This window comes from Dermacentor silvarum, chromosome 7, assembly GCF_013339745.2.
Source record: "Dermacentor silvarum isolate Dsil-2018 chromosome 7, BIME_Dsil_1.4, whole genome shotgun sequence".
Classification (NCBI taxonomy): Eukaryota; Metazoa; Arthropoda; class Arachnida; order Ixodida; family Ixodidae; genus Dermacentor; species Dermacentor silvarum.
This window is the reverse complement of record NC_051160.1, coordinates 102,513,397-102,585,485: the sequence shown is the minus strand read 5'-3', so window position 1 is coordinate 102,585,485 and position 72,089 is coordinate 102,513,397. Positions and strand designations below refer to the sequence as shown.

General features: G+C 46.2%; 2 non-coding genes across 2 annotated transcripts; one reads left to right on the top strand and one right to left on the bottom strand.

Annotated features, from left to right (window-relative positions):
• Positions 1-39,495: 39,495 nt before the first annotated feature.
• Positions 39,496-39,686, bottom strand: LOC119459838 (U2 spliceosomal RNA). The gene has a single exon (XR_005193834.1). It is a non-coding gene; the product is annotated as a U2 spliceosomal RNA (small nuclear RNA).
• Positions 39,687-48,924: 9,238 nt separating this feature from the next.
• LOC119459851 (U2 spliceosomal RNA) lies at positions 48,925-49,109 on the top strand. Its single transcript, XR_005193838.1, has one exon. It is a non-coding gene; the product is annotated as a U2 spliceosomal RNA (small nuclear RNA).
• The last annotated feature ends 22,980 nt before the right edge of the window (positions 49,110-72,089 follow it).

The following is a 72,089-nucleotide window of genomic DNA, read 5'->3' as shown; positions in this document are numbered from 1 at the left end:
ACGTGGTTCCTCGTGCATGCGCTCTTGGCATTGCGCACAGAAGCGCCGTTTCGCGGCGCTACAGCAGTCTCCCTGCCAGCTCTTCCTCCAGCTTAGAGGTGGCCACCTGCAGGAGCGTGCAGCTGGAAGAACGGCGCTTGGAGTGTCCCTCCAGCGAGGTGCAGATGACCAAGGGCCTCTCGTGTGGTGGTAGGAGTCGCACCGCTGGAGGTATCTGGCCGATCACTGTCTAGTAGGTCTCGACCAGGCTCCCCATTCTGGAAGAGGGTCGGCCCGCCAGGCGGGTGAGCAGGGGTTCTCCGTCAGGGGCGTAGGGCCGGCCTGTCAATGTGCAGGAAACAACGCTGCTGAAGCAGGTGAGACAAAGGCCACGCTCCCGCCTCTGTAAGCGTTGTCGCTATCTGTGAGGACCGGGGCAGCGCCTGCACGCTCCTGATGAAGCCCCGGTGGAGTTGTGCCAGACGTCTCAGCCGGGTTGGTGAGAGGGTGATCAGTGGCAGGACATAGAGCAGCAGCCTGGAGGTGGCGGCTGCTAAAAGCAGTCGCAGCGCCCAGGATGATGGAAAATGCCTCTCACCGCTCTTTGGACCGTTTTTTTCCTTCCTCCATGGCACCTCACGCCCCCCAAACCTGGCAAGTAAATTAGTACAGACAACCTCAGGCCCATATCGCTTACTTCGTGCGTACGCAAACTCATGGAAGCCATGGTTAGAGACCGCCTCTCTCCGTACCTCGAAAGTAAGAGATACTTCGCGGATACCACGTTTGGTTTTAGGCCGCATATGTCTGCACAAGACATCCTCCTTCAACTAAATCGAGACATCATCCAACCCACCTATTCGACACACAATGACAGGGCAATTCTTGCTCTCGAACCTAAAGGTGCGTTCGATAATGTTAAACATTAGAGCATTCTGGCCAACTTAGGCGACACTCATTGCAGTAGGAAAACTTTGCATATATCAGAGACTTCCTCTCAGATACGCTGGCGATTCGCCGCATAGACGATGAGGAACATTGACCCTTTAAAATGGGTACGCGAGGGACTCCGCAAGGGGCGGTCATCTCCCCGTTACTGTTCAACATAGCTATGGTGAAGCTGCCGCGGGTCTTGGCACAGGTGGAGGGGGTGCATCATGCGCTATACGCCGATCATATCACAATTTCGGCAAATCTGGGCAGTATAGGCGAAATGGAAGACCATCTCCAGCAGGCCGCCTCTATCGTGGACGCCTACGTGACTCAATCCGGATTGCAGTGCGCTCCAGCTAAATCCGAACTCGTACATATTCGAGCAAACTTAAAAGACAGGACGACCCTGGACTTGACTCTATCAGGGGGTTCTATTCGGGTGGTCTTTCAGATCCGAATCTTAGGACTTCTCATACATAACAGAACAAAAAAAAAGTTGTCGCAGTTTCACCTGAAAGGCGAAGCATCAATTGCGATAGCAAATTTGTAGAGAGCTATACGGAGTAGTGATAGTAGCTTTATCGGGTGTATACCCTTGGTCATGCAGCAGCACCGGCAACACGCAGAACTGGTGTCGACGCCGTCGGCGTTTTGCCCGCGTTCGCACAAAATGCGTACGGCGTTGGTGACTGTTGCCGGAGCCTCTGATATAAATAGGCACTTGATGCCGCAGCTAAACGTCGCCTCCCTTCCCTCCCCCTCCCCCCCCCTCCCCGCCACGACCTTTCGCGCGTCGGAAGAAGGCGCGTTTGTTCTACATATATGGTGATTGTAAAGGAGGAAAGAGACTTCTGCAGCCCTTAAGGGAGCACGGCGCAGAACGCGCGTTTTTTCTTCGCCATGCGTTCACTCCCCGTGAAAGCGCGCGTCCCTCGCGCCCTTTCACTCGCACATACAGCGTTCGGCGCGCGGCGACGATTTCATCTCCACTGACGTCATACGGAACCTCACGGCAACGACGACGGCGACGCCGACGGCAGAAATCTGCTTTGGAGTGTCCATATAATTGCTATCGCAATAAAACGGAACTACGTTGGACAAGTTAAGCAAAGTAGGGAAACAGGTAGGACGTATGATCCGCCGAGTCTGAAACAAACGCGGGGGGTTACGAGGTAGGGACGCGCTTCGGCTCGCCCACGCCTTTGTAATCAGCAGGATTATTTACTCAACTCCATAATTTAAGAATTACTAAACACGAAGAGAACAGGGCTGATGTAATCCTCAGGAAAGTAACCAAACGCGCCTTAGACCTGCCCATCAGCACTTCCAATCAGAACTCTCTGCCTTGGGGGTCCTTAACTCTATTCAGGAGCTCAGGGAGGCGCACCTCACAAATCAATACACACGCCTTATGCAGACCGTCCCGGGGCGTTGCCTGCTGGACCGCCTGTGCGTTCAACACAACTGCGAACCTGAACACACAGAGCGCATCCCAGAGCTGTGGCGCACCAAACTCTGGGTGCCCCCACTACCATGTAATATGGCGAAGGAAACACATGAAGGACGATCACAGGCGCGTGCCAAAGCGCAAGAAAGACAGCTTGGCTCTCGTTCTGGGGTTTACTATGTGGATGTAGCCGGACCTTCGCCCAGGGGATATTACACGGCCGTGGTTGGACATCAGGGAACTCAGGTGGACGGACTCTCATTTAGAGCCGCGAATTCAAACCAAGCAGAGGAGGTCGCTGTCGTCTTGGCGGCTGCGCACCCTCAATCGAAATGCGTACTCACAGACTTTCGAAGGGCTTGTGAAAACTACTTGGCAGGGTAAATCTCTCCACTAGCCAACAAAATTCTGAGACTCTGCATCAGGGATCGGGATCCCACACCAAAACGAATAATCTGGACTCCAGGCCATCAGGGCCTTCTAGGTAATGAAGCTGCAGACGCAGCAGCCCGCGCACTGATTCCCCGGGAACCTCCCTCCTATTGCCCTAAACAGCCTGAATGTCCTACTCCCCTACTACGGTTCAGTGCAATTCGAGATTACTTCTGCGAGCAGCACCGGGTGTATCCCCCTCTGGCGAAAGGCCTATCCAAAACTGAAGAACGCGTCCTACGGCGCCTCCAAACTAATACGTTGCTCTGCCCAGCTATAGTAAAGCATTTCGATCCCAAAATCAATGGCAATGCCAGCACTGTGGTAATTTGGCAGATACGTATAAAATGGTCTGGGCCTGCCAACAGAATCCCAAACTATCCCCTATTCCCCATCCACCTCGAGAGGACTGGGAGGCGACCGTGCTCAACAGCTCCGGACAAGAGGAACAACGAGCTCTGGTCCAACGGGCTCGAGTGGCGGCTTCGACCAATGACGTCCCGGACTAAGGACGACACCTAGTTTCATGGAGCTCATGGGCTTCACCCTTTTTCTTTGTTAAAAATGTTTTCACCAGCACCACTCCCTCACGCCGACTGTGGCGCCAGCTTTTCCAGTGGTGGAGCTCGTCCCCAATTAGAGTGACCTAGAATAATAGGGGATAAAGCTCCTTGATAATTTTAAAGTACCGCCAATCTTTACACTCTGCCGCCGGCGCGCGACCTCCTCGCCTCCTCCTCGCCCCTCGCGAGTCCCCTCCGCGGCAGATGGTTTTGCGCCCGTTTTCCGGCACGATCATTGGTCTCCCTGTTGTTGGCCTTGGAAACGAGCGGAGCTTGTGTTTTGCTTTTTCGTTCGCGCCATTTCGCGCCTTAGCTCGGTTGGCTTGGCGTATAGAGAACATCGCACGCTAACATTGCACGCTGTTTCGTGCACTGTCTGCTAGCGCTATGCCGTGCTGCTGCGCATATAACTGCAGCTAGAAAATGTGATGATGGTTATGCAGTTTTTACGATACCGCAAGGAAAGCGTGATGGCTTGCGCAAGAAGCAGTGGCTGCACAACAACATTGACCGAAAGAACTTTGTTGCGACAAGGAACAGTATTGTTTGCGAGGTAAGGTGCCTTTCTTATTGCTCATATCAAAGCACCCCTAATGCTGCATTTTTTCAATTCTTCCGGCCTGCTCATTAGCGTTTTTGTTGCGGCAATTTGTACGTTGCATAAAAATGGGGTTCTTCTCAGAATGCTGAATATTCTGCTGGGACTCCATCACCTCGCACGTCGTCAACTGTTATTCAATCGAAAATGCAGCATTATAGATTCTGCTTTCCACTGAACAAATATACCCGAAGATACAGCCTTTCGATCGCACTTCTCGTGATTGTTAGGATCCGTTGCCTGTTTTACTGAAAATCGGAATAGCAATTTGTAGAGGAGCTATTTACAGCTTCGACGTGTGTATGCGTCAGTCACTTGAATACAATGAGTGCAGGGCCTGAAAAAAATTAGTGGGAAGTATACCCGTGGTATTGCAGGTGATGAGCGCCAGCGAGTCGACATTTTAAGGCGAAACCCTTAGTTGGATATGTTTCAAGGTGAGCGTTTGAGGTACAGAAAGTAACGTGGCCTATGAAGTCCAGAAGCGAGTCAAATCATGTCCAGCCGTGTATAATAGATTATTAATGATTAGCAAAGTGAATTCATTACTGATTAATGATTGGATTAAGGTGGTTTAAGGTCGATTAAGGAGGATTACGTTGGATTAGGGTGGTTTAGTGGATCAAGATGTAATAAGATGATTAGGGTGGATTAACGTCGATTAACGTGCATGAAGGAGGATTAAGATGGATTATAGTCGATTAAAGTGTATTAAGGAGGATTAGGGTGAATTAAGGTCGAAAATGTGGATTAAGGAGGATTAGGGTCAATTAAGGTGTATTAAGGATGATTAGGGTCCATTGAGGTGTATTAAGATTTATTAAGGTGTATTAAGAAGGATTAGAGTGGATTAAGGTCGAATAAGGTGCGTGAAGGTGGATTAGTGTGGATTGAAGTGAATTACAGTGGATTTTACAAGACTCGCATTCGCGTCTCTTAGGCGATAGCTAAGGACACCTGGTAATCTTTTTCAGTTCTTGAATTTACTTTGCAACTGGGCTGCCATGCACGCGTGAGTGGGTGACGATTATTATTTGGTTTTCTCACGGATACAGGCAATGTGCAGGAGGCGATCGCGCACCCTTGCTGTTGACCTTTAGGCGGAGGCCGGGAATCTTCGCTTTAATAGCGAATGCGTTACAATAACCTTTCTTCGGTTTTGTTCTGCGGGTAAACCTTTTCCATCCATGTAACAAGAGCCGATGTCATTGTATCAATGAGCTTTGATTACGAAGGTTCAGCAATAAATAATGAATATGGTTATGATGTAGCAATGCAGGGAATATTATGTAGGCAGTAATGCTTAGCACTGCAGCGTATTAGCCACTTGTACTTGTATAAAGGACGTTTTATTGATCCTGCCTGAGTGATTAACTCTTCAAAAAATGTTCTAGATACATTTCACTGAAGACCTGTTTGAGCCGCGCATATTACAAGAACTTGGAAAAAAAGCTGAAGACCAACGCAGTTCCAACAACTTTCTCCCACCGACCCGTCGTGAAGCACAGGAAGCCCCCTTGACAGCGGCATGAACCTCGAACCGACAGTAGTAAGTGATTGCTGCTGCTTGCTCCTTGTCACGCCTCTAATAATTTCAGCAATAGTGATCTCGGTCGCTTAACGACGTAGCCAACGACACTATGATCATTTATGCAGAGCCTGTCGCCACCGCATGCTTGCCCCGCAATCTACAATGCGTCGGCAATAGGGCCCCCCGCTAATCAAAATAACAATTTGAACTATCCTACTACTTAATTTAACGGTATGTCGGTGTGAACTATCAAAATACCTTATCCAGAGGCGTTTTTATTTTTGCCTAAAAATATGGAATGCCTTCTCCCATAGGTATACCGAGTATTTTTAGGCTTCATTGACACCGACACCTAAAGTATAATCTGTAAATACCTTTCCTCAGTTTCTGTTATTGTGGGCGATGAGTGGTTGCCGGCACCGCTTAAAGGGAAACTGAACAGGTTTTAGATTTCTAAAAAGTGACGTTTTTCTAAAGCGCAGACACTTGAAATCCCCGGTACGAAGTTTTGTTTTTCCATCGTACAAGTAGCGGCGGCGTAATTAAGAATTAAAATCGCAGCTATGCTCCGCCCACCGCGGCTCGCGGAGTCAGCCCGCGGCGGCGGCGGAAGGGGAAAGCTAGCGGAAATGACGTCAATATAGGGGTCCCAGGCGCCCGCGCGCAAAGCGTGTGCACGTTTTGTGCGTCAGTCGTGTTGTATCCATGGCCTTTATCGCAAATGATCAACATCTCCAGCCTGCGTTTCCGGCTAACGCTTCAAAGGACTGTTACCGCAAGGAGAACTCCGTCTAAGAAGCATACAGTGTCACTATGCCGTTGTTGCGGGTCGGGGATTAATCCCGCCACTGCTGCCCGTTTGTTGAGACTCGGGTAGCGTTTAGGCCGGTGATCCTTCAGCCAAAGGGATGAGTACGTCCGGGAGTAAGAGCGAGAGAAAAAAAGGGTTTATTCTACATATTTACAGTGGCTACAAATATGGAAGCCCACTCCATGGGAGAGCACTTTGAAAGTCTCAGCTCACTACATGTCTGAGCACATATCAGAACAGGTCAGGACACACCACTGCACTCAGGGTGTCTCCTTATAAAACATCGGTCTTCTCTAGTTGACCCGACTAGGGAATCAGATGACCATGATGCGGCCAATCAGACGGCCGTCTTGTTCGCTGAACTCCGCCTCCAATGTTGCACCTTCGAAGCAAGGACGAGGCAATCCGGAAACAGGGGGTTGACACTCCTTCCACGAAAGTCGGTGACCTGTTTCTTGCCCTCCGACGGTCATCTTGCCAGGGTCGGGAGAATGGCCTTTGCACTAATCCCCGCGTCTAACGAAGGGTGGCGGCTGTGGTCGGTCGCTTCTAAGTGAGCTTCTTTGTCCGAGCGTCACTGCCGGTGTCTGGCCGCGTCGCCAGGTAGGCGGCCGCTGATGAAGGGGGTGGAATCGGGGGAAGCACCCAAAGAATGCGCACTGCCGACTTGGGGCGCGTGTTTGCCCGTCTCGTCGGTGTCTGGCACTGTCGCCGTCTGAGCGACGCTCATGAAAGGGCCTGCCTCGGTGGGAAACAATCAAAGAATGCGCCAGGCCGGTTCGGGACGCAACAGACTCCTCCCCCGCCGGAAGATCCGACCTGAGGGTGACCAGCTGTCAGGTTGCCCGAAGCGTCGGTGGTCAGTCGTGAGCTCGGGGTTCCTTCTTGAAATGATGACCGATGACACACTCGACCATGAGGTCCCAGCATTAACCTCGTTGTGGCCTTCTCCCTGGGAATACACAAGCACACACACGAACCACAGGGCACAGGAAAGCGCCTTGCTCGCACCGAGAGCCATCGGGCCTAGCGAACAAATCAACGCACCTGCCCTTATCTTATAATAGCAGTAAAGCAGCCATCAAATCACGAAACCTTCGCTGAAGCCCACAATTTTGAGATTAGACCAGGATTGTGCAACTTTCTCGCAATATCCGATACGGAAGAGTCATTCCCAGTCACCAAGCGCCACACGGTGTGCAAGCGCCCGAAATCCATTTAAATCCACCAGGCCTCGCTTGTCCCAATAATTTGGACCCAAAATTTTGTGCCGCCAAAGCGAGCTCTCATGAATCTCTGAGTTCACCAAAACGAGATCGTCGTGCTGCAGAGAGCAAAGGTAAAATACTCGAAAATGCTCTAAATAAATGATAACTGAAATATCATACGCAGCACAAACGCAATGAACAGTTTTACATCCGCTAGTATCGCACGTACTACAGTGCCATTGCGAGCCACATTTGCATCATGGATGTACTGTCAGAGTCGCTTTAACTTTGCGGACAAAATTCACAAGTAATAAGGGCGACTCACGCACTAAGAATTTCTCCGGTCCACAAAGGACACACACTAAAGAAACAACAAAAAATATTGCGTAAATTACGCGCTAGCACTACCGAAAAGTAAACTGATAATCAAGCGTGCCACTACAGGCTTCAAGAAATAGCCTGGACTTGACACTGCAAGCGTATCTCACATACAAAAATGAAGACCATCTGCGTAAAAAAAAAAAGAGCGACACGCCGAAAATGTTTCAATAATTTAAACGCGCGCAAACCATCTCTTTCGGAATATTGCTGAGTTTCTAAAATAAACAAACTAAACAAAGCTCAAAACTTGCCTATCGAGACGATCTGTATTCCGGAGATCTTAAAACGTATAACCAAACACTAAAAATAAAGAAACAACAAACAAAATGATGTTCCACAAAACCTGCGTCGTTTTTCATTCCGCGTAGCTTATGGTGGCGCCGTATCTTTAAGCCGTACTCGAGGCGGGCGCGGTCTGAGGGCTCTTCGTGTTAACGGGAGAACACAAAGGACATATAGGCCATTCTCCACGCTGGCGGCCGCTGACACTTTACATGCAGGCAACATGCCTGCTGGACATCGGACTGCGATTTTACTGCAGCGTATGGCCAATTCACGTCGGCTTACCGACTCGCTCTCCTGTGTGACGCCTAGCATGCCTCGAATAGAACCCGAAGAGGGGGAACATAATTGCCCCCTCCGCGCCACCTTTGCTTTTCTCCACTTTCGCGCCGAACGGCCCTTTCTTTTCTTCCTCCTTCGGCGGTTCGGACGCGCTCTGTCTGAAGACATTCCAAGTGACAAACGCGCCGTTCGAACTCTTTGACTGCGCTCCTCAATGGGTTTAGCGCCTTTTTTCGACCGCGTTGCCCTGTCTGCCGCATTCCCGACTTTGCGACGCCGTTTCATCCTAGCACGTTTACTCGTGCTCATTTTCAAGCCTTTCGCTTGAATCTCGTGCTGACCGGCACTTGTTTCATCGGTCGCTATTTCTATCTCAACCGCACAGTCTGAATGATTTGCGGGTAAATCATTCCTCTCAATGCTATCTCGACTGGCGGAGAGCTTCAAACACTCAGGGACAATGCAGCTATTTTCCTTTGTGAAACGTAGCTCGTATTCCTGGGAGCTGTCCACAACTGCACTGCCCTGCCTACATTGTGCTTTAGCGCACTTTCCTGACCGATTGGACTTTGCACTGGTGCTCTTGTCTGACGACTCGGGGCCACTTCGGGCTTCTGCAAGAGCTACCTTCGCGACGTACTCCCCGGATAACTGTGCCAAATCGTCCACAGCTGGCCTAGCTGCTTCTCTAGTAATCCATTGGCACAGTATCTTGTCGCGCTCAATACGGTCCCCGTTAACGGGCTCCTCAAGAATTACGTCACGGTCTACGGATCTGGCCTCACCTGTGAGCGTACCATTAGGCTCACGGGGATCAGCCTCTCTTCCTACCATCGGTAGAACCGTGCGCGCAACTTCACACTTTCTGTGCGATATTTCTGCGGGTGCCTGACATACCTGCTGCTCCACTTTAAAACCCTGTTCTAATCTTTCAATCTCTTGATTGAGAGCATCTATCTCTTTCCTTACCTGCCTACTTTGTTCCTCCGCAATTTTGTTTCGTTCCTGGTGAATTCGTTCATACTCCTGCCTTTCTCGCTCTTCATGCTCCTCCTTTTCTTGTTCTTTCAGAATTAAGTTGCCGAAGTATTCAAAGTATTTCTGATCACGGTTGCATTCTAAAATGGCTCTAATTTCGGCTTCTGACCCGTCATTCTCTACCTCTACGTCGAGCTCTTCACACAACTGCAACAGGTTAGCTCTCGTCAAACTCATGAGGTCCATGGTCACTACTTTAGGCTTTGGCTCAGCTATTCACAATACTTGCTGCGAAACCCGCAAAAATTGCAATGCAAGTAAAAAAAACTACCAGTGGTTCAATTCTGTTTTCCTAAGAGAAATTGAAGCCTGGAAAATATAGCAGAAACCAAACGCCCATACACAGAAGTAGTGACAAGTCCCCAAGTTCTCCTCCACCGCATCGAATCAATTCAAAGAAGACGAAAATCCTGGGCCGCCCTTAAATGAAAAGAATTACGGTAGTTCTCCACTTCCCAATTACTCCCACACAAGAATGAGGTCTGGCTTTAGTAGCTGGTTCAGATCTATGCTGAAAGCTGCTTTCTGCTTGGATGCGCAACAACCACAGTATCAAATGGGCAGTTGTACACGCTTCATCGGTTTTTAGAAAGTCTAGGCTAAAAGATCCGATGACTCAAGCGCAAAGCCAGGCACTAACCCTGTACCGTGCAGTCATGCTGCGCTGCGTTCATCCAGCCGCTCGCGAACCAGTTGGCGATTGGCGTTGGCTGCAGGTTCCATCTTGCCGCTGTCATCCTGTCGCTCGTGAATCAGTTGTTGGTGACTGGCGTCGGCTGCAGCGTCCATCTCACCACGGCCATCCAGTTGGTCGCGAACGAGATGCCGGCGACTGACGTTGACTGAAGGGTCGATCTCACGACGGTCATCCAGTTGCTCGCGGCTCGGGGCTAGGATTCATCCCACCGCTGCTGCCAGTTTGTTGAGACTCGGGTAGCGTTTAGGCCGGTGATCCTTCAGCCAAAGGGATGAGTACGTCCGCTAGTAAGAGCGAGAGAAAAAAGGGTTTATTCTACATATTTACAGTGGCTCCAAATATGGAAGCCCACTCCATGGGAGAGCACTTTGAAAGTCTCAGCTCACTACATGTCTGAGCACATATCAGAACAGGTCAGGACACACCACTGCACTAAGGTTGTCTCCTTATAAAACATCGGTCTTCCCTAGTTGACCCGACTAGGGAATCAGATGACCTTGATGCGGCCAATCAGACGGGCCGTCTTGTTCGCTGAACTCCGCCTCCAATGTTGCACCTTCGAAGCAAGGACGAGGCAATCCGGAAACAGGGGGTTGACACTCCTTCCACGAAAGTCGGTGACCTGTTTCTTGCCCTCCGACGGTCATCTTGCCAGGGTCGGGAGAATTGCACTAATCCCCGCGTCTAACGAAGGGTGGCGGCTGTGGTCGGTCGCTTCTAAGTGAGCTTCTTTGTCCGAACGTCGCTGCCGGTGTCTGGCCGCGTCGCCAGGTAGGCGGCCGCTGATGAAGGGGGTGGAATCGGGGGAAGCACCCAAAGAATGCGCACTGCCGACTTGGGGCGCGTGTTTGCCCGTCTCGTCGGTGTCTGGCACTGTCGCCGTCTGAGCGACGCTCATGGGAAGGGCCTGCCTCGGTGGGAAACAATCAAAGAATGCGCCCGGCCGGTTCGGGACGCAACAGCGTCCTTTTGCGCTGCTTACGGCTGTACGAGCACTGGCGGCCGAGACGACGTCATCTTTCACAATTTCCCACGGCAGAAAAAACAAGCTGCTCAGTGGATCGCAGCGGTGAAACTGAATTAATTTCAAACCTTCAAGAACCACTCTTCTCTGTTCTAAACATTTTTGGGACAGTGATTACCATCAGAGTTTATCGCTGATGCCTGCAATGGGAATTCCAGTGAAATCTGCTGGACTAAGGCCAGGCGTGGTCGATCTTCGCTCATAAACGGAATGAATCGCCGCCACCGAGAGGAGCCTTCTGTGATACTTTTTTTTTCTGTCTTGCAAGAATTTCGTTTACTTCCTGGCAGCACAAACATTCTTCTTCCATTTCCATTGCACTGCAGTGCATGCAGGAACACCTGTCGCAACAGAAATATACGTCAAGTAGAAACGACACCTAAAATAAAGTTTCTCATCACGCCAGGCATCCGGCCGCACTCGGATACCTAAGTGCCCATACGCCTGAGTGCTTACATCGCTTGCTTTAAGGAAAGCGGCGGATTGTTCAAAAGCGTGAAACGACAGGAGTGCGCTTTTATCTCTGATCGTTTCAACACAACCGGGAATCGAGGGCCAAAAAGCATAAAATAGAACTACAGTAAACCGCATAGATATGCATAACAACGTGCAGTGGCACACTTTTTTGTTTTTCGTCAAATTCCCTCACGACATTGCAACAGCCCAAGCACGCCGTCGCGGCGTCGAATGCTGCTTCTAGCACCGTGGGTCACAAAACAGCACAGCTATACTGCAAAATTAAGAAAAATTCACTTCCGTGCGGCGTATATTTTTCTGGCACGTCTCCACATTGTATTGCTATCTTAGTAACTTGGTAACTGCAAAATGCACTGTGCTGACAGTGCGTCTCCGCATTCGCTGCAAGATCGAATAACGCAATGATTGCACGCATTGTTTGTTGCGGTCACATCACAGCGGAATGCATCATTGGACCTAATATCTACACTGAATTAAATTATATTGCAAATACAATAATTTCCATGCGATGTGTACCTTCAGGGCAATTCGGCAGTCGCACTTTATTACTTGCAACAGTAGAATGCACTGTGTACAAAACGAGTCTCTCTTTCCGTATTCTGTTGTAAGGACGCCCGGTATGAAATAATACGATCGCGCTCTGACTGCTAAGGCTATATAACATGGTACAGCTTCAGAAAAACGTACGAATACGTACCAGGCGATACTGTCAACGCGGGTAAATGTCGCAATTAGGTCCTCGGATCCGGCGGGCTGCGGCCATTCCAACTTCCGCGCTGGCGATCGCGCTCGCGCTTGGCGTAGGTATTTCTCGTTGTCGGGCCACTGGTTCAAACGCGTATGGTGTCACGCCAATCACCTCTAAGTGATCAAAATTATCCACAACAGCAACTGAACTGTGCGAAATCGTCTGGAAGGTAGTCGCAGTACCTGGGAAGCTGTCAAGTTGCGGCGGGCTCTCGTGGACCCATGGATTGACGTCACGGTGCGCTCCACCAATCATCGATGCGAGCCGGATTCGACGCGCGCCGCCCAGTCGCAGCTCGGAGTTTTTTTGCTAATAACGCGTTTTTGGCTGCGCCATGTCAAATTTCTTGTCGATTTTCGTGTTCAGGGTGTTCAAAAGTATCAAATGGTGCTTATAACTCGATTTTTTTGGAAACCTGTTCAGTTTCCCTTTAATCGCACTGAAATTGCGCAACCGTCATATTCAATGCAGAAACCGCAGCGCAACAGCTACTTTGACATTGAGACAAACACATGGCGGGACGGTGCACTCGCCAGTAATTCATTATAAGAAGGCACGCTGAATATAATACCTGCGGTGCACATGCGCGCACATGCAAGAAAAAACTGCCAAACACAGAGCGATTTGCCACAAGCGATACTAGATCAGATGCACAAAGTAAAGCAGCGTATCATGTGACAGAAAAATAACTGGAGTATAGGACTCGCCTCAAAGCTCCTTTTACATCAGTGTGTGCCATTCATACGACTTTGAGATGAAACCAACCTCCTCATAAACGTTGCCTTCAGCATTCTCCATGCTGTTATCACCATTTTTCGAAATTTTCTACTCCACTGGGGCGCGCAACTGGCCAAAACCATGCGCCTCCATCAATTCTGCGGCCCGTCCGCGGGAGCCAAGGCGCAATAGCGTCCCGTGCGCAGCGCGCGCAGCCGGCGGGCGAGGAAAATCGAGGACTAAAGCGCGGCGGGGAGGAGAGTGTCGCTACTTTTAAATTATCAAGGCGTAGAGTTTCTCACTATAACACCTAGAGGGTAAACTGGCGCCACCGTCTATGTGTGTTTCTTAAAGGGCGCCGTGCCCTCATGGGAATGATGGGATATGTGTCTGCGAGGCTTGTGTTGGCTGGTGTTGAACGAGGCTTCGTCTAAAACGTGGATATGGCTACACAAATAATGCGTTCTTAAAGTAAAATCTACATAAAAGGCTTTCATTCACCCATATTACATCTCTCAATAAAGTTCACTTGCAGCGTGGCCTCCTACTTATAGAATTTGTCGAGGGATCACATACATGAATATTAACTGCGTTGTCGTTGCCAATGCCATTGTATATGAGATGCTGCAAACGAATTATTAAACGCTACGCACTGTCAAGTACAATTTGTGTTCTTTCATTGAAGATTATATTCGTATACCCCAAAAATTGTGGCAGAAATAACTGATACCAATGCTTCCGCGTTTTTTTTTGTCTGTTTAATAAGCAAAGAAAATATCACACGAACTTTAGAACTATATCAGTTCGAAACCAGCAATGCAGTGCATGCAGCTGATATGAAAAACGTAAAGGCCATGAAATGAATAAGTTGAGCACAAATGTTTTGATGAATCTTTGTCATTCAAAACCTTGTTTACATTTTTGCACATATGCAACGGCCAGGAAAAAACCTCAATGACGCGGTCCTTCGTTGCAATAGATTGCGCAGGAGCAGCTGCTGCCGGTCGTGTATTGTAATTACCCTAAGATTATAGTCGCAACAGTGAATACATATAAAAAGCAGGAGTTCTGCAAAATATACATTAGAAATGCGAAGATAGAATGGAATATACAAATGCGAAGATAAAACTTGATAAATGGCAAAAAAGTGCCGCTGGAAACAAAGTTCACTGCTTGTATATATACTCCAAAACTCGCAACAAGATATTTAAATATACGTATAAGTCTGCAATAAATCTACGTATTTAAGCAAACGCCACTGTATATAATGCGTCAAACAAGACAAATAAACATGTTGCGCAGTCACAGATAGTAAACTTTACGCATAGAAAGACAGACGATCCAGGCAAGAACAAAACTACGATCGCAGAAATTGTGATATGCACTTGGGCCATGCGGCGGTCGCGACAGCACTATATGGGTAGAATAATAGAGAAATAATACAGAAATCAGTACGAAAATGTGTAATTTAACTGCAGAGGGGCAACAAATATTCTGCACCCAAAATTAAAGAAGGGTATTGCTTCGGTTCAAAAAAAAAAAAGTAAAAGCATGTAGCTACAAAGGAAAGAAAAGGTCAAATGAAAGCCACAGATGGTGCGGCAAGTTGAACAACCCAATATCCGAGTGTGTTTGTTGGAAAACGCCGCGTGGGCCGGGCTTTCAATGAGCAAGGTTGGTCAAAATTGGTTATTGATGTCCTCGTAATTTTGACCATGATGCTCACTGTTAGAATAAACGGCGAATTTCTGCGGTTTTAAAACCTAATGAACAGTCACACGTTTTCATAATTACGAGTTTATGAACCTGAAGGAACAGAGCTTTTTACTTGCATTTATTTTTGCTGCTTCGCTATCTGAAGGACAATTACTTCACTCGGCTGGGAAGTTTAGCGAAGCGGTCAATGACTTCGGACACGTTGATGCCGACGTCTCTGTGGGCGTATAGTAGCGCCAGCCTAACCATGCGTTCCTCAGACATTGTAGAGCGCAAGTAGTTTTTAGTAATCTCATGTTAAAAAATATTCTCTCTGCGCTGGCAGTGGTCAACGGAAGGGTGACTAGAATCTGCACCAGTTTGTACACATTTACATTGAACATGCAGTCGTAATGAGAGAGGGCATCTATACTTGGTGCTACTAAAACACTCCTTCGATGTCGTTGACATCCTTGTTTAGGTACATTGCACAAACAGTAAGATGTTCGATTCTAGTAATATCCGTCGTTTTGTCAGCAAGTATGGAGAAGCAACCTGCAGCGTTTACTTTTGCATCTAGGCTTTCTTTGATAATTTCACCACAAATTTCTATAATTTGTTTTTGTACATCTGGGCTTAAATACAAGGCATTACTGGGGCAACTGTCTGAATGGTTCGTCAGATATGTATCTCCACAATCAGCTCGCATGCGAAGAAGCGCTCTGAAAATACTAGTATTTTCAGCGGTGGCTTTGTTTAAATCCGTAGGACCACTGTCCCCATGGCCACGGAGAGCCAGACCTTGTCGCCCGGAAAAAAGAACTGCCTCAATAATCGGCCGTTAACTTTCTTCCGTATTTCTTTTATTTTACTTTGCCTGCCCTGGTGCAGCTAATCGATAACATAGGGCGCGCTTCCTGAAAATGTTCGAAGAAAATTATCAGCTGCCAGCTGACAGTCGCGGTGATATTTAGTATTTTCGTGTGTGTGGAAGATTGCGAGCGCGTGCTTCCATTTCTGGAACGGCTTGGACACGAGGGCTCCAGTGCGCGCATATTGGCCCAAGTTTATATAAGCATTAAACCAGAATTGAAAATATAGAGCACGTCTTTGGAAATGTCAGCGCACCTTTTGCGTCAAAAGTTTATGAGAACCTTATACCCATGAAGTTTAGGAATTGAAATCCATGCGTTGCGTAGATTCCACGGCCGCTGCGAGTTGCCGCAACGCGCCCGCTCGCTATCGAAAAGCCCTTGAAAGTTTGTGCTCGGATGGGGCTCCTTGCGTTATGTGACTCCAGGTGCTTGGGCGTTGCCACGAAATCCAGCCTGAGTTGGCAATGTTCATGCCAAAATGTCTTTTCCAGCGTGAAAACGACATTGTAGACAAAATCCAGAATGATTCCCGGCGCCGGTGGTTGTTTTGGTCGGCGGTGCATGCCAGCACGACAAAATTTAGGGGGGGGGGGGGGGGGGAGTCCCATCAGCCCCCTGGCTACGCCCCTGGTTTCCACGCAAAGCACTTAAAGTCTATTTAAGTCGAACAGTGTGGTGCTGCATGGAGCTTACCCATCTTTGAGCGTTGTCTTTGTCCTTGGCCAGCAAGAGTATTCAAAAACTAAAGCGTCAAACTCATCAGCGCGGACTAGCTCTGGTGCTAGAGTTCGGGAACGGTAACGCGGTAAGTGTGCTTGCGTAGAAACACCCTAAATGAGCCCGCGTAGGGAAAGAACGTAAAAGCAATATTCGCATGGGTACGCGGGCAATAGCACTATGCTTGCAAGAATAAGAGGAACGAAAAAAGTAAATTACTAGCGAAGTCAAGTGAAATACTTACGCGCGTGCATGACCGCTGCGCTCACCACTACGCGCTTTTCACTCACGGTCCGTAGTGGTTTAGAGCCATATGCATATGTATTTATCCATAATTTTTTTAGCCTCGACAATACTTCATTATGAACAGAGCGCAGAAAAGGTGTAAGGGAAACAAGAGAAGGAGCAGAGACGGCCCTAACGCCGCAATATTGTTGGCCTATTTCGCTTCAGAGATAGCGTACCGGAACAATTCTTGCTGTACGCTATCGCTTCAATGCAAACTTCGCCCACCATGTACATTAAGTTTCACGGTGAGCGAAGCTTGTTTTAAATTCAGGCATTCGAAAGAAAAGCCACTTCAGCCAAGAGATAAACAAATATAAAAAAGGTGAACAAATATATATTGTTACTGGGAAAAGAAATAAATATATTTACACTGCATTTACAAGACTGGCAGCGGCTGACAAGATCATAGCAAGCACGCGAAGTCCCGAGCTTCGTCTTCTTCAAGACATCTCAAAACGTCTTCTTCATCGCTGTCACATGACCCCCGGCGGCTGAAGCACCGACCCGGTGCTGGTTAGGAGGGGGTCGAATGATACGACTTAAAACGCGCGACGTGGACTACGTCGGAACGAGGCTGAGCCACGGTGGGGTCAAGAGGGGCGATTTCGTAGGTGACGTCGGTTACTTGACGCAAGACGCGGTAAGGGCCAGAGTAGCGTGAAAGCAACTTCTCCGAGAGGCCAACGCGTCGCGACGGAGACCAAAGGAGAACCAGGGCGCCCGGCGTGTAGTGGGCGTCACGATGGCGGGTGTCATATAAGCGCCGCTGATTTTCCTGCGAGTCCACAAGTCGACGTCGGGCAATATGGCGTGCCTCTTGTGCCTGGAGTATGGCGTCCCGGGCGTACTCTGATGTGAAATGCAGGCTATCAGGCAGAAGGGTGTCGAAAGGTAGCGTAGGGTCGCGGCCAAACAAGATGAAGAATGGTGAGAAGCCTGCGGTATCGTGGCGAGAAGAATTGTAGGCAAAGGTAACGAATGGTAATGCAACGTTCCAGTCGTGATTGTCAGCGGAGACATACATAGATAGCATGTCAATGAGGGTCCGGTTGAGACGCTCGGTTAGACCATTCGTTTGTGGATGGTAAGCAGTAGCAAGTTTGTGTTTAGTCGCGCACGAGTGTAGAATGTCAATTACAACTTTAGAAAGAAAGTAGCGGCCTCGGTCGGTGAGGAGCTGTCGAGGTGCACCGTGGTGGAGGATGACGTTTTCTAGTAGGAAATCGGCGACATCGGTTGCACAGCTTGTCGGAAGGGCCCGTCTGATTGCGTATCGGGTGGCGTAGTCTGTTGCTACAGCAATCCACTTATTTCCCGAAACAGACGTAGGAAAGGGGCCTAAAAGATCAACACCTACACGAAAGAATGGTTCCGATGGCACGTCAAGTGGTTGAAGGCGGCCAGCAGGGAGTGTGGTCGGTTTTTACGTCGTTGACAAAGGTCACACGCAGCGATATAACGGCAGACGTCACGGTAAAAACCAGGCCAAAAAAAAAAAAAAGCGCCGACGAACGCGTTAGTAAGTCCGTGACACGCCAAGGTGACCGGCAGCCGGAACATCATGAAGCTGGGCGAGAACAGTCCGGTGCAGATGCGAAGGGACAACTAAGAGTCAGACAGGGCCGTCAGGGCGCATGTTACAGCGGTACAATATGCCATCGTGGAGTTCAAACACTCGCAGGGTAGGGTCGGGCGTCGTTGATGTCAGCCGTTGAATAAGGTCTTTTAAGAAGTCGTCCCGGCGTTGTTCCGCTCCGATATCGTCAAAAGCACTCAAAGAGAGAACTGTGACAGGAATGCCGGCCATAGAAACGTCAGGTGGGTCGACAGGATGGCGCGACAAGCAGTCCGCATCTTGGTGTAACCGGCCTGTCTTGTATACAACTGAGTAGTTGTATTCTTGAAGGCGCAGAGCCGATCGGCCAAGGCGCCCAGAAGGATCTTTCAGGGAAGAAAGCCAACACAGAGCGTGGTGGTCAGTGATGACTGTGGATTACCGGCCGTACAAATAGGGGCGGAATTTTCCCACTGCCCAAACGAGGGCCAGACACTCGCGCTCAGTGATAGAATATTTGCGCTCAGCAAGGGAAAGAAGGCGGCTGGCGTAAGCAATAACATGTTCTTGTCCCTGTTGTTTCTGGGCCAGGATAGCTCCGATACCATGGCCGCTGGCATCGGTACGGAGTTCTGTTGGAGCTGATGCGTCAAAGTGAGCGAGAATGGGAGGGGAAGTAAGGAGCCGGATCAGCTCAGTAAACGCACGAGCTTGCTCACGGCCCCAAATGAAGGCAGCGTCTTTCTTGAGGAGCAGAGTAAGAGGGCGTGCAACATCCGCAAAATTGCGGACAAACCGACGAAAGTAGGAGCAGAGGCCCAAGAAGCTGCGAACGTCCTTGGCGCACGTTGGCACGGGAAAGTTTTTCACTGCCCGGATTTTATCTTGATCAGGACGGACACCAGAAGAATCGACGAGATGTCCGAGCACAGAAATTTCACGACGACCGAAGTGGCATTTGGACGAATTGAGTTGTAGCCCCGCCCGACGAAAAACAGATAGGACCGTCGATAGGCGTTCGAGGTGCGTCGCAAAAGTCGGAGAAAAAACGATCACATCGTCCAAGTAACAGAGGCATATGGACCACTTGAAACCGTGTAGGAGGGCGTCCATCGTTCATTCAAATGTGTCCGGGGCATTACATAACCCGAAAGGCATCACTTTGAACTGACAGAGGCCGTCTGGAGTAATAAAAGCCGTTTTCTCACGGTCCATGTCATCGACGGGAATTTGCCAGTACCCGGAGCGAAGGTCTATGGAAGAAAAATATTGTGCTCCATGGAGGCAATCCAGGGCATCGTGAATGCGTGGTAGCGGATAGACGTCCTTCTTGGTTACCTTGTTTAGGTGCCGATAATCTACGCAAAATCGCCAACTGCTGTCCTTTTTCTTAACTAGTACAACAGGGGATGCCCATGGGCTGGGTTCAATGATGTTACGAGAAAGCATCTTATCAAGTTCGTGTTGGATGATGTCTCGCTCGGTAGGAGAGACGCGGTAGGGTCGCCGATGGATTGGGCTCGCATCCCCGGTGTTAATGCGACGTTTGACAACAGATGTTTGTCCGAGAGGACGGTCTCCAAGGTCGAATAAGTCCCAGTACGAGACAAGGAGGCAACGTAGTTCATTGGCACACTGGGGCGAAAGGTCGGGCGCGATCATTTTCATTAGGGCATTCAAGTCTGAAGGGGCAGGCGGCACAGCAAGAGTTGCACACGAGGAGTCGTCAGCAGTTAAACCCGAAATCTGGTAGTCTCGGGCCGGCGTGATTTGCGCAAGTGATATGCCGCGCGGGAGAACTTGTGCACAAAGTCCAAAGTTCACTAGCGGAAGACCGGACGTGTTGTCCGTAATGGTAATGACGGTGTGAGGAAATGCGACGTTATGCGAGAGCAAGACATCCGGATTAGGGGATACGATGTAGTCACCGTCTGGAATGGGCGGAACGGATGAAACACCTATGTAGGTAACGGCAAGGTGAGGGAGGCGAATATGCTCTGTAGCCGGATCGGAGCACGATCGGGGGGATCAATAGCAACAGGTAGAGCGAGTTGCAAAACACCAGCAGAACAGTCTGTCAAGGCGGAATGGGCTGAGAGAAAGTCCCAGGATTAGGTCGTGAGGGCAGTGTTCTAGAACAGATAATAAAACAGAAGTATGATGATCGGCGACACTCACACGAGCTGGACACATGCCAATAACGGCCGGCGTTCCCCCGTCGGCGAATCGGAGCACAGGCGACGGGGCAGGAGTGAGGACTTTCTTGAGAAGATGACGAAGCTGAGCACCCATCACAGATAAGTGCGCGTCAATCAGAGCCGTAACAGGTACACCGTCCACGTTCACTTTGATGAGGTTCCGATGTGTGGGCAGGGTCAGAAGAGGATTTTGGCGTCGGGTCGGTATAGCAGCATCACCTCTAGGTGCTGCACCCGTTATTTTTCCGAAAGCGTGCGCCGGAAGGGGCTGGGGGACGGTGAGCGACGCGATGGGGGCGAGCGGGAGAAGCGGCGATGTGGCGAAGGAGAGCGGCTAGGGCGGACGGGCCGATAAGTGTCGCCAGGAGTTACTGGTTGCATGCGCGGTGGGAAGAGAGAAGCAGCATGAGGCGGACGGTCGGATGGGAGATAGGGCCAAGGGGTCGAATTCCACGAAGAGCGGCATATGACCGATAGGGCCACAAGTGAAGCATATTGGCCTGTCGTCCGGAGTGCGCCATTCAGCCGGGTTGCGACACCGCGGAGGGGCATTCACGTTGCGAGGGCGCATGGCAGAGGTGGACGAAGCGTAGTCAGGCCGATTAATGGAGCAGACGTTGGTCAAGCCAACGTTGGCCAACTTGCCAACGTTGGCCAATTTCTAGCGTACGACGGTCTGGATCAGGGAAACGGTGCACTGGCAATTATCGGAGCCAAGGGTTGGGGTTTGGATAGGAGATGCGGCTTCGATTTCACGTCGGATGATGTGGAAGATGTCATCAGAGCAATAGGGCGTGGGCAGACTGAGAGGTCTTCGCAGGTGGACGTAGCAGCCGTATTGGGGAGGCGGGGAAATGGGTGGGCAATGCGGCGGCTCTTGGCTTCTTCAAACCGCCGGCATTCGGTAATGATGGCTTGTACAGTAGAAGTATTCTTAAACACGAGGAGGTGAAAGGCGTCATCTGCTATGCCCTTAATGACATGTGCGACCTTATCAGCTTCGGACATTCTCGGATCCACTTTGCGGCACAGAGTGAGCACGTCCTGGATGAATGTGAGGTAGGACTCAGTGCACGACTGGACACGCGAAGCGAGGTCTTTTTGAGCGGCGCGCTGACGTCCAACAGGCTTGCCAAACAAATCCGTCAGCTTCTGTTTACAAATGTCCCAGGTGGTAAGTTCCTCCTCGTGGGTCTGAAACCAGACGCGTGCCGTTCCCGCGAGATAGAATATCAAACTAGCCAGCATGGCAGTCTGGTTACAGTGGTTGCTCGTGCTCACCCGCTCATAAAGTTGCAGCCAATCTTCAACATCCGTGTTGTCAGTGCCGGAAAAGTTGCCGGGGTCGCGCGGTTGTGCCAGAATGACGGTTGGCGTGGGGGCCGACGAGCCCGAAGCATCCTCGCCTTGAGCCGGCATGGCAGCCAAGGAGCGGCCGCTGCGTAAATCCGTCTTGCGCTTGAGCCCGCAAACTCCACCAAAAATTTTACGGGGAAAAGAAGTAAGAAATGTATTTACACTGTATTTACAAGACTGGCAGCGGCTGACAAGATCATGATGGTGAGGATGATGATTCCTCAATCAATGGTACAACCCACTGTGGGGGATAGGCCTCGAACCGGATGGTATTATGATAGAAATTTAAAATAAATCGATTTATAAATATTTAAGTAATAAAAATGACAATAAATGAATATTTGGAGGTTAGAAAGAAAGCGATAATAAAAGAATCAAGTAGTCTATACTAAGTTAGTCAGCCTTGCCTGGATAGGAATAGTAATATGAATTTAATAATAAATTAGATACAGTAAAGGATAGACGTAAATTTTGAATAATAATAATAATAATAATAATAATAATAATAATAATATAATAATAATAATAATAATAATAATGATCAATCAATCATGTTTATTTAAACGTGCCCAGGAACAAACCTAAGGTCTGAGTGCTGGCGCACGCATACATTACAAACCAAAAACAAGACACTCAGGGAAAAATAATTAAAAATAAATGAATAAAAATAAAAATTGTGAAAAGAAGAGAGTACCGACAACAAAGCGCAAAGTAAATACAAAAGAAAAAGGAGGAGAAGGGCACTTGAACAATACATGAAATTATAACACAAGGCAAAGCTCGGAAAAGAACGATGACAAGGAGTTATGAAAGATATCAAGTTCACAAAAGTAAGCGTTATAAAGATTCTGTATTCTGTGGACAGTTGAGTGTTCGTGATGAGAGGCAGGAACATGGAAAGGTCTATGTTCTCTGGTGATCTTGCGTGGGATACGGAACATGACACAGCTGAGAAGTTCGGGACACGTGAGGTTACCGTGAAGGAGTTTAAAGAGAAACAGAAGGTAAGCGCGATTACGTCGGTCGCGAAGTGAGGGCAATGACAACAATCCAACAGTGCTAGTACAGGGTGCAATGTCCAGGTTTGCAAAGCGGTGATTATATATGCTTAGGAACTTTTTCTGGACACGATCTATAATGTCACTGTTCGATCTAGAAGAGCCATTCCAGACGACCGACGCATATTCGAGTTGAGGAAGACAGATGGTTGTGTATAATTTGCGGAACGGTGTAGGAGACTTGAATTCCCTCGATAGTCTGCATACAGAACCAAGAGAGCGCATACCCCGCATTGCAACACGTTTAGCGTGAGCCGAAAAGTGTAAGGTTGCATCAAAAAGTACACCAAGATCATTGATCTCGCAGACCTTACACAACGGCACAGAATCTACATAACACGAAAAAGAAATACTTGCTGTTTTGCGTGTGAAAGTCATGACTTTGGTCTTAGCAGCGTTCAAGGTAAGGTTATCCTTGCACCATTTAGAAAAGGAAAACAGGTCAGACTGCAGGGCGCGACAGTCATCGACAGTGTGAATTTTCTTAAAAATCTTGATGTCATCGGCATATAGAAGGAAAGAAGAGTTCCGAATAACAGAAAGAACGTCATTAATAAAAATTTAAAAAAGGAGTGGTCCTAATACTGACCCTTCAGGGATGCCGCTAGTTGCCAAGTAGGAAGAAGACGTTTGGCCATTGACGTTAATATAACAGGATCTCTCAAGTAGATAACTGCGCAAGAGATTCACAACTGACGAGTCAACATCAAAGTGCCTAAGCTTGATCAGAAGCAGCGAGTGGCTGACTACATCAAAAGCCTTGCTGAGATCACAGTAAATGGTGTCAACTTGCCCCCTTTGAAGCACCGGCGTGGAGATCTGTGTCATGAAACTTGCGAGATTTGTGATAGTGGAGCGGCCGGTGAGAAATCCATGCTGATTCGGAATGAGCGAGTTCTTCACAGTAAAAGACAATATGTTGTGAAGAGCAAGCTCAAAAATCTTGGACGTAGCACAGAGAAGAGAAATTGGGCGATAATTCTAGACATCTGATTTACATCCAGACTTAAATACAGGAAAAACACGAGCAGTTTTCCACATGTGAGGGAAAGTGGAAGCAGTCAGAGTTATTAAATATAGATGTCAATACTGGAGCAAATATACTGCCGTAAGCTTTTATAATAGCAGAGGGATGCCATCAGGGCCGCAGGATAGGGAAGGCTTCAAGCGCTTAAGGCATTCGTGGACAAGCTCTTCATCAAACAACACCGCGCACTAGATGTAGGAACCGTCGTGTGCTGCTGACTGACACCAGCGTTGAAACCTGCATCTCTATATAAGGAAGAGAAATGGGCTGCAAAACAATCCGCGACTGCTTGGACTTCTGACCCTCTAGAGTCAAGTAAGCGAAAACCCTCTCCATGTTTATTGGAGCGCTTACGGATATACTTCGAAAATTCCGCCGGCCGGTCGGAGGCACTATTTTCCAAGAATGCCATATATGAATCTTGATCCCGCTTATAGAGATGTTTACAGAGAGCCCGAAAAAAGCGGAATTCTTCTCTGTACTCATTAGGCAACGGAATTCTGGATTTTCGGTGTGCGCGTTCTTTATGCTTTAGGGCAATTATGAGTTCAGACGAAAACCAGTGGGAATATCTACAGCATATAGGCCTGTACTGGGGAATGTATTTGCGCATACTGCTCAAAACAAGCTCTGTAAACTGATCTACTTGGTCATTAACATTGATTTTGTCGGTAACCAGTGACCAGTCGGTGGTGGACAAGGAATTATATAAACCAAGATAATCACCACGCTTGAAAACAAAGCGTGGGGATTCATTTTACACTGGAGGAGCTCTGCCTCAGTGCTGGCACAGAGGCAGTTATCTTTAGCGGCGGATGAAACTTATCGGAATAATAATAATAATAATAATAATAATAATAATAATAATAATAATAATAATAATAATAATAATAATAATAATCTTATATAAACAATCAATTTGTACATATCATTTTGCTAGGTCTGCCGAAGCCTTCCGTGGGCTTGTATGGCAGAAACCTGGCAGTCAGGGCAAAGCTTTATGCAACCTTATTACACACCAAATGTCAAACTAAAAAAAAATGAGAAAACGTATCACAGGTAAACATGCCAAGTAAACAATACTTAATGTTCAAATGAAACACGTAGCACACAACAACCATTAAAACTGAGTAAACATGGCACACGATGTGCACAACGTTACAACCTATCGAAAAAGAAAAAAATCGTGAAAGCAGCGTGAATAACACTCTTACATTCATTTTGGCAAAAACCACACAACAAAATAGACCTGATACATGTAAAACTTATTCTATCATTGCCTTGAGGGCCTTTTTTAATCCCGACAAATTTGTCTGATCCAGTACTGCACTGGGAAGGTTATTGAACAGGTGGGGGATATAGTACCTTCTTTGTCCTTTTCCATAACGTGTTCGTGTCTGAGGAACTACATATTTGGGATGTCTACGCAAAGCAACACTTTTATGTACAGGTTCTCGGAAATCATTGCTCCAGAAATAACACATCACAATTGTCGAACGAAACAAGGACTCAAAATCAGGCATTTCTAAATCTCGAAAGAAGTTATCCGTGGTTTGGTTGTATGCAACACTTTTTAGTATACTTTTTAATAGGCTGTCAATTTTATGTTTCCAAAATCCGCTGCAATTAAAAAAAAACAGCAAATGCCGTACCTTATATGCGAATAACCTAAAGCATGCGCTATCATTTCTTTAATCTTGGTAGGTGCATAACTTCTTATACGGTAAAGGACGCAAGCAACATTACGCAATCTCGCACAAATTCGAGCCATTTGAATATTCCAAGATAAGTCAGTCTCAAAATATACTCCAAGGTACTTGACACTATCCGCATATTGTACTGGAGCACAAACACAGTCTAGGCAATCCGAACCGTGTAGGAAGACATGTTGACTGGTTACAACAGCCTTTAAAGGATTTCTGAAGCATACTAATTTAGTTTTCCGAGCACTGACCTTTATACGGTTTTTTCGAAACCAGTTCATCACATTTTTTATGTCGCTTTGAAGTAAAGCGACAGCTGCTTCGTACTGCATGTGCTTAGAAACAAGCAACGTATCATCTGCATACTGAAAAATAGTACATGAAGTAGTTACCTGTGCCAAGTCACAAACGTACAAATTAAAAAGAAGCGGAGACGAAACGGAACGCTGTGGAACTCCTGCGTTAAGAAACCGCAAAGAACTCTTTTGGTCGCCAATACATACAATCTGAGACCGATTTACCAGGTAGTTTTGTATAAATGCATGGAAATGTCCCCGAAACCCGTAATTGTGTAATTTAGCACAAAGAATACTGTGGCTTACTGAATCGAAAGCCTTAGATATATCTAAAAAAAGACCACAGGCTACCTGGTTAAGTTCGAATGTTTGATATAGAAGATCCGACAGTTCTTCAAAAAGCGCATGCGTGCTTCTTCCAGGTACGAAACCATACTGGGAAGAAGATAAGATGTTATGTTTTAAGACGAACCCCTCAATCGTTTCAAGCACGTGTCTTTCCAACAGTTGCGCCAAGAAAGGAAGAACAGAGATGGGGCGATAGTTCTCTGGCTTCGATGCATCTCCGCCTTTAGATATTGGTATCACGCGTGCTCTCTTTAGTGCATCTGGTATTATACAAGTATCAAGGATTCTATTAAAGATAAAAAGGAGCGGATCGGCCAGAACTATGACGTTGCGACGTATGTCTTCTGCTGATATGCCATCAAGTCCGACAGCACGGCTTTTTCTAAATCCATGTAACAATCGATATAAGTCTTCTTTAGTTATTGGTGGAAGAAAAGCCGAATCTGTTATTGGAAACAAGACCACTGTTGTGAACAACAGGATCAGTGGGTCCATCATTATCTGCGCAAATCGAAGAAAAATCATTGAAGCTGTCCGCCACATTTTCATTGATAGATCCGAAACTTTTTGTTATCGGATTCAAATACGTACTTGGATAAGAGCCTCTAAGCTCATTTACCAGGGACCACATTTTAGCGGGTTTATAACGCGAGGAAAAAATTTATTGCGATAGTAGTTCCTCTTACAACAGCGCATCAGTGCTGTAACCTTGTTCCGGGCTTCTCGATAGAGGCATTTAATGTTTCATCAGTCAGGGTGCTGTCTACAGCGTTTCCACAAGTTTTCCTTTTCCTCGGTAGCTTTTATTATCCGATTGCTCAGCCAGTATAGGTGTGGTCTTCGCTTTCGGACCAATACTGTTTTTCTACATGCCTTCTTTAAATCGGAAAGCGCCGCTATAAAATTATTATATACACTGTTCGGACAGCTATTTGTTAACATTGCGTTCCAGTCATAGTGGGAAAGTAATCGGTCAAATTTAATGCAATCAAATATTTCAATGTATTGCGGTTCTTTACTTTGGGATGGCTGGGAACTTGGGAATGAAAGCTGGCATCCTATAAAATAGTGGTCAGCCAACTTTTTTGTCACTCAGACGGAATTTATATTCGAAAAATCTATTGAACGGACCATCACGTGGTCAATACAGGAAGTCACAACTCGAGACAAAAGAAGCTCCTCTCGTGTAGCCTCGTAAACAACTGACTCAATGCCATAGTCAGCCAAGATGTTCAGGTAATTGGTAACCATGGCTTTCTCAGAGTTTCAAATGTCTATGTTAATGTCCCCAATGAGACAAACGTTCGAATTAGGAGGTAGACAAGCGAGATTTTGTTTTAGTTCATTCAAAAATGTTAGCACATGTTCGGAGGGGGGACGATAAATCGCAGCTAAGAACAAAACCATGTTAGTATTTTCCAAGCGGAAGGCGAGGCTTTCCGCCCCCGTAAAAGTAAACGTCGTATTTGTAGTAGCCCATTTAGACTTGATGAATACTGCTATTCCACCACCTCTCCTGGCCGTTCTTGTAAAAAAGTGTTCGTGGTAATTCGGTAGACGAAAGTGCGACAACATATCATCTTGAACATTTATCTCCGACAGTACAAATGCATCCACTAAGGCCAAGACGTCAGCAACATCGACAAGGAACTGATCCCAGTATTTTCTTATGCTTCTTATGTTAATGTGAACGACTGAAAAAGAAGGCCTATCGCAGTTTTCGAAAATAGATCCCAATGAACCGAAGTCCGGGAGAGAAATATAGTTTATCGCCATGAGTTTAAAGCATCTTATCGATGTCAGTGACGGATGCAATCCTGATGACAGGGCCTCCGTCTTCCTTTCGCGCAAAGATCTTTGCATTCCTTACCCAGACAAACTTATAGTTGTTTTCTTTGCCTTTAGATCGAGTTTTCCAAAAATGTTCCTTGGTAGCTTGGGTCAGGTTTTCATTGAGATACATAGCAGGTATGTTTTTTTTCTGTGCGAAGGCACGAAGCTTGCCACGAGCCGCCAGCCAAGAGTCCCGCAAAAACGGGGACGAGAATCTAATGAGCACGATAGGCGTTTTATCTTTTCTGGCAGGCAGACGGTGGATCGCAGCTACGTCACGGGGTTCAAAATCTAGTATTTCTAGCTTCTGCGCAAGATCCGCGATAGCAGTTCGCAAGTTTTCTCCCGGTGAAAGTGGAAGCCGTGTAGCTCCAGGTTCGACAGTCTGTTATACTGCTCACAACCATTAATATCAGCCCGCAACTGAAGAATCTCAGTGGATTGGGTATTCACAGTCTCCGTCAGCGACACCACTTGAGTTTATAGGCATTTCAAGGCCGAGTCAGACTCTTTTGTCTTTATCACAACTGTGTCATAGGCTGACGACAGAAACTGTACAGAATTTTGCAGTTCAACTACAGTCTCTTTCACTGACAGCACTTCATCTATTTTTGGTTTCATCGCCAAGAGCTCGTCGATCTTTTATCGGAGCGGCAGAAGAACAACCATCATGTCCTTAATACCCCTTAGTTCTTCTCTGAGAGCATTTAATTCCTTTGCGAAAGAGCCAGGATCCCCAGCCACTGCAGTTCCTTCAGGATTATGGCCTGTCAAAAGCTGTTATCACTTGCAGGAGTTCTGCATTGCTTGCATTTCCAGGCCTCTCTTTTTGCCACGCCCATTGATGTAAATGTATTTTCAGCCACTCCAGAACAGTTTTTGCCAAGGTGATAGCCTAGCTTGCATTCCAAACACGTCAGGAATCTGCCATCATCTGGCAGCTTCTCCAAACACGATTGACATCTGGTTCGGTCAGGCATGGTCTCACACGCAGAGGGAAAGAAATAAAATTGACAAGGCTGAATATACGCTCGCTAAATACCTATCACATCAGCACAATGTTCAACACAATAAAACAAAGTATACTTATAACATTAGCACAAGGTTCAACATAACTAGGCAGCAGTCGGCAGCGGTCGGCAGCACTGGCAAACAACTATGCTCTCAAAATTAATGACTCACCTGCCAAGACAACGAACGTGGCGATGAGTACTCGGTGACTACTTAGTAATAATAATATTATTATTATTATTATTACTAATATTGTTATTATTATTATTATTATTATTATTATTATTATTATTATTATTATTATTATTATTATTATTATTATTATTATTATTATTAGAGACTGGTCCCTGGTCACAGATAAAACCAATGTTGATGACCAAATAGTTAAGTTTACGGAGCTTGTTTTGAGCGGTATGCGCCAATACATTCCTCAGTACAGTCCTAGGCGCTCTAAATATCCCCATTGGTTCTCATCTGAACTTATAACTGCCCTAAAGCATAAAGATCGCGCGCACCGTAAATCCAGAATTCCTGTGCCTAATGAGTGGAGAGAAGAATTCCGCTTTTTTCGAACTCTCTGCAAACACCTCTATAAGCGGGATCATGACGCATATATTGCGTTCTTGGAGAAGAGCGCCTCCGACCGGCCGGCGGAATTTTGGAAGTGTATCCGCAAGGGCGTCCCATAAACCGCGAAGAGTGTTTTCGCCTGCACGACTCTAGTGGAGTAGAAGTCCAAGCAGTCGCGGATTGTTTTGCTGCCCATGTCTCTTCATTATATAAACCTTCAGGTTTCAACGCGTGTGTCAGTCAGCAGCACACAACGGCTCCTACATCTAGTCCTGTGTTGTTTGATGCAGAGCTTATCATCGAATGCCTCAAGCGCTTGAAGCCTTCCCTATTGCGGTCGTGATGGCATCCCTTCGGCAATCTTAAAAGCGTACGGCGGTATATTTGCCCCAGTATTGACATCTATATTTAATAGCTCTCTGAATACTTCCACCTTCCCTCACATGTGGAAAACTGCTCGTGTTTTTCCTGTATTTAAGTCTGGCTGTAAAACCGATGTCTCAAATTATCGCCCGATTTCTCTTCTCTGTGCCACGTCTAAATTTTTGAGCTTGCTCTTCACAACGTATTGTCTTGTACTGTGAAGAACACAATGATTCTTTATCAGCATGGATTCCTCACCGGCCGCTCCACTATCACAAATCTCGCAAGCTTCATGACACATATCTCCACGCCGGTACTTCAAAGGGGGCAAGTAGACACCATATATTGCGACCCCAGTAAAGCTTTTGATGTGGTAAGCCACTCACTGCTTCTCATCAAGCTTACGCACTTTGGTGTTGACTCGTCAATTGTAAATCTCTCGCGGAGTTATCTTATTGGTAGATCATGTTTTGTTAACGTCAACGGCCAAACGTCTTCGTCTTACATGGTAACCAGCGGCGTTCCTCAAGGATCAGTGTTAGGACCACTCCTTTTTTTCATTTTTATTAATGACGTTCATTCCGCCATTCGGCATTCTTCATTCCTCCTGTATGCCGATGACATAAAGATTTTTAAGGCAATTCACACTGTTGATGACTGTCGCATCCTGCAGTCTGACCTGCTTTCTTTTTCTAAATGGTGCACAGATAATAACCTCACCTTGAATGCTGCTAAGACCAAAGTCATGACTTTCACCCGCAAAACAGCAAGCATTTCTTTTTCTTATTCAGTAGATTCTGTACCATTGTGTAAGGTCCGTGAGATCAATGATCTTGGTGTACTTTTTGATACAACCTTACACTTCTCAGCTCACACTAAACGCGTTGCAATGCGGGGCATGCGCACGCTTGGCTCTGTTTGCAGACTGTCGAGAGAATTCAATTCTCCTACACCGTTCCGCAAGTTGTACACAACAATCTGTCTTCCTCAACTCGAATACGCGTCGGTCGTCTGGAACGGCGATTCTAGATCCAACAGTGACATTATAGATCGGGTCCAGAAAAAGTTTCTAAGCATATATCATCACCGCTTTGCTAACACGGACTCTGGGCCCTGCTCTAGCACTGTTGGATTATTGCCATTGCCCTTACTTCGCAGCCGACGTAATCGCGCTGACCTGCTTTTCCTTTTCAAACTCCTTCACGGTATCCTCATGTGCCCCGAACTCCTCAGTTGTATCACATTTCGTATTCCGCGCAAGATCACCAGAGAACACAGACCTTTCCATGTTGCTGCCTGTCACCACCAACACTCAACCGTCCATAGAATACAGAGTCTTTATAACGCCCACTTTCATGACCTTGATATTTTTCACAACTCTCTGTCTTTGTTCTGCTCTCAGCTTTCCGTTGTTGTGTCTTAGTTTCACATATTGTTCAACTTCCCTTCTCCTTTTTATTATGTATGCATTTTGCGCCTTCGGTTACATGTATGTACACTTTTCTTTTCAAGATTGTTATTTTTTATGCATTGTTTTTTTTTCATTGATACTCCCCTGCTGTATTTCTTTTTCTATGTATACGTGCGCCAGCACCTAGACCTCACGGTTGTTCCTGGGCACGATAAATAAATGATTGATTATTATTATTATTATTATTATTATTATTATTATTATTATTATTATTATTATTATTATTATTGTGATTTTGTGACTTTATTTTTTGAATTTTAAAGCTATAATTTATTGAAGGATAAATAAATTAATCATAGAAAAATGGGATATTAATAAGGCAATCTTTTTGTGTCACATAGAAAATTATAAATGGCTCGGCAAACATTCCCGTGGCTATATCCTAACACCGTGGCTCCAAGTGAGAGTACAACTGAACTGCTTAACGGCAGTCCTAGATTACGAAGAGGGATTTCCAAACATCGTTGTCGATGATTAGAGAACCGCCGACACGATAATAAAAAGTGATCGATAGATTCTGGTTCATTGCAGAGGTAGCATAATGGGGATGCCGCCAGACCACATCTGTGCAAGTAAAAATTTAGTTGTGGAATACGGCAACGCAGTCTTGTAAATGTTACTTCGAAATGCCAGTTAGGACACCACTATCGGTTCCAAGAATAATTTAGATGTATGAAGTCTGTAGATTTTGCTAATGCGAGGCTTTTCTCGTCTTCGGTCAAAGAAAACTGTCTATATCTGTCTGCAGTGGTATACGCAGTTGCCGGCAGCACAGATATCGCCGGAGCTTTTAAATACGCTCTCGCTAAAGAATCAGCTATTTCATTAAGTTGGATGTCTCGGTGGCCTGGTACCCATACTAAATGAACTAACTTTAGAAGCGGTGGAGCTAATGTATAAAACGTGTTTAAAGCTGTCAGATTTGTAGATATGTTAAGCGCGCTGCATACAGAAAGGGAATCTGCGACAACAACTTTTGTAAAATGTAGCGGTAACTTTCGCAGTGCAAGAACTACTGCCAGAATTTCGGCCTGAAAAACTGCTGTGTAATCTGGCAGGCGAAGTGAAAAAGACCAATCGAGGTATGGTGAGTAAATTCCCACGCCTGCCTTCTCTTCACACGAGGAAGCATCAGTCGCTGTTACATTTATTGGGAAATGGGCCAAATAGTCTTGGAAAAGGGCGTTCAAATATCTTGGTGGCAGAAGTTTTGCGTTATTGGGGAAAATGTCCGCAAATTCCATTTTAAGGGACAATGTGGACCGTTCAAACGGAATGATCTCCCTAATGCGAACATTTAAAGGTGCTAATTCTGCCTGCACAAATACAACCTGTGGGGTATGTACCGTGGCCACGTGTTCTCAAAAAATGAATTTGGTTCACTAATGAATATATATTCTATACGTCTAAGAGGAGATTCATACGTCCTTAAGGCGGTGGTCCCACTCCGGCGGCACGAGCCCCCCGTTTTCAGTACTTTTGGTGTAACCGTGGCGGCTCTTTTACTTAGGATATAAATTTGTAGTATATACCATAAAAAGCTTAATTCTTGTAGATTCCAACTATATATAATATAAGGAAATTCATTAATGTGATTTAGAAATAAATGCTCAAGAACAAGCATGAGAAACATGGTTTTTGCAAACTGTGTCTCAGTTGTGACCATATTTAGAAGAAACTACCGCACTTACTGCATTGCGGCTTGTTGTGTAGCTTTAGGACATATTTATCTAGTTCCTAGACGTAGCAAATTAATTTTTAATTTTTACTTTTTGGATAATTTGCTTTTGAAAATTGCCAAATATTGCAATCTTCTGTTGTAAACAGCCCGGCAACTACATGCTCAAGGAAGCTAAATTTTGGGTAAAGTAGAGTTCAAGGAATTTCCATTTAGGACACAAAATTTCATTCATGTAACTTTATTAGTTTTAAAGCGCAGCTTCGCAGCTTTATTACCTTCCCGCAAAAATGGGCAAAAATAAAACCAGAATTCTAAATATTGCTTACTTTCGGCCGCATTATTAGGAAAACGAATAAAGTTACATGAATGAAATTTTGTGTCCTAAATGGAAATTCCTTGAACTCTACTTTATCCAAAATTTAGCTTCCTTGAGCATGTAGTTGCCGGGCTGTTTACAACAGAAGATTGCAATATTTGGCAATTTTCAAAAGCAAATTATCCAAAAAGTAAAAATTAAAAATTAATTTGCTACGTCTAGGAACTAGATAAATATGTCCTAAAGCTACAGAGCAAGCCGCAATGCAGTAAGTGCGGTAGTTTCTTCTAAATATGGTCACAACTGAGACACAGTTTGCAAAAACCACGTATCTCATGCTTGTTCTTGAGCATTTATTTCTAAATCACATTAATCAATTTCCTTATATTATATATAGTTCGAATCTACAAGAATTAAGCTTTTTATGGTTTATACGACAACTTCATATCTTAAGTAGAAGAGCCGCCACGGTTGCTCCAAAAGTACTGAAAACGGGGGGCTCGTGCCGCCGGAGTGGGACCGCCACCTTAAGTAGGTTTGAACTGTAAGCATGCAGAATCTCGTGTGAAGAGAAGGTAAGCGCGCCTCTTGGTATAATACATTATTAGCAACGAATTTAGGCAGACCTAAACATATTCGAAGAGCTTCTCTCTCTAAAAGAACAAGTGGTCTTATTTTATATTTTGCACTTCCGGAAAACAAAACATCCAAATTCTAGAATCGGTCGTACATACATGCGGTAGATCATAATTAATGTGTCACTTCGCATACCAGAACGCCGGTTACTGATTCTACGTAATAAACCTACAGCTCGTGTCCCTTTCGTTGCCATATTTTCTGTGAGAACGCCAGTTAAGTTTTTCATCATATGTGATACCCAGGTACTTAAGCGACTCTACTTGTGTAATGGTTCTCTGATCATGTGCTAATGATAAATGTATCGGCACTGGAAAGCGGAAAGATAAGGACTGCACTTTTGTTTACGTTTAGTGACAGGTGAAGAGTGTGAAGCCACGTCTCTAGAATACATAGGTACGTTTGCAAGGGCAGGTAAAGGGAATTGATGTCTCTTGCTGTCGCGAACAATGCGATGTCGTCTGCATAGACGTAGAGATGAACTTCCCGGCTCAGTGTAATTGAACTCATCAACAGCTTAAATAGTACAGGAGACAGAACAGCCCCCTGGGACACTCTTCTTGTCTGATTAAACTTTCTTGAAGAAAAGCCGTTTCGAAAACAATAAAATTTTCTGTTTCTTAGAAATGCAAAAATCCATGTCGTTATATAGTATCTCGGAAAATTGTAGGACTCTAATATGTCTAGTAGCAGTGGGTACTCGACACTGTCATAAGCTTTCGCCACGTCAAGAGTCACTAAAGCACTCAATTCTTTTCTATTCCGAGCAAGTTGGATATGGAGCTTCAAGTCTACATGTGCACACCAAATGGAGAGACCAGGCCGGAAACCTATTTGACTTGGGCTCAGTAACGAATTTTGAGATATATGATCCATCGTGCGATCATATAGAACTCTTTCAATAAGTTTTACCATATTTGAGGTAAGACAAATAGGTCGAATATTGTCAAGATTATAGCCAGCTCCTTGTTTTTTAAGTAGCGGAATTATTTTGGCTGTCCTCCACTCTTGAGGAATCGAAGCATTTTTTTAGAGAATAATTCACTGTGTTCAGAAGTTCCTCAGGAGACATTGCCAACAAAATTTTTAGCATGGCATTGGAAATGCCACCAGGACCTGGGGCTGAGGCAGGCAAATATCTAACGATATTGGAAAGCTCTGACACTGTGACTTCCACAAAGTCATCCGCGATGGGAGGCCTTAATGGTCCATTCGACAAACGCGAAGTTAATCGTTGTGCTAATCCTTTTCCTATGAATTGTAATGAAGCAGATATCTCGCGTGGTGAAAGGATTATCGACACAGTATTCGCTGGTGTTGGTATGAACTTTCTATACCGAAGGAATCTGATCATAGTAAGCACGCGAAGTCCCGAGCTTCGTCTTCTTCAAGTCCTCTCAAAACGTCTTTTTCATCGCTCTGTCACGATATTTTTCTACATTGAAATGAACAGATAGCTACAATTGACCTAGCCATTTACTCATTTGTTATGCAATAGTTATTGCTACAATAGCCTTCTTTTAATAATCCGTAGATCCTCTATGAAATTACCAACATGTAACTTCTCATGATATCATAGCTTTTGCTTAACGTGTGATTTTTTACCTAAACTAACAAGCATTCGTGGCACGTGACGATGTTTGTGATTGCATTATATTGAGTGGAAAATCGCCTTGGAAATGACCGTCTTTGATGCACTACAAATATCGCTATTGATTCTACATATCCCTAAAATTGTTACCTTCAATCAGTAAAGCATGAAAAGTTTATGTTCTGGTGATTAGTTGCCTCTTTCATTACGTAAGTACAAGTACGTAGTTATTTATCAGTAAATATATTTGCTGTGTACAATCCAGCGAGCATACGCAATAAATATTCCTAAAGTTACTTTCATGTTAAAATTCGCTTAGTGTTTGCGCTCTTGCAACACAGGAAGGCGAAAGACGAGTTGCACACCCGTAAAGCATCACGTTCGTTTTCTGACGTTCGCTCGTAATTACGAAATGAGGCGTATGTACACAATGTTGCACTGTTAGCGTTTCATTTATTTTGGTTTGTCTTGTTTTTTGCCGCATATATTTCTCGCGTACCCTTTAATTACACGCCGTGGTAGCTTAGTGGCTTTGGTAGGTTGGACTGCTAAGCTCGAGGACGCGGATTCGATTCCCGGCCACGGTGGCTTACATTTCGGTGGAGGCGAAATGCATAAAACAGCCGTGCACATAGATATTATAGGTGCATGTTCAAGAACCCCAGGCGGTCGAAATTACCGGAGCCCTCCAATACGGCGTCTCAGCCATATTGTGATTTATGGATGTAAAGCCCCGGAATTTATCATTACTATCATTACCCTTTACCTGTTCTCTCAGTTCTTGATGATATATAGGTAAGTTCGACAAGTTGAGATCGAGATTGGCATTCAACACGTTCTTATCGTCACACACACACGGTTAGAGGGATTTCTGGCCAGAAAATGCGGGTTTGCACCACACGTCATATAGTTGTCGTTAATCGCGACGCGAATGCAAGTATGCCAAGTTACTAATGCCATGACCCATCAGTCATCTTAGTCGCACATTTGTGCTTTTCCACGCTATACTTTGGTATATATACCAAGTGAGTAGTAGTAAGTGGTTCGTGAGGAAAGGGAAAGGTTGACGCTATCTTCTGCAGCCCTTGAGGGAGCACGGCTCAGCGCCAAATACCAAGTGAACGAGACGCGAGAGTTCCGCGGTTTGTATTTAGTTTTGGTACCACGGCCCCGCCGATGGACACATTCCGCTTCCCAAGAGCCAGTTAAGGATTTCGCCTTAATACAGAAACAGCAGAGTGCGGGAGGCAGTATTGTAAAACAAATCATGAAATAGGAAGGAAACGATAAAAGAAAGGAAACGAAATAAAGCATGAAATAAAAGAAAGGAAACGATAGGGTGTAAAAGCGTTAGCATGAGCTAGCCATATCTGCCACGTTCTATCATCGCGATCTCCATCTTATTTTCTTCTGCAGCACGTTCAGGTTGCTCATTCCACGCATAACTAAATGAAGTAAGCGCGCGGAATGCGTTAGTCCAACAGCCGCGTAAGCGCGGACCAAGCGAGCTAGAAGGATATAGACAAAATACCCGTATTCACAGCCGGCAAGCGCGTTCTCAGTGCGGTGGGTCACTGCGGTGTTACCTTGCGGTGACGTGGTACTTAATATATCCCAATGTTGGCTAATAGCAACCGAAATGTCAGGCTCGTAGCAGACGCCCGCCGCCTTGGCGCGGCTTCCGCAGCGGAGAAAGCCCACGGCTCCGGTATAGCAGCGCCGCGGCGCGGGAATTCACAAGATCCTCGCTCCTCCCATGCATTCGCGCGGCACTTTCGACACTCTTCAATATTCTAGGTCACTCTACCCCAATAATCAACGATACTAGATTACCTCTAGTAACGGGGCCCAATAATGGCCCGTTCCTTCCGGCGCACGTCGGCGGCAACCGAGCGAACGAGCACAACAGCGAAATATGAAAGACGCGAGCCGCGAACGGTGGAGTGACGTGGCGCAGGAAACTGGTTTCATGCGGACCCGCCCGACCGCTCGATGCGTACTCGTATCTGGTCTCAGCCGGACCGCTGGTTTCGTACTATCGTCTGCTCGCGCTTGTTTGATTTGCTCGGTCTCGTTCGTGCTTGTTTCGATTGTCACGGTTTGCGCTTGCTTGGTAATGTGATTGTATGAGCGACTTGCGTAGCACTTTCTGGAAGCCAAGCGGCACTAGCGATAACACTGGAACCTACGACGAGTCATGTATAAAAGCCGACGCGCTTGGCCCGCAGATCAGATATACGACGATTACCGATTCTGCTACATGTCCCTCTCAAATTATTTGCCTCAATATATCGCGAAATGAAAACACGTATAGAGCTGCGCTCGAATTTTGCATTAGGGAGTGTCGTAATCGTTGGTTAATTTTTTATCTATCTGATACGTAACTCGATCATATACAGGTGTTTTTTCAATTATAAGACGTAAGCTTAAGATTATTTTTATGGCTGATTAATATGCAGCTTTATGTTAAATTACATTCCCTCCAGCGCGCACATCGAGCGAGATTTTAATATCGTTGCTGATGCTTTCACACGAAAACGACGGTAGGTAAAAAACAATTTTTAATTAAATGCAATTGCTGGTGAAGGTGAAAAAGTTGGCGATGGTCATTTACAATCAAGTAAAATCTAATCCTGCAGGTTTTTTTCAGAGGTATCTTGCGAAAAACCACTGCCACAACCTACGTCATAAGATTTATAGGAAAGAAAAAGCACGCACAAATTACGGAACCGAGAAACTGAGCTATCACATTCCGCATTTTTTAAACCAACACCCTTCTCTAGCTACGCTGATTGAGGAGATCGGTTCATACCGTGCTTTTAAAAGCAAGGTACATTCATATTTATTATCAATACAAACATAAACCTTGTTCACGTTTTATGTTGTCAAAAGTATTTGCTGTTGTTTTTTCTTTCACCTTGTGTCATTTGGAAGTCGTTAAAATCAATTCATTCGATGTCCTATTTTTGGTTTCACTTGTATACCTTCTGGTGCCTTAAATATGAAAATTATTGTTTACGTACAAAAGCGTTACTGTACTGAACTGCTTCTTCTTCTGTCCTATGACCATTTTTTTTCTGCACTGTAATAGCTATTGCCAAACTGTAACACTGTGCATTGTGTCTTTTTGGGGGTGAATTTGGGTTCTCGGGGGGCAGGCGCCCTGTCAGGCTTTTTGCCTTTTCGCCGGTCCCCTAGGCAACTGTATATGTGTGTACATATACATATATGTATTGTTGGTTGCCTGAAATAAACTTCAAATTGTGAAGGGTTACAGCCAGGCCAGCTTGTTCTTTTTACTGTATTTGTGCAGTATCAATAAACATTGGGAGGAAAGTAACTTATATGGTATAAGTAAGAGATTACTTTTGGGGGCTTTTTTTTTTCTGTAACGTGTACAAGTATAGCCTACGCCTCCTGAAAGTGGCTTTCCCGCAGAGCTTCGCCGTCCAGTGGCAGAGCTTTGCAAATATTACGGGGGGCAAATTTGTGGCGAAAATCTCCAGTAATATATAGCGTTGTCACGGACATAGCTGGTGCGCGTGGTGCTGGTGTGTGCGTTTCGCACTAGAACAGGCCTTTAACCATACGCACACGCGTGCGAGCACCGCGTATAACGGGGCGTTGGGAGCAGGTAAGTTCGCTGTAATGGCTGCACCAAAATACGAAGCCGTGCTCCAAATAGAGCTCTGGCTTCTTTGTGAGCTATGTGTTCATATTTAGGTCTGATTTTTGATTAAGATTTTACCCACCCCGTGGGGTGAGTGGGCCGATCCCGGAGGCAGTGCAATACCGGGCCAACCCGTGGCGGAGGTGAAGCAAGCTTCAAGCACTCCGCCCCATTCCAAAAATAAGTTTAATATCTTGGGTCCAAATAGGACCCGTATCAGATATTAAGCTGATAAGAACAGAATTTTTTATTAATGCTTAGTTACAAAACATCATAAAATTGGGTTACAAAACCAAGGCCAAACGGGGTAAAATTGTATACAATAAAAGACAAACAGAAATGGCTAAAAAAAGGGCTGGTTAGTGGTGTTAGTATTAAAAGGTTAAAACTGTAAAGGTGTAAATATATCACTTCTCTATAAACAATAAATACATTAGGCTGAGCCTATGTGGCCTTTGTATATCTGCGTCGAGAAGCGGATCGTGTCGCTCACACAGAGTCTTTTCATGGTCCGCAGGTACTCCTTGCTGCATATCCTGCGGAGGACACGATCGTTCCCCGGGTCCCAGGTGCCAAGGCAGCCAACCACTACGGCATCCACCGTCACTCGCTGGAACCGCCGGAGGAGATGTCGTTGTACTGGGACGTACTTTTCCTCCTTGGCCTTCCGGGCGTCCTGGAACGCCTGCAGCCGGTTCTCGAATGGGCAGCAAACGTCCAGGATGAGAGCTTCCTCCCCACGGGCCAGCACCAGGTCGGGCTTGAGAGAGGTGTTGCCAACGACCTGGTTTTCCGCTATCACGGTGAACCTCACCAGGGCAGCCTTCTTTACTCGGTCGACGATGGCGTTATGGCGCTCCGTCATCACCCGGCTCTGCCTCATGCAGTGGCAGAGGACATGTGGTAGTGTCTCCTCCGCATACCCACTTTGATCTTACACTTTGATCTACACTTTGATCTTAGCCAAAAGGCCGAGAAGCGATAACTGAATCACGGACCGCGGTCTCAACCCACCGTTTAAAACCACAAAAGAAGCCCAAGAGCCCGCATCAGCCTGTACCAGCGAAACACCGCTATTACTGCACAATATCTGAGGCGCTCGCTCTGAGAACTGCTGGGTTTATCTGCATGCAGTACTTTTAGTTTAAAATGTTCCAATATTACCTAATTTATTAATAAATTGGTATAAGAAACGCGAGATTCCACAAAATGCACGTAGAGGTACTCTCGACCTCTCGGTGGCGTCAGACAGAATAACGGTCGATAGTGTCAAGTTTCATACAGAAAGGGCAAAGAGCACGCACTTTTTTTTCTCCCAAATTATAATTTGGTTGACAAAAAGCTAGAGGTGCCCAAGCCAACAAAACCGACTAAAACCATTATCGATCACAACAAGCGACGACGTCACAGTCAACATGGCTTCTCGCATGGCTTCTCCGTTCATGACCTTCCTCTGTGCGCGTCGGCCGTCAACGCGACAAGTTCGTATCGTTAACTTTATATCGGGGATATTTATCTCATCTAGCCGAGCCAGTTCCGAATGGGCGCACTCGTTATCACCAAAGTCTACGATTGAAGGCAAGAAAAAACTCCTTACAAGGCAAGCGAGCGCCCTGAATCCGTGCGACACTTCAGCAGTGTATTCCCATAATCGCCGATTGGAGTGATAGAGCGCTAATAAGGCTTTCCACTGCGGCAAACCTCAAGGCAATTTTTATTTTTTTTGCTCCCTTCAATCACATGAGCGCAAACGTTTGCGTTAAGCAGGTTAAGCTGCGATGAAACGAAGTTGTTTAGAGGCGAGCGTCGACGCCGTACAGCGTTTCACTTGCGTTTCTCTCTGTGTGTGTGTTTGTGTTTGTGCGTGCAGCTCATTCTATGTAGAGGGCCTACATGCAACGCTGTCTCATTCTATGGACCGCACCTAACTCGGAGAAACACATTCTTTTTCAACCATGTCGTTTGCAAGTGAAAATGGAAACGTCGCTACGAGTCCATGCGTGGAATTCTAGGTGAGCGACGGAGCCGAGCAGTCACGCCCATTGCTCGGTAAGTCCCGTTTAAGAATAAGTGAGGAATTCTCGTAGTGCAGCAGCCGCAGAACCGGTACGACCGCAGTTTGCTGACACCGAAAGTGAAAATCAAATTGTAGTAAAGTAGAGAGTCGCATAACTTTCGATTTTAGACCAAATTTGGTTTAGAGCAGACACGACAGCGTAGCAGATGCGGCGTTGTGCAGGTGTTCCCTAGTGCGCCGTCTCTGCCCGCCTGTGCGGCCGTCTGTCGCTCGCTGCGCGCACTCGCTCGTGGCGCTGCGAGCGTAGCGGCGTTTAAGCGGCGTGGCATGTAGGCTCCCCATCGTATAGCGCCCGTCGCGGTCGCGCTGAAGCGACAGAATGCGGGCGGCTCGGGCTGGCTCGTCCGCTGTAAATTGCGCACTGTCGAACTTTCTGCGTGAGATAGAAAGCCCGGTTCTCCTTTGAAAAACCGTTAAAGCCCAGACCACACGTAGCTTGCGGACGCGCGCGAGCTCGCGTCTACGCGCCTTGCGCCTGCCGCGCCTAGCGACGAATGGCGGTTTGCATCCACAAATACGCGCGACGGCGCGCGCTCCATGGCGCGCTCACTGGCCTCAACGCCTGGCCTCACTCGTTGACACCTCGGTAGACGCCACAGGGTGATTCCACGAGAGATCAACACGGGTCCAAAAATTCATATTTTAGATTTCATTCAATATTTTATATTTTGTGGGCAGACACGACAGCGGTAGTACGAAAGTGAACTTGCATTCCTTGAGAAATGAATGCTTTAGGAGAAAAAAAAATATCGAAATTCTTCAGGTGGCGGCACCATTTACATGCACCGGGCATTCTCGCAAATTCACAACAATGTCAAATACAAACTATTACGGCTACAAAAAATGCATTTTCTTGTGTAAAACGTATACGTAAAGAAGAGTCAGCAAGAGTTGTTTGAGGCTTCTGTGCAAAACGGAAGTGTTTTAGAAAAAATTCTTAATTTGCTACACTTTTCGAAAATTGCTATATTTACGAATTTTTATCTACTAAACTAATGAATGTAGCCTTTTAAAATTTGGTGGGCTATGAGACCTTAACCTGTTTAACGATTGTGCTGAATATTGTTGCTGTAGCACAAATTTCCATTTTTACAGTTTGCCTCAAATGCGAGGTATTGACAAAAATGAGCACCATTTAAAAATCAAAATAAAAAAAACCCCATCGTTAATTTTTCTCAAAATTTCGTAAACAGCTGTCCACAGACACTGGAAAAAGAACATTAAAAACATCTTGCATTCTTTTGTTTTTAATGACAATATATGTGGTAGAAATGAGAGCTTCGCCGGGATGCAGCAAGGTGCTAAGAAATAGGGACATCGGGGTAAAAAGAACGTCCATTAGCCCCTGACTTGCCTAAACTTGGCCATGATTGCGACACAAGGGCAGTTTTGGGAAACTAGTATTATGATTGCAAGCACGCAGTCCTCGAATGCCTAACTTTCTGACGTAAATTGTGCTACTGGGTCATCATTCGCGCCCATATTTTGTTAGTGCTTTCAGATGATGCTCTTCTGAAAATCGTCTCTTTTGAACGAGTTGGTAGAGTGTAGTAGAATGGGGAGTGGGTCCGTGGGAGGCGGTGGCAAACAGGTGGTAAAGCGAAATACGTTGAAAGTTGCTGGCGGTGTGGCGGCCGCCGTAAGAGGAAGCTTTAGCTTGGGTGCTCCTATCTAAATACATGTAAAACGAGAATTCGTTTTTCTCTGCAACCACTGCACCACATTTGATGACGTTTGTTGCAGTTAAAAGAAAAGTGAAACTCTAGTGGCTGCTGGTTGCGATTTTTTTATTTAAGTCGTCAACTGTTTAATAAAATTGACAAAATAGCAGAGCTTCACAAAACGAAACTATCAAATTTACAACTCTAACTCTGCAATGAAACATGATATCACAACAAGACGGCAAGTTGGGCCAGTTGGTTGGGATTCATCTTAAGTATCGTAACAGCGCAAACAATACAGTTCCTTTTGTCAAACAATTCCTATTGTCCCTGTATTGTTTGCGCTGTTACGATACTTAAGATGAATGATATCACAATCTTGTAAACTGCACCGAATAGAAAATCTAAAGTGTACAACATTGCTATATTCTACATGGCTTTAAAATAGACTACTATTTTGTGTGTAGAACTTGTGCAAGATCCTTGTAAACTATGTAACAAATTCACGTAAGAAATAAATTTTCATATTAAATTTGTCTGCTTTGAATGCTCTAATAGATGCCGTTCACAGGTATGCGATATCTTTTATATAGGTGCAGAGCTACGAATTTGTAAACTTCGTGCTTCTATTTTTTTTTCAAACTTACCAATTCTTGAAAATTACAGTTAAATAATGCAGGCCAGAAATCGACATTTCGCGTCCGACAGTCACTAGAATTTACCTTTCCTTTCTCTCTCTTGTGCACCAAATTTAAGTAAAATCGGCCCAGTGGTTATCTCAGGAAATCGTTTCTGCGTTTTACATGTATTTGAATGGGCGGCATCGGAGTTGGGCCCGAGCGAAAGCTTCCTCTTAAGTGCAAGCTTTATTAGATTCGCTTCATTAGATCTGCGTGATCTGGCCCTCTGGATCAGTTGGTCTTATTGAAAATGTGGAAAGAGCCGCCATTACTGCAGCGCTTCGTAAACTAAGCACGCTATCATCCTTTCGGATTTGCCAGCGGTGCTCCAACAATTATCCCGTGCGTTGTATGGCAGCAAGTTCGGCCGACAGTCATTGATGTTAGCTAAGGAGCTCAGCAATAGGCATTTCATTCTCAAGTTTCAGTGGATATCGCCACATGTTGGACTTGCAGGCAATGATGCAGCAGATTAAATTAAGAGTGCCAATGAATCACTCCTTATATAAAGACTTCTCAGCACTTTGAATATCACCTCACCATCCAGGAGTGGTTTTAGCACTTTATCACCTCACCATCCAGGAGTGGTTCAAGGAATCCGTCACGCAGAAGCTATACGCTGTTTCATAGAATAAGAACTAGTACCGCGACCCCCCCCCCCCCCCTCTCCCTGTTAACGCGGAACAGTTCATCTGTGCCTGCCAATACTTCAATAAAAACAGAAACGCTCTGCTTGAGGCTTCGCACAGTAGACCATTATCCTTAAGAGTGTGCGGAACAGGTAATGTGTCCCAAAACACATAAGTTTCGGGGAAAGGATGTGTCACGCCTCTTTCCACCTGTTCAACCCCCTTTTTAAAGGCGTTAGAAGAGACCAACCGCTGGCACTATCTGCCAGCTAAATAAGCCCTAACCAACACCATCGCCCCCCCCCCCCCCTCCCATCACCGTATCCTAGGTTATATGTATAATGACGTTTCCGACGGAGCCATGGCGAGTACGAAATTTTTAGAGAATTTTACCTGCCGTAAATTTTGTTACTTGTGTACATGCACAGGGAGTTCACCGTTAAATCTGAAATTATCTGCGCTGCAAGCTACACACACTTGTTAAATAAAACGAGCCATGTAAAGGTTGCTCTGTTGACGTATCTTTACTCACATTAAAGAGAATGAGTATTGTACTAAACGGTATTTTATGCATACGTATTGACCATAAGGGTAAAATTACCCTTGTTGCGCAATCCTGGCCAAGTTTAGGCAAGTCAGGGGCTAATGGACGTTCTTCTTACCCCGATGTCCCTATTTCTTAGCACCTTGCTGTATCCCGGCGAAGCTCTCATTTCTACCACATATATTGTCATTAAAAACAAAATAATGCAAGATGTTTTTTAATGTTCTTTTTCCAGTGTCTGTGGACAGCTGTTTACGAAATTTTGAGAAAAATTAACGATGGGGTTTTTTTATTTTGATTTTTAAATAGTGCTCATTTTTGTCAATACCTCACATTTGAGGCAAACTGTAAAAATGGAAATTTGCGCTACAGCAACAATATTCAGCACAATCGTTAAACAGGTTAAGGTCTCATAGCCCACCAAATTTTAAAAGGCTACATTCATTAGTTTAGTAGATAAAAATTCGTAAATATAGCAATTTTCGAAAAGTGTAGCAAATTAAGAATTTTTTCTAAAACACTTCCGTTTTGTACAGAAGCCTCAAACAACTCTTGCTGACTCTTCTTTACGTATACGTTTTACACAAGAAAATGCATTTTTTGTAGCCGTAATAGCTTGTATTTGACATTGTTGTGAATTTGCGAGAATGCCCGGTGCATGTAAATGGTGCCGCCACCTGAAGAATTTCGATATTTTTTTTCTGCTAAAGTATTCATTTCTGAAAGAATGCGAGTTCACTTTCGTACTACCGAGTGATATGCCCACAAAATATAATATATTGAATGAGATCTAAAATATGAATTTTTGGACCCGTGTTGATCTCTCGTGGAATCACCCCACTTCGTACTTCGTTGTTTACAGTGTTTCAAAATGTTTCAGATATCTACAAACGTAATTGTTATATTTTTAGAGCTGTTACATCAGCACAAAAAGTGAAGAAGAAGCACTGTCTTGCATGGTATAAATCTGCTTAACTGAGAGTTCAATGTACCGCGCCGTCGCTGCTTAGCCAGGCGCGCCGACGCGAGGGCTAGAGCACTGCACGGGCCGATTTTTTCAGCCCGGGCCCGGCTCGGGCCCGTTTTTACGTTGGGCTGCCCGCCCGAGCCCGACCAAAAGTTTTATGGCGAGACCCGGGCCCGGCCGGGCCCGGAAATAATCTACGTTACCCGCCCGGTCCGGCCCGCCGCACCTTTACCTTAGGTCCGAGCCCGGCCCGAGCCCGGATCGAAACCGGCCCGAACCCGGCCCGAGACCGAAAGAAAAATGTTGTCGCAGTTTCACCTGAAAGGCGAAGCATCAATTGCGATAGCAAACTTGTAGAGAGCTATACGGAGTAATGATATTAGCTTTATCAGCTGTATAAACTTGGACATGCAGCAGCATCGGCAACACGCAGAACTGTTGTCGACGCCATCGGCGTTTTGCCCGCGTTCGCTCAAAATGCGTGCGGCGTTGGTGACTGTTGCCGGAGCCTCTGATACAAATAGACACTGCGTGCCGCAGCTAAACGTCGCCTCCCTTCCCTCCCCCTCCCCCACGGCCTCTCGCGCGTCGGAAGAAGGCGCGTTTGCTCTACATACATGGTGATTGTAAAGGAGAACAGAGACGCCTACTTCTGCAGCCCTTAAGCGAGCACGGCGCAGAACGCGCGTTTGTTCTCCGCCGTGCGTTCACTCCCCGTGAAAGACGCGCCCCTCGCGCCCTTTCACTCGCACATACAGCGTTCGGCGGCGCGCGGCGACGATTTCATCTCCATTGACGTCATACGGAACATCACGGCGACGACGACGGCGACGCCGACGGCAGAAATCTGCTTTGGAGTGTCCATATAATTGCTATCGCAATAAAAACTGCCGTACCCGGCCCGGCCCGGGCTTTTGAGTAAGCCCGAGCCCGTGCAGTGCTCTACGCGAGGCAGCCCAGGCGCGCGGTAACTGAGAGGAGCTGGTCATCGAGATCGCGCCGCGTTCCGACCTGTACGAGCCGTGCCGCACATGCGTCGGAGCGCGGACGCGAGCTTGAGCGCGTTTGATAGCGTACGTGTGGTGTGGACTTTAGAAAAACCGTTACAGCCGAGTACTCAGTGTTCGTGCTCACGGGTGCCGATGAAACAGCGAACAAGTGATACACATTTACGTTCACTTCAACTCTTCCGCAAAAGAGAACGACCATGGTACATCCTGTTTAAATCCTTTGTCGTGTGTATTTGTTGATTAACGCTCAAAATATAAAACGTTCGCATATGCCACATTTTTTCGCCTTTTAGTTCTGACAGATAAAAAAAAAAGATCTCGCTGGTGACAGCGCTGGTACGCCTCTGCAGGTGTATTTATGGAAGAGGCAGACGTTACTTACGCGAGAAAGTACTATGTCCACGTAGCTGATTAAGAAGATTCACTAATTAACTATCTTATTTTTAGCTTCAGGGCATATATACTAGAATTCGTATCATACATACGCATAAAATTCGTATCAGCAGCCAAGGTACTCAGAATATGGTTTGAACCCGGGGCCGTTTCTCCGAAAAGTTGGGAAGAGCCCTTGGAAAAAGCTACACAAATACTTGAAGAACCAAGTTACCCCCAACTAAGTCTACTAAATAAGGCAGATGTAGTCAGAACCAAGCTTTGCGCCCCGGCCTTTTACGTGCCAAGAGTCACAAGAATGCCCCGTCTAGTTGCCAATAAGTTAACTCCCTCATAGGTTCATACCTGTGGGACAAACATGTCGGCACCCGTAGCCCTATCAATTACAAGACTATCCACGACACGAGGCGGTCTAGGAGTACCAAACGTGACACAAAGAGCACATTTATTAGCAGCCGACAACAGTAGCCACACTTGGTGACCACAAATGACTATGTGGGAAGGCCCTTTAGTAAGATATTGGCTCAGTACACTGGACCGAAACGTAACAGCAGAAAAGTGGCAAGGTCCACGAGTTGAAGCACCGCTACAATTTTATAAAGATGCAATTAGCACAAATAGAGCCGTTGAGGCGCTATATCTATAGACACTTCAATCACAGAAAGCCGCCAGAAGTGAGTGCAAAAATTGCGCTTAAAGAACTCGGCCCTGACAAAACAAGAAAGCGCGCCAGAACAATGCAGTTAATGGAGTGGAAATTGAGGTGGGGTGTTTTCCCAACAAAGATACACCTAGCACGTCTTGGCGTTACACCAACGGAGCGATGCCCCAACTGCCAAACTCCTGAAACACAAAAAACATGCGTTCAACGAGTGCACCCCGGCCAAAGCGGTTTGGAGATGGGCCACTGCCAACTTACAAGTCGAAACTATAACAACCAGAAAAGAGGAAATCATTTTTCGATAAGTTACGAATGACTATGATTATGTTTAATCTTTGGAAGAGGAGAGGGTTGGCGGAAGGCAAAAGAAAACCACAGAAAGCTGTTTATCCGGTATTAAAAAGCGCGTGAATCTGAATGAGTGAAATGCTGAACAAGGAACTTCCAATAAATGGATTAGACCGCTTCTTGAGGAAGTGGCATACACGATCTGGATAGTAATAAAAGATACGCTGGAATTTCCTATCATTTCTTATTAACTCGCCAGATCTCTCTGTATTTCCGCCAACCTCCCCCTCGTAGGGAAATTGATTGAATCCATGTGAACCCACAATAAGTGCTTTATCATTGCCCACGGGGAAGACAAATTGTGGAAAACAGTTTGTACATAAAGTGTTTGTATAAAGAAATAAAACAAAACTGATGTAGAAAAGCGGGGATGGTGTAATTCCTTCGCCCCTAGCAAAAGTGTAATCTAGTGACAGGTATGTAAATTGGAAACATATGTAAAAACACAGAAAATAGTCTCTGGTATTGTACATTCTTTAAAATGTGAACATTGTAAATAGATTTCATGCAAACGCCAAAAGTGAAATTTGTACAACACCGTAAGTGCAATAAACAGGTCAATAAACTCCTTATGTAGTGTCTGTTCTTATCAGCTTAATATCTGATACGGGTCCTATTTGGACCCAAGATATTAAACTTATTTTCGGAATGGGGCGGAGTGCTCGAAGCTTGCTTCACCTTCGCCACAGGTTGGCCCAGTATTGAACTTGCCTCTGGGATCGGCCCACTCACCCTCTACGGGGGTGAGAAAACCATAATCAAAAAACATATTTTGGCCCCTCACATAATTGAATTGCGGCATCTGAATGCGTCGGCGTCGATGTAGACTGTAATTCCCGCTAAATTTAAGTGTTAAAAGATGCGTCGCCTGTTACAGCTTGTTTCGTGAATAAAGTATAACTGGCTACGTGTAGTTGGTTACTAAAAGAAGTGATTGAATTACAGCGAGCGTACCGAGTAAACAAAGTTATCAGTTACAACACTACGAAAATATAATTGATTAGAAGTAATCAATTACGTGTAATTCGTTACGTTCAAGTCTGGCGCAGGCAGATTGATAGAAGGGGAATGGGCACGAAGTTTGAGGGTATTTGCTGGGACGTTTGGCGTCCGCACGGCTTCACTGCACAAACGCAGCTTGTGAAACGAAAGCCTCTAGCTCATTCATTCGTTCCTTCTATAGGCACATTTTAGGCCATCATGAAGTACGGAAAACGGAAGAGCACGGCCACTATAACAGCGAAGCTGTTAAGGGCTCAGTCTACGATGGTCGTGTCCGCGTGTAGAAAAAAAATGGTAGTGGCTTAACTCAGTTATGCCTGGGTGTGCGTAGCGAGAGGTGCCGTTAATATTATTGCTTAGCTTGGTTCTCCCTACGGTTACGTCTTTATCGTTTAGCTTCGTACGTCTGAGTGTTTAGGTTTGGTTGTTACCTCTCGTTAAGTTATGATCACATTAAAGACGACATTTTTAGTGTATAACACATTTATTTTGAAAGTCTTCATCTTGTTGTTTCTCAATTGCCACAAAGACGGCCCGATGGTCGGTGAGGCGGGAGGATAAGGGGTTGTCGTCCAGTGACTTGAACACGTTTCGGGTGCCATCCACATCTGAATCCACTCGCCTGGCCGCTTCCTACTTACGACGCTTTTCGAGGCGTGCGGCTCGTTCTTCCTCCGTCTCCTCGGCTCGCTGCCTCCTCCTGGTTTCGTTCCGACGACGAAGCCTGGCTTCTTTCAATCTCTCCGACTCACTTTTTAATATCTGCCGACGAATCCCACCGAGCCGCCCCTTCTAATTATAAGATGCAACGCCGCCTCCTCCTCTGTTTTTTTTTTTATTTCGAAAGTTCGCCCAATGGCATAAACCATTAAATATAAAAATGTAGGCCGGTTTCGGCGATGAACAGCAATAGTGCTCGGTGGTTGCTTCCATAGAGCCATGATTCATAGTCCGGTGGTCGCGTAGGATGAAGGCCCACTGTTTGCAGGTAGCGCCGTCGTACCTGGTTTAGGCCAGGGCATGTCCACAACAGGGGTTTGATTGTTGCCGCGGATGCTCGAGCTGGGCAATATGGGCAGGTATCCGCAAATGATCCACGGAGGTGTTGTGGCCAGGAATAGGTGACCGATGGGGTAAGTGCCACGCCCACACGGAGCCTCCCCAACACCACCTCCTCCTGGCGTGTAAGGCCGCCTGGGAGGTTTGAACCACACGGTGGAATGAAATCTCGTTAAGTGCGGCGGAGAATCTCCTTGCGGTGGAGGAAATCGCCCTGGGGGTCACTTGGGAAAGGTGCTTCCACAGCTAGTGGCAGCTCACTGTGGTTGGCGGTGTCAGCTTGCATGTGAGCAGAAATAGTGTACCGTGGGATCCACTGTATCCGAATCTGACCGGGCATCTGTGCAGTCAGTCGGTGTATTTCGTCTGCGACAGGGTGGGCATTGTAAACCTTCCGGATCTCCTTTATGGCCGAGGTGGAGTCAGTGCGTATTATTATAACCGGTGCTGGCGACGTGGAAGCAGCTGTTCATCATCACCATCAACATTTAATAACCCTTAAAGGCCCCTTTCGGAGTATTACATAACATTACATTACATAGTCCTTGTCAACTCGCCGCAAAATTGCACAACTGTGTCTTTTTCACAAACTCTACTACTATTTTCCCCAGTTACGTAATACACTTCTTCTTCCTCCTCACCGCACTTCTCGTGCACTTTTCAACAGCTTGAGTATACAACGTCATCATGGAACTACCACCGCATTTCATAAATCTTTCCTGCCCATCACAATAGAACACTGGAACGAACTGCCACAATCAATAGTTATTGAGCGTGATAGCTCAAAATTCAAGCAGGTACTGACAGCCCATTATCAAACCTAACCACCTTACTTACACCTGTGCCACGTCTTACTACTATTGCTTTATTTTTATTTATTTATATATATGTATATATATATGTGTATATATATATTTGTATATATCTGTATCTGTATGACTCGGGCGACTGCTCGGAAATAAAGGCATCGCATCGGTCAACGTCTCACAAGTGGTGGAGCGTGCTTCGATTCCCACGTCCTCTTACTTTCCCGATTCCCCTGGAGCTCCGGTCCGGTCGTCGTTTGCTCTCGTCTACCAGGGTGATGGCAGAAACCAACCCTTCCACCAGTGCTGCTACCACCTCTGCTCAGCCAGCTGGGCCTACCTGGACGGTGAACACCACACACCGCGATCCTCCCGTCTTTGCCGGCCTCCGCGGCGACGACGTGGACGATTGGCTCGATCACTACAACAGAGCCAGCGACGCCAACCATTGGGACGACACGCACAAATTGCGGTATGTGTCCTCTTACCTAACCGAAGTTGCGAAGACGTGGTTTTTTAACCACGAAAGTGACTTTTCGGACTGGCCATCGTTCACCCAGCAATTTCGCCAGATATTCGGCATGTCGTCTGCACCAAGGAGGTTATAAAAAAAAACTTCTGGAGGGGAGATGCCGCGCCGCGGCTGACGCTGGCGACCGCCATATTGCTCCGGGCAGAAAACAGCTGCGCCGCTTGGGCCCTTGCGGTAGTTCGGCAGTTGCGGCCTTTATCCACTCAGTGCTTAGTTACGGTCTGCTGAGCGGTAGTCGTGCGCTTTTAAGGGAACGCCTGCGTCGCCTTCGGCTGCACGAATCGTGCGAAGCAAAAGTCAGGAGTAACGTTTCACGTCTAAGTAGCGCGAAAAAGCCTTCAATCGCTCGACCATTGCTGTGCACTATCTCCGTCGAGGAGCGCTGTTGTACCTGAAATCTACCATTTAACTGGCGAATACAGGCTGAAACAAGCTTTTTTTCTGCGTATGTTTGTGCGACAGGTTCCCGAAAGAGAAAACGCTACGTGACGCATGGCAGCCCACTGCTCGCAGAGATGGCTGGGCGCCTAAAGATTCGGATATTCTTTGTTCGGTGCACTTTGAAGAGGATTTTTTGACAGGTCTGGTCAAACGACAAGGCTGCGACAGGGCAGCATTGCAACCATTTTTCCAGCGTTCCCCGCACATCTGCATAAAAAAGCGAGTTCGTAAAAATGCTTGCTGTTCGTATATATGTTCGGTGCGCTTGAATAGGGGATTCCGCTTGTCGAGAGAAATTATTTACTACTTATTTATATAATATGATACAGCTCTCAGACCTGGCGGACGTCGTAGCTGCGTCTCACAAGGTGACTGTTTATAATTATGTGCATAAATATCGGCATGCACGCAACAGTTTCGCATCAAAACAAGAAGATAACTGACGTAACTGGTAAATAAAGAGTTTTGCCAGTCACATATTGTGTGTGTAACAACACGATATGTGCCTGGAGCAACAACAGTTCTTGTGCAGCCATACTTATCCTATCTCGGCGTAATTTAACTTAGGCTGGATCGAGAATAATACTGTTTTCTCAGATCAGGTTCTGTTGCATGCCTTCGTGTAAAGTTCTGTACAAATCAGAGTTCATACAAATTCGTCTATTGCGGACTCACGATCTTTACAATATCTAAGAGCCATTATTCGTAGTTACTGAACCGTGCGCCTTGAGAAGTGACATCATCAGAATGCCTTTAATTTTGGGCATTGGTGCAATTTTTTGGTTTTGCGCAGCCAAAAATATGTTTGTTTTGATGTGTTTGTATTTTATGTATATGCCTGTTGGGTATTATTTTCCTATAGTATATACTGTGATGCACCATGTAGTTATGCAATATTTTATTAAATTTTTCCACCATGTTGTTTTATGCTTATTTTTATTAAAAAGCCAGGAAATAATAAAAATTTATTTACCACTTTACTGATTTCACCTTGTGCTTCGTGTCACTTCGGTAATTTGGCAAGCTGATGCGCATAAAAGGCGTCACAGCTTCAGCCCACGTATTCTTGCATTAACAACTGTCTTGTGGATTTGGCCTTAACCTAACAAGACAAAGATTACTGGGGATTCCTAATGATACAACTAGGCGACATGAAAGCCCTAGCGTCGCTAACTCAATGATACTACGGCCGCTTTCCACCTCTTTTACGGAGTGGAGTCTTCGTCACTTTATTTCGTCACAATTTTTTCAGCAAAAAGTTACTATAAGTTCGCCTAATTCACCTCTCTGTGCACGTATTATCGCCTCAGTTCAATTGTGTAATCACTTTTAGACTGTTAAATGTGCCTTCCTCATCATTATCAACAAGCCCAGCACCGCGTGTTCTTTCCATCATTACCTTTCGTTAAACTCCTATCACCCAGCTAAACCCCTCTATTCCACCATTATTTACTCCTAATTCAACATTATTACAGCCTTAATACACTTCATTCACCTCTCTATATTCATTGTTACTTCAGTTCACATGCTTAAATAATATTGTATACTTAATAGTGGTTCTGCGCGCGCTATCGCCTCTTATCCTAAGAGGATCCTTTCGTGTCAACAACACGGTTTTGAAACGGTCTTGAGATGGACACCCTACCATGAGTTATGCATAAAAGCCTGTCGCATTAAAAAAAAGACATCTGTGCTAAATAAATCATAGTAATTCTCCCGCTTTCATCATAAAACGCCACCACGAAAGCGCACTGGTTACGCTATATATATACCAGCACGCAAGCAGCGCTCGCTCTTGCCCGGAGCAAGATGGCCACCAACCGGTTTCCCAGGCTTCAGCCGGTCGCATGGGCGCGCATAGGGGATCTCCACTCCAGAAGTTTTTTTATAACCTCCTTGGTCTGGACGCTCCGAAATCGCGAAACAGAGGCTGGCAACGCGCGTACAAGACCAGGACGAGTCCTATACATCCTACATTGAGTACGTCCTCGCTCTCTGCCACCGCGCACAGAGTGACATGGCGGAAGCTGACCGCGTTCGCCACATACTGAAGGGCATCAACACAGTCGCCTTTAATGCTCTCGTCATGCAGAGCCCAAACTGCGTTGGTGATATTATCACAGCATGCCAGCGTCTAGACACGCTCCAGTCTATTCGCCTGCCACGCGCCTCTTGCGACCATCGTCTCAACGGTGATGCTGAGTTGCGAGCCCTGATACGCACTCTCATCAGGGAGGAACTTCACGGACACCTTTCTGGAGTCTGGACCTGCGACGCTTGCGACCGTTCGCCCCGCTCCTACTGGACTGCGTGACATCATCAAGGACGAACTGGCGTCGATGACAAACACCCCAATGGAAAAGTCTACTGGACCGTTTCGTCCGCCAAGTTATGCCGAAATTGCCTCCCGGCCTCCCTCGACCGTTCAGTCTCCCCCTTGCCGAAGCTTACCGCGACCCCCTAGCTTCGCTGGCAGCGAATACTCCTGCACAGCCGTACTACTCTCCGTGGCGGTCGTCGCGCCCGGTTTGTTTCTACTGCGATATTCGCGGCCACATTTCTCGCTACTGCCGTCGGCGTCAGCAGGATTTTAAAGGCGGGGCTATGCTACCTTTGAGCGAGACAGCGCACATAGGTTTGATTACTACGTTCCCGGGCGTCACCCAGGTGAAAGGCGAGGCTACAACACCTTTGAGCGCGACAGGACACCAAGGTTAGATTCGTACGTTCCCGGACCATACACAACCTCTTCTGGTCGCTCTTCTTCACCTTCCCAGGACATGGCTCGAGCGTCCCGCTCGCCCCGGCGTCGCTCTCCTTCACCTTACCGCCGTTCCTCATCGCCCTTGCGTGCTGCTTCCTATGTTGTGGACACCAGCTCGGAAAACTAGAGGCTGCAGTTTTTGGATGAGAAACTGCATCGTGTCGGACTCGCCCAATTCCTCCTGCTCGCCCCGCCAATTCGCTCTCGGTTTGTGTGGAAGGTGTTTCCGTCGACGCCCTTGTAGATACTGGAGCCGCTATTTCTGTTATACATCGTGAACTGTGCTTTCGTCTCCGAAAAGTGCAAACGCCGTATGTTGGTCCGGTCCTATGTGGTGCCAATGACGTTCCCATCTCTCCTACCGGACAGTGCACAGCTCGCGTTCGGATAGACGGTATTCGTCATCATGTGCAACTTGCGGTGCTTTCGACGTGCGCTCATCAGATTATATTAGGATGGGACTTCCTGTCCGCTGCTTCTGCAATAATTTCGTGCGGCGACCCAAGGATTCACGTCAGCGACACCGAGACTTATCCAGTTTTCGATTCCCCCTGTCCCAACCTTATTGCAGCAGCGGATTTTCTTATCCCACCAGACGAAGAACGTATTCTTACCGTTGGGTCAACAGACATTGTCGACGGAGACGCAGTTCTTGTACCTTCTCAGCGTTGCATTTCTCGAGGACTAGCGATCGCTTCTTGCTTGGTCCGGTTCTCGAGTGGCTATGCCAGCCTCACAGCCTTTAATACGACTCCTGAACCACTACTACTGCCGAAAGGGTCTACTGTCGCCAAGCTCGCCGACGCTGCACCGGTATGTGTCGTCAGTGTTTCGCCTGCCACGTCCTCCGCGCATTGTACGCCCGCAGAAGGCCACACTAGTGCTATTAAGGCCACCTTGAGTGCAGATCTCAATCCGGCCCAGACCAATGCACTCCTCACCATTTTAATGAAGCATGAAGCTTGTTTTGACGTTTCTTCGCGAAGCCTGGGTCAGACCACGGTAACTACTCATCGAATTGAAACAGACGGCTCTCGCATCATTCGCCGTCGCCCGTACCGTGTGTCACCTTCGTAGCGAAAAGTTATAGAAGAACAAGTGAACGACATGCTGACACGCAACATTATAAGGCCTTCAGCAAGCCCTTGTTCTTCTCCTGTTGTGCTTGTTAAAAAAAGGATGGTTCTGTGCGCTTTTGCATCGATTATAGGGCGCTAAACAAAATTACCCGTAAGGATGTTTATCCAATGCCTCGTATTGACGATGCTTTGGTTACCTTACAAGGTGCCGAGTATTTCTCGAGCCTCGACTTGCGCTCCGGATATTGGCAGATTCCCATGCATGTGCCAGATAAAGAAAAGACTGCGTTTGCTACACCTGATGGCCTTTTTGAGTTTACGTGATGCCTTTTCAACTATGCAATGTACCAGCTACGTTTGAATGTATGATAGATACAGTACTCCGTGGCTTAAAATGGAAGACCTGCCTTTGTTACTTGGACGACATTGTCATCTTTTCGTCCAGTTTCTCCCAGCACCTACAACGTCTAGACCAAGTTCTCGCGTGTCTAGCAAAAGCTGGTCTCCAACTGAATACTAAAAAGTGTCGCTTTGCAAGCCGAAGCATTAAAGTATTGGGCCACGTCGTCAGTAAGCATGGCATCCCTCCTGATCCCGATAAAATCCCTGCAGTACTGCAATTTCCGCCACCAACCGCACTTAAAGAACTCCGCAGCTTTCTAGGACTGGCGTCCTACTTCCGCCGCTTTGTCCGTGACTTCGCCACCATCGCCGCTCCTCTACACAAACTTCTGACTTCGAGCGCGTCCTTTGTGTGGTCGAACGACTGTGAAGCCGCCTTCCGGACCCTCAAACGAGTTCTCACGTCAGGGCCCGTGCTCCGTCATTTCGATGCAACGGCCCCGACTATTCTACACACTGATGCCAGTGGGCATGGAATTGGCGCTGTCCTGCTGCAGCAGATTCAGAAGTTCGAAGAGCAAGTCGTGGCTTATGCAAGTCGTGCTCTTTCTCCTGCTGAGCGTAACTACACGATTACAGAACAGGAATGCCTCGCCATTGTGTGGTCAATACAAAAATTTCGTCCCTATCTCTACGGCCGCCATTTCACAGTTGTGACCGACCACCATGCTCTCTGTTGGTTGTTGTCCCTGAAAAACTTGTCTGGACGCCTCGGCCGTTGGGTACTGCGCTTACAGGAATATGACTTCACTGTCACGTATAGGTCCGGCAAACAACATCAAGATGCCGACGCTTTGTCGCGCTGCCTGCTGTCCCCAAACGCCCATGCTTCACCTTCGGTATGCACGTCACCATCGAGCAACACGTCTCAGCACACGTCCAGTAGCCCGGGACAGGCGGTTGCCATAGTTGGCTTTCTTCCGTCCACTGACCTCGTCTCACTCCAGCGTACTGACCCACAGTGCCGAACGCTGATCGACCGACTTACTGGCTTGGCACGACCCCCCAACAGTCGCTTAAGACGACAACTTTCACGTTTTAAGCTTCAAGGTGGAGCGTTATTTCGATCAATCTAGCATCCTTCCGGTAACCGATGGGTACCAGTCATACCTCGCTCACTTCGACTCCAAGTATTAGAAGCATTTCACGACGACGCGACGGCTGGCCACTTGGGCTTTCATAAGACCTACGACCGCATCAAAACGCGTTCTTTCTGGCCGGGCCTTTCCACCTCTGTCGCCAAATACGTTGGACCCTGCGCGTCATGCCAACACTGAAAACGCTCGACATCCAAGTCCAGCAATCTGGGACATCGACTACGGCGGTGAAGCCGACCCTGGGGCGATGCGGTCGGCGTAACTCTATGGGCAGCATTTTTTAAAAATCGATTGCTGAGCAATGGCTCGTTTTTCGCGATTTGCACTTTAGGCACTCAATCCTGACAACGTTCTCGCGCTATATGTCGAGTGTAGTTTAATTCCGCCGGCTGGAATTTTTTCCTGGGGCACTTTTGTTTGGCTACTATGCAGCAAAGCATCTCTACAGGGGCAAAAGATTCGTCCGCCGTGGAATTGATGGGAAAGAGCTTGTGGACCATGCTAAAAATGGACACGAATATGCAGCTGTGATGCATATTTGCGCCCTGGCGTTTAAGGAAAGATGATGGTGTCAGATTCTGCAAGAAGGAGCGGGCCAAATGGCTTTATGGAGTGCCATCGAAGCACTAAGAACGGCTGCCCGTGTCCCTTTTTCTCAAGTTTCGGCGCATGGTAAAGTGTTTCATTTGGTATTTAGAAAGATAAGGTATTTGGAAAGATTTACTATTAGGCAAATATTTGACACAAAAGGACATCGCCAAATAGAGCACTTGTTACTTGTGTTTACTTGACAGTGCAATTTGCCGACAATGCGAAGGCTTGAATATTATCAGTGTAAAAAAATTGAAAGGGAAAACTTATGATCTATAGAACGCGTGACGGAACGAAATAAAGAGGAAAAGAGAGTCACCGTGTTACAGCGAAAATCAGCAGCTTCGTCTCGTTTAATAAAGGATGACATTTTAGTTTTAAATGCATAAGCATTTCTATGCCTACCAAATGAGAAATTTGTCCGTCCGTCACGTAAGACGAATGCAATGGCTCATAACCACGTAAGGCAGAGGCTACAAGCGCTCAGCGAAGTGAAACGAACAGCGCATACATTCATTGAGGTCACCCATGCATTACACAGAACAGCACATGTTTCAATAAAGAACAAGTTCAAAACAAGCATCCGAGCCATGAATAAAACATTGCATGCCCCCCTCAGCAACTGTAGTGGTAGTTTTGCAACAGCTTAGCTGGACTAGAGCACTGCAAGGGCCGATTTTTTCAGCCCGGGCCTGGCCCGGGCCCGTTTTTCCGTTGGGCTGCCCGCCCGAGCCCGATGAAAACGTTTATGGCGAGACCCAGGCCCGGCCCGGGCCCGGAAATAATCTACGTTACCCGCCCGGCCCGGCCCGCCACCCCTTTACCTTGGGCCCGAACTCGAAACCGGCCCGAACCCGGCCCGAGACTGAAAAATAATGTTTTTCAGAGTTGAGACGCCCGACAATAACTCGCTGCACGTTACATGCACACCACCAGAACGCCCGAGCCCGGCCCGGGCCCGCGTCAAAAAACCTGAGCCCGGCCCGGGACAAAAGCACACGCCGTGCCCGAGCCCGGCCCGAGCCCGTAAAAAAAGGCCCACGGTCCGGGCCGGGCCCGGGCTTTCGGGTAAGCCCGAGCCCGCGCAGTGCTATAAGCTGGACATCCAGGTTGATAAGGACCGATAATAGTTTATAAGAGTCGGATCGTGTTCGATAAGGTTGATAACGATCGATAAGGGTTAATAAGGGTTTATGCTGGTAGAATTAAATTTGATAACATTGATAATGACACCGGGCTGCGTGGCGATTAGCAAGCGGCACAGTGCTTGTGCATACTTAGGCAACTCCCAGAGGAGTTTCTGCGTGATTTCTTTTTTCAGCTCGGAAGTATAACTAAAATCATGCGTGCCTGTTAAGTGTACGCAAATCTCGCACGTTATACGCGAAGGTAAGGTTGTGAAGGTTTGAGAAAATGGAGCCGCAACCGCTGAACTACACCGGGTCAATTGTTGTAGGGCCTGCCGAAAGCCACACGATTGCGTGGCTGCGCAAATAGGTAATCGCTTGACAGTATTTCTCGGAGCCCCGCCTTGTCGGGAATATTTCCTCTCGTTAGGTGACTCTTACAATGTCCTCGTAGCGCAACAAAACACTGGTCTGACAGTCGTTCGGACATGACTAACCTGATTCCGGGCTTTAAATGCTGTCGCACCAAATCGCTTGCAAATACGAAGAAAATATACAATGGGTTTGTTTCTCCACAAACTCAGTCGCACTGTGGGAAAACAAGCTTCTAGTTTATGGCAGCGGTATTTCCCGTACACAACTTTTTTATTATTGTGAAAGCAATTATATGTACACTCCAGGCGCATTTACGCCGACGTCATCCGCACCGCCTTCGCTGTCGCCGCGATGTTCCGTGTGAAATCCGAGTGCGATAACATCGCGGCCGGATGCCGTATGTTGTCGGTGCGAGTGGAAGCATGTGGCTCAATCTCGAAGGTTATGAAAGACGGCGCACAACAATGTCTCAAGCAAGCACGTCTCGCTGTGTATTGTGTGTATTACACGGACAAACAGGTGCACGCAGGGTAACGTTTAACATCAACTCACCACTCTCGCATTGCACTAAATGCTGAAGAAATTAAACATTCACTGTTAACATCACCGCGTACTATCGTCAGTCAAACAAACAGCAGAGAAAGCTTCGCTCACTCTGATTCCCACACTGAGTCGGATCAACATAATTTTATTGCGATTGCAAATATATGGACACTCCTGGCACAGTTCCGCCGTCGTCGTCGACGTGATGTTTCGTATAATGTCCAAGTGCGATAACATCGTGGCCGCGCGCCGTATGGTGTGGGTGAAAGTGTAAGCGTGAGAGGGTGAGCAGAGAATGGTTGCTCACTCTCGCGTGCGCAAGGGAGGAAGGCGGAGAGAAAGCGCTCCGTCTCCCATCGCGCACACGGCCGCAGGGAAAGTGGAGGACATTTTACTCCCGTGCCGGCTACGTATGACGCGGCTGAGCACGGCCGCGCGGCCCCGATCTAGAAAGCGATCTGCGCTGGCTACAAAGTCTAGGCGAGCTGATGGCTGGGACCTTATAACGTAAAATTATTCCGATCTGTTTTCCTTCCAATCTCCTGATGTCCAATTTACGTAACCGCCAACGCAAGCATCGGGCGGTGACTCGCAGCGTTGTTTGAGAAGGCTATTGAAACGCTCTCCTATTTTATAGGAGGTCGCTGTTGTTTGCTTTCAAAAGGAATAGCATTGCCTAACTTGACATATATTTCTTACCTGATTGGCTGACCAAGGGTGAGGAGCATGCAGAAGTGGAGGCGGTAAGGTGGGGCCGGGCTAGCGCAATGAAAGTAGATAACCTGATGAGGAGGGTGTTGCCGGCGTCTGCGTTTGCCCTGCTTCTTCTTACTTAGCTTTCGGTGTCTGCTAGAAAATCACGCCGGCGTGTAACGGAAACCTAACAATGCAGCTAAAACGAATCTTCAGTGAAGAAAACTTGACATAGCGATGTCGTTTACGTGCCGAAAGGGCACGACAACCATATAATGTCACGCAAAATTTTTCATATAGGCAAATCCATTCTCCACGGCAGCTCCGACTAGCCAGTGCCAGAGCGATCGGCGGGTACCCACCTTCTATTCATGTCGGAACGGGGCAGTGTCCGGCTATTAAAAAGAAAATTAAGTTTTGATCGGCGTAATAATGCATCTTTAATGCGTACACGCCACTTTGACGCTGTGATTTTTCATGGTTTTTGGACGTCAGGTGACAGACAGGCGAAGTGGGCGCAGCCCGAAAACTTTTGACCAATTGCGGATGGCTGATGGTAAAAAGGCATAGAATCGAAAAATAATATTTTTCTGTTGTTCATCTCACATGCATACTTAGTGTGCACACGTCACATAAGAGTGAGTAGCTCTCGTGTTTTTTAACAGCGGAGCCGTTTAAGCCGAGCGTTAGTCCGTAACCTGCGAACAGAAATTGTGGGCCGATCCTGGCGGTAGTGCAGAAAGGGTCCAAGCGCATTGACACATACCTCTGTGAACTGGCGAAGCTGAGCCTGGTTAAGTCTAGCTAAGCATGGTTGGGACTACTTAAGCTTAGTCTGTGAGCCTAAAAGAAACAGATATTGAAATTAAAGGCGTGTAAAATTGTTATACATTACCAGGAATTTGGGACATCGCCGAACTGCGCCTCTAGCGGCCGCCTCTGAAAACATACGCGTTTTCTATGGGAGAGCGTCGTTTTTTTTTCAAATAACTAATCATAGAAGCCATCTCTTAAAATATTCCCGTGGAAATAGGCTCTAGGCGCTTAGCCCAAAATCTCATGCAAGTGGTACCATTACTTCTGGCAGTAAACCCGTTCCAAATTGCAGGCGAAGTTTCAAATATGGGAGTCTAATGAAAAGCCAAACTTTTGGAGTCTTTTTTGGCCAGTAAAAAGCAATTTGCGATGAACATATTGCATCGATTGACGTATTCCTGGAGATTTATCAACTTCAATTAATCAGCTTTCAGCTAGGTGCAGCAGCAGCTCTTGAAATGGCAAAGAAGTCGTTCCAAAATCGCAGTTTTCATAACAAGGTCGCGGAATTTATTGTGGTACATACATAAACCAAGTTTTCCCCGACAGCAGCGCTTCGAAGCGGTAGCCGAGCGTGTTGAGCGACGACATATAAAGATCACTGATACCACGATCTTGAGTTCGCAGGTTCGAAGCCAGCTGCGCCGCGCTTCTTCTTATCACTTTGTCGCTGCTTAGTTTGGCGGTTTTCCGCCGGATGGCATATTCCGAAATGCAGGTCATTTGGTTACGATTCTTATTTGGTTTTTTTCTACTGTACCAACGTCTTCCATAAAAAAGGGGCAGGCTGGTTTCGAGAACATGCGAACGTGCTTCCAAACATCTTTTGCACTTTAGGTATATTGTATTTTGGAGAATACACCCAGGTAACGTGTTTTGAAAGTTCATTTCTTTCTTAAGGTGAATACTTATGAAGACATTACTAAGAAATATTTTGCCTCTTCAGCTATGTCTTGGGAAAGGCGTGTTTGTGCGACTCTTGTGCGGCTTGAAACGTACCACAACAATAAATAGCGTTCAGTGTGTGCAATTAAAAGACACAGAAGTAGAAAAGTTGGCTGCAGCCCCAGACGTAGTATTTTTACAAAGGAATACAGTTGAAGCTATTTGACTGAGTATATTTACATTATATCAAAGCAGAATTTTTGCGTATACCTGATCTTCCGTGCAAATGAAGGCTGTCCGAATTATTGCACAAGCTTGTTTGCTTAGTACAAACCAGTACCTCGAAACATAAACATTCTACCCTCAATATGCAGCGCACGTGTCTTATCATTTGAACCATTCTCATATACCTTCAAAAAAATCCAGAAATACTAAAGGCCTTCATATTATTTTACCCTTTTACCACAGCTTACGCACATGAGTATTGGAAATTATGTGAAAAGACTGGGACATGTTAATGTAGCCAGTCGTGTAAAAATAGAGAACGACTCCAATCCCAGACCACACCCTTTTTGAGTTATGCTCGCAAAGTTGTGCAAGAAGACACTGTTTTCGGCTACAATTACCGAAGTTGCCATATAGCATTCTGGTGTTCTGTTCTTGACTAACTCTATTGCTGAATCAGGTCACAGCACCATGATATAATTACTGGTGCAATTCTTTAGTAATTCTGTGAGAATATTCTTATACCCTAAATTTAATATGTTTGAACAATTGAAGAAACATGAGAAAGGACCGTGAGGGTTAGCAGAAATGTTCCTTTATTAGAATCGTTTATGATCCCTATCAGTACGGTCGTTTTGTCAAGATCACGCCAGCGTGCACTGAGCATCATTTATCATTTTGTCTACTGCCTATAAATAAAATACAAAAGTGTCGTTCCTTGTGCGTGAGTAGCACAATGGCAGCTGAACCTTTCATATGGTCCCACTAAGCCAAACCTTCCCTTTTCTGCCATGGTGCCACAGGGCATGTCAATTTCACACTTGATTTTCGCCCTTTCAGTTTCCTAGAAAGCATAGGGAGGTACCCAAGATGAACAGGCGAAGTTTTGAAGTAGTCCTGAGATTTGAGTGAAATTTCATAGGCAATGTTATTATCCTTTATTTGTTTACAAATTAATTACACCTCATTGGTGATAATAATGACGTACTACATAGTAGTTCAGTTCTTATACTTAATACATCATGTCTGAGATGGCTGTCCTGAAAATTAACCAGGTGTAAGAATTGCATGACGTTGGCTGGAAGGCCATTCATTAAAAAATGTGTGCAGAATAAAGAAAATACAGGAGTTCAACGGCACAGTCACCGTCAAAAGTTTACGCGGCCGAGATTCTGCGAATATGTTCATTTTCAACGCAGCTACGCCCGCAGCCAGTAAAAGTATGCAAAAACTTTTGTTTACTCTAGACCAGTATACGCTGATAAATCCGAATACCACGATGCGTGCCTCAGGCGTAGAAATATATATTTTTTCAGCTTCAGGCGTGCGAAAGCTTTGGACGCTGACTATACGTTCTGAAGTCCAGGCTGCTTTTTAGCTTATACGTGATGACAAGCGCCGAGCTCTTGATGATGGAATATTAGAGCGTAGAATTGTAGAACTTGTGCAAGGTCAGGTGACTTCACGACGCAAACCTAGCGATAGAAGCTCCGCATGCTTTTTGTTTATTAACATTGATGATAAATGAATAGTCAGAGTAAATTAATGTTACTGTCCATTTCTGGACAGACTCGAGTGTAATGCATACGTTCTATATCACTGAGGGTTCCATGATAATTCTATACAGGGCATTCATATTCGAATTTTGGCCTGTCTTACGCCTACCGAATCTTTAGCAATAAGAAGAGGTAAGCAATTGCTTTTTGGGATGTAGCCGTGGCCATGGTAGATGTGATTAGTAATGCGGTATATGTGAGTAGGCTGACTGGGATTATTACATGAAGTAAGCCAACGTACCTAGGTTAAGTCACGGTGGAAATTACAGAGCCCTTTATTGTATATATGTTGAAGTCATGTGAGAGTGTCTCTGCTAAAAATGTTATAAGTTAAATAATATCAGGACTGAATAGCCTTCCGTTAAGCTGTTGGTAAAAGTACTGTGTACGAAGTTCTATTGTGGTTTAAACTGCAACGTTATCAGCGCTTCCAAAAGAAAGTGACAAGTCCATCTTTCTCGGGAGTTCATTTCACCTAGGTACCACCGCCTGACTCGTGACCTTTTGAAATCTTTGAAATCTGCCCCGATGACGTAAGTTACGTTGCAGAAAAAAATAAATACCCTTTCTAAAGAATGAATCATCACAGCTTCCCTACAAAGCGCGGTACGTTGGCGCAAGTCGTCATGTATGATCACGATAAGCCCGTCGTTAAAAATGACTTGTCACTCCCTGGTTTTTCTTTTTTTGTCAAGGACGCGACTAACCCGTAGAAGGGTAATCCCGACCTTGGCATGATGCTTGCGACTTTTCTGGTTCCGAAGCCTTTCTGGTTCGGCATAATTCAGGCGCCTGGCATCGAAAGGCTTACACCTTTAAACAGCGAAACGCTTTCACAGTCACTTCGGTAGCTCCATGGAAAGCGCGGACAATCAGTCCACTTTCAGCACAAGCGCTCTGAACCAAGACACATATTTGCGAGAAAGGAGCTCCTGTATTACCCATAGCGAGAAATGTATCCACAAATTACACTTCATTATCCCCATGTGTTTATGAGCCGCACTCTGCTGCCTGTATTCCGTATTATGACAAAAATATAGTTTGTGCAATTTCAGTAGCCTAAACGTAAAACAGAAAGTTGAAGTCATCACAAAGACCGTGATATATCATAAATTGCAACTGAAACTGTACTTCGTAATTTTCGCAGTGGAAACTTTGGTGCATGTGATTCCTTTCAATTTCCTATCTGTTCCAGCCCGCCGTGATTGCTGAGTGGCTATGGTGTTAGGTAGCTGAGCACGAGGTCGCGGGATCAAATCCCGGCCACGGCGGCCGCAATTCGATGGGGGTGAATAGCGAAAACACCGGTGTACTTAGATTTAGGTGCACGGTAAAGAACCCCAGGTGGTCCAAATTTCCGAAGTCCCCCTCTACGGCGTGCCTCATAATCAGGTCGTGGTTTTGGCAAGTAAAACCCCATAATTCATTTTTCTCCTATCTGTTCCAGGGTAGAACTATGCTGTTCAGATGGTCAACATAGTTTATTTTGCAAAATTTGATAAGAATTTTCTTCTCCAACATATGTTCCTATTGCTCATGCACATTTCTCTCTATCAAATATATGGTCGAAATGTCACTAAGTCAAATTGCGAATCATTTAAAAGTTAAACTGGCTTCTCCAGATAGGGGAATTGCCGTATGAATTTGAGAATGTAATAATACACAATCATTTGTTTGCATAAACTTCCTGGCTATAGGCATGTAATGTAATGTATTACACGGCTTTGTCTTTTCGCAGTAACTTCATTCACTGCATTTGTACAGCAATGTACGTCTTTTTTTATTTTAGCGCGTGAGTCCAAAAACACAAAGCAACTTAATTAACAATGCGATATAAGTTTCAGGAGCTCGTTGATCAGGTTGTCATTTGAGCAAAGAAGACGAGAGACTTTCGTGCAGAGACAAATAAGCAGCTAAGAGCGACAACTGATTAGTTATTTCAGAAGGAAAAACTGAGTTTAGCTATGTAGTGTTAAACTATATAGCTTTAAATAATGCACATATTTTACACATCGGCGGACAGGGGTCATTAGAGATCGCTGGGAGAGGCCTTCGTCCTGCCATGGACATAAAGATAGGCTGATGATGATGATGATGAAACATTGCCGGAGGTGACCGCCCCTCAGTCAAGAAATACTTCTTGCAGTTTAATAATCAGCGCTCGAAGGCATTACGGAAGGGAGTGGGTTGAGCAGGCTAAACAAATAATGCAATTATTAAAAAGTAACTTCCTAATCATATAACTTTAGCTGGTAGTACGTGGAAAAACTTCAGTGCGCATGAGGAAGGCAGCTTTACAATTATGCCATGTTACCTGACCTTACATATAATTTAAAAGGGACATAGTAAGTAATTAACAAATTCAGATAACACAACGTACGCTAGTTGATGTTGCATGAAACTTGCGTTTATTAGTACTCCTTAGGATTTCTTTGGGGAGGCGATACCATTCAAGGGCTGTGCGAGGGCAGAAAGAGCTGAAGGAAGTTAATGTGACTAAATCTGATACGAATTTTGTACAGCTGATCAATACGATGCGATATATGTTGCGACGGGGATACAGTCATACCCGGATATAGCAAACCAACTTATAACGAATTATTCTGTATATCGAACCGCTGTGAAATCTCCTTGAAAATTCCATGCAAATTTATCGGGCTGGTTCACGCGTATATAGAAGGCCCGTTCACCAGCACATTCAATGTATCGAACGCGGCGCCACGCAGAAGACCTCATAGTGCAAGTATTTGTGCACGTTGAGGTATTCTGGCACCTGGAGGTGGAGAAGAGAATGTGCAGTTAGTTGAGCCCCGTCGAGTTGATCGGCTAGCCCGCATGCTACCTCGAACGTCAACATTCCTTCTATCCGATTTTCGAGGCGTCGTCGTTTGGATTGACTGCCGATTCACTAGTTTATTTTCCGCAAGCGATGGCCGCTACAAGTGTAAAGAAAAAAATCAGCTTGGACTTTTCAATGAAGTTAAAGGGATCCAGAATTTTTTTGCGGGTAAATAAAGTGTCATTGGTTTTTTTCCCGAGTTGCATGCAGTAATTTAGCTGCTCTCGGACGCACCAATCGGTAAGCCACCGCTTGCCTCAGGGCCTATTACTTTATATATCGAATACCTATATAACGAACTTTTTGTGACCCCCTTCAGATTCGATATTTCCGGTTTCGACTGTATCAGTTTAAGAGTTCCACATTCAAGCTTAGTTTTATTTGAGGTTAGAGTAGCTATTCGATCATAAGTTGAACATATAAAATGAGTGGAGTAATTTTGCGTTCTAATGAAGTAATAAATATAATGGAATTTCACACATTGGATGCATACTGAAATTTTGTTCCTATTAGTGTTCTTTAACAGTAACTTTAGAGAGGATGGTGGCATTAAACTCCAGGAATCCGAGGCATCAACTACTGCGGCGAAGCCGACCCTGGGGTGATTCGGTCGGCGTAACTCTACGGGAAGCACTTTTAAAAATCTATTGCTGAGCAATGCCTCATTTTTCGCGAATCGCACTTTAGGCACTTAATCCTGATAACGGTCTCACGTTATCTGTGGCGTCTCTTTTAATTTCAATGACTGGATTTCTTTCCTGGGACGCTTTTGTAGACCTGTTTAAAATGCATGGGGCGATTTTTTAAATGCTGACTGCCGCGCAGCGAGAACTCATCTGCTAATTGCACTCTGATGACATATATTGTAGGTCTCCCTCCATATTTAGGTGAAGTTTGTTTGCATTCGGCTAGCTGAATTTTTTTCTTGGGGCGCTTTTCTTCAGCTACTATGCGGCAAAGCCGCACTACAGGTGCAAAAGATTCATATGTCGTTGTATTCAAGGGAAAGGAGCTCGTCGATCACGTTAAAACTCATAGACTTGAATGTGCAGCTATGATGCACATTTGTGCCCAGATGTACAACGAAAGATGACACCGCCCAATTCTGAAACAAGTAGCGGACCGATTTGCTTTATGGAATGACATCCAAGAATTAAGCCCGTCTACGCGCATTATATATCGTCAATTTTGAGCGAATGTTAAAATGTTTTATTTCATATTTAGAAAGATAAGCATTACGTTCTAGCTTAACCTATGAATACCCATCAGCAGTTCATTGAAATATTGACCAATATATAATTACACAAAAAGCTAAATAATAGAACTATAGTAACTAGTGAGCACTAGTTACTGACGTACTATGTTTAGGTCTCTTGGTTTTACACACCAATGAATATCAAATGAACTATGAAACAAGTAATTCACCAATGCGGCCTGCTGGGAACATGTATGATGAAGTCAGTAGTAAAAATGAATCAGTGTTTTTACTGGTACATCAGTTATTTTGATTCCTGCACGTCGTCATTGGGGTCATTCGCACTTTAAAATAATCAGCACCTTCCTCAACATTAATAACTGATTACGCCAAGTCCACCTTTCATAAAGCATTGCGTCATGGATATCAAATGAGAAATCATTCAAACAGTGACGAAATTAGGATAACTAGGAGTGGCAGGACTGAGTTACTAGTGATCACAGATAACTTTACTTAATGTGAAAGGGGTAGCCTTTGTTCGTATACGTCGTCATTGATATCAATCCAAAAGTCATTTAAATTATTATTTATTTGTTGACCGCTGCTGACGTATTACGCGCAATTATTAGTGATCACTAGTAATACGCTCAGTTCAATGTTCTCGCATTTTATACAGTATAGCTTAATGTACATCAAATGAAAAGTCAGATAAACACTGATTCAATTATAAAAACTACGAGATGGTAGAACCAAGTCACTTGCTATCACAAATCACTTTTTTTTAGAATGACAGTGGTAGCCTTGATTCGGGCACGTCATCATTGGCATCAATAAAACAGGGAGAACATGAGTATCTTTGGTTACCATTATTATCTGATGATTCCGAGTCATTAGTGATCACTAGTTCGATGTCCTCCTTCTTTTAAGCAACATAGCTGATTCGAAGAGTTGAGCAATGGTCTGCCATTTTGTTTCAGGTGTTGCCGTGAAGGCACTCCTAGTTCTAATAACAACGCCACATAGATGTTACACGCCGTGGTTGCTCAGCGGCGATGGGGTTGGGCTGTTGAGCATGAGGTTTCGGGATCGAATTCCGGTCACGGCGGCTGCATTTCAATGGGGTCGAAATGCGAAAACACCCGTGTAGTTAGATTTAGGTGCACGTGAAAGAACCCCAGGTGGTCCAAATTATTCCGGAATCCCTAACTACGGTGTGCCTCATAATCAGATCGTGGTTTTGGCACGTAAAAGCCTATTTTTAATTTAATTTTTTAAACTAAGATGTTGCTAATCGTAGTGGTTAAGGGGAAATAAACATGCAGTCTTAGCGCGCGCAGGAACTACGCCGGTTTCTAGCGAGGGGAGCTTCGCGCCGTGACGCAGCAGACCCCTTCAAGCATTGACAGTGCAGCATGCTGCCGGCCGAAGTATACGGTCGGTGGAGTGAAACTCGGATGTGGCGGGGGCTGCCGTTGCAACGCGAGGATAATTGGATGTGACGGACGTTCGCGACGAAGATTAAAAAGATTATTGATATTGTTACGTAAACGGCACAAGGCGGGACTATTTACCCTGTATTTACAGTATAAGAGAGACACAGTAGCCAAGATGGTGGACAGCCACCAGCACCAGAGAGAACCGTCTTCTTCGTCGTCTGCCCCAGGATGAATGTCTCTCGCGTAGCATTACCCCCGGCGGTGCAAGCGCCGTCTCGGCGCACTTCACACATTGTCGTTAGGAGGAAGGCGGTAGGCTTTCAGTCTGCTAACGTGAACTATGTCACTGGGAGCGATCGCCGGCGGTAAAGTCGGAGAGACGGGAACAATCTCGTAGGTGACGTCCGTGACCTGGCGGACGATTCGGTAAGGACCCATGTATCGAGATAGCAACTTTTCGGATAAGCCAACACGGCGGAATGGACACCACAGGAGAACTAAGGCACCGGGTGAGAAGCGAACGTCGCGATGCCGGCTGTCATAGAGGCGCTTCTGGGTCGCTTGCGAGGCCAACAGCCTAGAGCGGGCGATCTGACGAGCGTGATCGGCACGAGCGATGGCATCACGTGCATATTCGCTAGGCGGTGCGGCAGCAGCCGGTAGTATGGTGTCCATCGGTAACGTTGGTTCACGGCCAAAGAGCATATAAAAGGGTGAATAACCGGCGGTATCGTGACGCGAGGAATTGTACGCGAAAGTCACGTAAGGTAACGCCAGGTCCCAGTCACGGTGGTCAGATGAAACATACATTGAGAGCATGTCCGTGAGGGTGCGATTTAGTCTCTCGGTGAGGCCATTTGTTTGGGATGGTAGGCAGTGGTCAACTTGTGCTGCGTTGAGGAGGAGCGCAAGAGATCGTCGATTACTCTTGATAAGAATGCGCGGCCTCGATCTGTGAGCAATTGGCTAGGGGCGCCATGGTGCAGAATAACATCGTGGAGCAAGAAATCGGCAACGTCAGTAGCAGTGCTGGTGGGGAGCGCTCGAGTGATTGCATACCTGGTCGCATAATCGATAGCAACGGCGACCCACTTGTTGCCGGATCGTGACTCAGGAAAAGGACCGAGAAGGTCCAAACCAACCCGGAAGAATGGTTCGGTCGGGATGGAGAGCGGCTGAAGCAGTCCAGCCGAGGGTGCGGCAGGACGTTTCCGACGTTGGCATTTGTCGCAGGAGGTCACGTAACGTCGAACAGACCGGGCGAGACCGCGCCAAAAGAAGCGGCGCCGGACACGATCGTACGTGCGGGACACACCAAGGTGACCAGCAGTTGGTTCGTCGTGAAGCTCACGCAGTACCGTTGAACGCAGCTGTTTAGGCACAACGAAAAGCAGCTCAGGGCCATCTGAATGGAAGTTACGACGGTAAAGTGTGCCATTCACGAGGGCGAACATGCGCAGTGAGGCGTCGTTAGGTGCGAATTCCAGCCGATCAATGAGCGATCGCAAAGCATCATCACGGCGTTGTTCGTCACCAATCTGGAGAAACTGAGACATAGACATAACGCAGGGGTTAGGTTCGATGTCCGGTCCCTCTGGTTGGTCAACAGGGTAGCGGGACAAGCAGTCCGCGTCAAAATGGAGGCGGCCAGACTTGTAGGTAACTGAGTAAGAGTACTCCTGAAGGCGCAGCGCCCAACGACCAAGTCGTCCAGTAGGGTCCTTCAGTGAAGAAACCAACAGAGAGCGTGATGATCGGTGACAACACGGAAAGGGCGGCCATACAAGTAAGGACGGAATTTCGAAACCGCCCAGACAAGGGCAAGACATTCCCGTTCCGTAATAGAGTAATTGCGTTCAGATTTCGATAGGAGACGACTTGCGTACGCAATAACACGGTCAACGCCTTGTTGGTTTTGGGCTAAAACTGCACCGATGCCGTGACCACTAGCATCTGTGCGCACTTCCGTGGGAGCAGCTGGGTCAAAATGGGCAAGAATAGGTGGAGTCGTTAGGGCGGCGATGAGCTCAGAGAAGGCGTCAGCTTGTAGAGGACCCCAACAAAACGGGACGTCTTGTTTGAGTAGGTCAGTGAGTGGACGTGCGAGCGCCGCAAAGTTTTTCACAAAACGGCGAAAGTAGGAACAAAGCCCCACGAAGCTACGAACGTCATGGACAGACCGTGGAACGGGGAAGTTCGTGACAGCGCGTATCTTTGCTGGGTCCGGTCGGACACCGGAAGCGTCAACGA